General features: G+C 45.2%; 1 protein-coding gene, 1 long non-coding RNA gene, 7 other non-coding genes and 1 pseudogene across 10 annotated transcripts; 9 read left to right on the top strand and 1 right to left on the bottom strand.

The window, feature by feature from the left end:
- Positions 1 to 37,498: 37,498 nt before the first annotated feature.
- LOC144785956 (uncharacterized) lies at positions 37,499 to 40,749 on the bottom strand. Its single transcript, XM_078664849.1, has one exon. It carries the CDS (start codon positions 40,715 to 40,717, stop codon positions 38,204 to 38,206), a length of 2,514 nt encoding a protein of 837 aa, XP_078520975.1. The 5' UTR covers positions 40,718 to 40,749; the 3' UTR covers positions 37,499 to 38,203.
- Positions 40,750 to 41,562: 813 nt separating this feature from the next.
- LOC144785957 (uncharacterized) lies at positions 41,563 to 50,818 on the top strand. 2 transcript variants are annotated; one of them, XR_013602063.1, is made up of 10 exons: positions 41,563 to 41,664; positions 42,049 to 42,170; positions 42,831 to 42,958; positions 45,727 to 45,791; positions 46,430 to 46,485; positions 46,682 to 46,723; positions 48,752 to 48,800; positions 49,015 to 49,070; positions 49,272 to 49,316; positions 50,494 to 50,818. It is a non-coding gene; the product is annotated as an uncharacterized LOC144785957 (long non-coding RNA). The 2 variants fall into 2 exon arrangements; XR_013602064.1 differs by having other exon boundaries at positions 42,842 to 42,958.
- Positions 42,315 to 42,400, top strand: LOC144786339 (small nucleolar RNA SNORD60). The gene has a single exon (XR_013602143.1). It is a non-coding gene; the product is annotated as a small nucleolar RNA SNORD60 (small nucleolar RNA).
- On the top strand, positions 44,111 to 44,317 carry LOC144786314 (small nucleolar RNA SNORA73 family; annotated as a pseudogene).
- On the top strand, positions 46,260 to 46,339 carry LOC144786337 (small nucleolar RNA SNORD60). Its single transcript, XR_013602142.1, has one exon. It is a non-coding gene; the product is annotated as a small nucleolar RNA SNORD60 (small nucleolar RNA).
- Positions 46,525 to 46,607, top strand: LOC144786341 (small nucleolar RNA SNORD60). Its single transcript, XR_013602145.1, has one exon. It is a non-coding gene; the product is annotated as a small nucleolar RNA SNORD60 (small nucleolar RNA).
- On the top strand, positions 46,760 to 46,843 carry LOC144786336 (small nucleolar RNA SNORD60). The gene has a single exon (XR_013602141.1). It is a non-coding gene; the product is annotated as a small nucleolar RNA SNORD60 (small nucleolar RNA).
- On the top strand, positions 48,842 to 48,924 carry LOC144786335 (small nucleolar RNA SNORD60). Its single transcript, XR_013602140.1, has one exon. It is a non-coding gene; the product is annotated as a small nucleolar RNA SNORD60 (small nucleolar RNA).
- LOC144786340 (small nucleolar RNA SNORD60) lies at positions 49,112 to 49,194 on the top strand. Its single transcript, XR_013602144.1, has one exon. It is a non-coding gene; the product is annotated as a small nucleolar RNA SNORD60 (small nucleolar RNA).
- Positions 49,353 to 49,435, top strand: LOC144786342 (small nucleolar RNA SNORD60). The gene has a single exon (XR_013602146.1). It is a non-coding gene; the product is annotated as a small nucleolar RNA SNORD60 (small nucleolar RNA).
- Positions 50,819 to 60,948: the final 10,130 nt, after the last annotated feature.

Here is a 60,948-nt window from a genome sequence, read left to right on the forward strand (position 1 = left end):
TACCTTGATGAAATAAAATGACCACCGACTCAGTTATGTTTTCCTCAGATAAATATGCCCTCATGTACAGCCCCAGTCTGCTCCGTGGCTGGCCCACGTGGTTTTAGGCCTGCATTTGTGCGTCATCACTTACGTGGTTGTATGCCTGCATTTGTACGTCATCATTTTTGAATAAAGATTTTGTGAAAACCAAATATAATAGTAGCTCTTGGATTGGTAAGTTCGAATACATAGCCATTGTTTCCGATCTACGTAAAATACAGGCGAAATAAAGCAAGTCGGTTACTGAAAGGTCAAAAAGCAAAGTGCCCAGAAATAGTGAAAATGTAAATGATCCAGTCTGTTACGTGTATTTTTTTCTTTTGTGCAACATAAGGCAATCGATAAAGGTCCCGGTGTTCTGTTTTACCTTGTATGCCACATATCTCAGGGAAATTGTTTCAGATGTCCCTAAACCAGACCCGGTACCACTGTAGACCGCCCCGCCTCCTCGAAGGAGAACACGAGTTCAACCCCACCCTACACTGACTGCCCTTTTGTGTCGAAGACCCCCCCCCACACAAGATCAGCAATACCACACGTGGACGATCTATGCAATGTACAGTCCATCAATGATTATGCCCCCCGCACTACCAGTCCCTCTAGGCTTAAAACGCCGAGATGGAAGGGACTGCACCCCGGTGAGATAGGTCGAGTACGCGGTAAGTAAAAACCTTTTTGGGTTTATGCGCGCGGATGTGTCTTAAAACGCTGCCCCCAACCCCTCTTGTTCCCCTTCTCACTGCAGGTCACATCGGAACATCGACTAAGATAGGGAGAAGACCTAAGCAACGAGCCATGGTTCCGCGGGGAAAAATGATACATTATCCATGGGGACTGCCCCTGAGGACATGACGACTTTGGGTGATATGAATGCACGCGTGTATGACCAAATGTGTACAACTCGACAGGCTATACGTTGCACGCGTTGACTCGATAAGAGAGATGTTTTTGTACGACTTGAGTGATGATCGAACGACCGATGGAATGGGGAAAGAGGGGGTCTGAACATGGTGCCTCTTTGTTTACGACGAACAAGCATAGATATAACACTCCCTTACTTAGAAACGACTCACTCTCTGAACCCAACACTGATTTGCGAACGATCCAACACATTACATACATGCACCTCTCGCCATTTTGTCGGTTTTGGCGCGTTTTTTTTCCCTTACACAATACCATAACAGAAACGTGATAGTGCTTCGCATGCAGAGAGCTCATTGATAAGAGTGTATAATTAATTTTGCTAAACCATATTCATTTTTCATCAACTATACCGTTTGTATTTTATGTACTAGTGGCTATACCGATTACTTTGTTTTTTGCAATGTCTGCACTCGTATTAGATAAGAAACTTGCCTTGAAAACAGTGCATTTCTGAATAAACATTTCAAATATACACGTTCTCTCTTTTAATCCATAATCTCAACTAAAATGATTGTATATTGAAACAGTATTCATGTGTTCCACGTAACTTCAGCTGTACTAACTTAATATTTTCTTTTGTCGACCTGATTTACTCATACTAGAACCCACAGGCCTATAACAGCCCGTGAACCCTTTCTTTTACGGTACATGACAAAACAAACAGTTACAGACTTACCTTTACCAATGTTTTGTACGATGTACAACAGTGACAGTCACAAAATAGATATTCGTTTGACGGAAGTCTCAATTATGCTGCTATCACTGCAACCAAAATTCAATGGCACAGATATCCAGTCAATACAGACTCATATATGTCTCTTCAGCCAATCATATTTCCTCCCGCAAAATTTTGTATTCAAATTTACATTTCAGTTGGTTGTCCCTCACAATATTTTCAATGTCACATAAAAGTCACCCATCACCCACTGCCATCTCTGGCTGTTTCCATGGTAACACCTCATTCTGCACCTGGCTGAAGGCACAGGTCAAAAGTTCATATCTCAACGTTCTACAGCAAACTAACAACACTGTTTTCCCTCCAGAAACACCTGCCTATCCACAGCTCTGTTACATGTCATTTTTTTCACACCCAATACTACTTTTTCTTTTACATAACATTAACATGCAACGTAGTCTTCACTCTTCACGTATTAGAATCAACCAATCATTTTTTGTTTTTCAACCACACCAAGCCTCATCCATTTTTTTATCCTGACTTTCAGCTTCTAACTGCCATTCCTCTTCCAGAACCCATCGGAGTACGAGTGCATCTGCCTTGAAAATGAAGGTTTGGCTTTTAGGACACAGCTATATTCACTGGAGTGGAAAATATGCAGCAAGCAGACGAATTTCCAACCTTGATTTACCAAATGTGCAGATAACGTGGATTGGGCAAAGAGGATTAAGATGTCACCAATTGATACCATTGGTGAAAACTTTTATGCATCTCCCAGAACCAGACCTTATAATTGTGCACTGTGGTGGGAACGATCTAGGCACATTGACTGGGGTAGGTCTGGAAATGCTTCTAAAAGACACCTTTAGACAATTGATGACACTTTTTCCTCGAATTGCCTTGGTATATTCCAATATATGCCAAAGACAGAAATGGAATTGGTCCAATCAACATTGTGCACAAATTGAGAAAGCAAGGAGACATGTTAATAAATCTGTATCTGCTTTCCTCAGAGATTATAGCATGGGTTCTATTTACCACAACAACTTGCGTTACCACATGCAAGACATCTATAGGACAGATTGTGTTCATTTCACGGATGAGGGAAACAAAATCTTCCTCTGCAACATCAGACTCTGCATCGGTACTTACTTATAAATGCAGAAACAACTCAATTAACACAAGGGCTCTTTTCAGAGCCACCTTATATCAAAGCACTCAAACTTCTGATTTATCTACATTTTCACACTCCTGTAAATAGGTGTGCGCGCCCGAGTGCGCGCACCCCGCAACTTTTTTCAAAAAAAAAAAATATATATATTTTCGCCTTTAAGGACCTTACTGCACACCCTGAGAAAACCTACGCAGCAAAACAGTCTCTACCTTCTCCCCTTTCCATGTTCCAACGCTTTGAAATGACAATATATTTACTCGCAGTGACAAAATGGCGGTCAACACTTCCTGATTTCCTTCGAATCGAACGTTAACAGACGTCACGCAGCAAAAAAATTCCGCTCGCGCGCAGCCGCTTGAGTGCGCGCACCCGTGCGCGCGTATAGATATATAATTGACTTTAACTTTAATTTTCTCAGCAACTACTGAACGGATTTACACCATTCCAAAAAAAGCGTAATCTGCGAGCCGGACTCTACAGTTTTGCCAAATTTCTTATAAATCCATTCAGCCGTTCGACCTGTAGCCGTGTCTAAACGTCCTATGGAAAATAACATGGAGAAAACACGTTTTGGGACCCCCCTTTTATCTCAGCCCCCACTTCACCAATCCCCCCCAAACTTTCAGGGAAGGAGCGCAGCGGACCGAGCCATCTTCTTTGAGAAATTCGCAAAGATTCATCCACCAGGGCCAAAGTTAATCCAAATAGAATGTTGAGGATTTCCTATGGAAACTAGGTCCTAACTATAACTACCTACTGGCGACCGCCAGTAGGTAATATAAATATATATATTTATTTATTATTTAAAACTGCTCATTCGAATCACCATTCCGGACTACAAAAGCAGGCACGGACCACGTTTCTGTGCAGAAGTTCATTTGTTTATTCCATTAGTCGGCCATAATATATGTATATAAATATATATATATCCCAGACAAGCTTTACAAAACCTTAATGTAAAAAAAACAAGCACTGACAAATCCAAAAGGCTGGTAGGCATGCCATATCTATTAGCTTTGCCAATGAAATGTTAATTGTTTGCGCGAAATCAGCAAATGGAAGGCTTACATGTGTAGTTAAGAGACTGATAGAAACGTCCTGTGATCAACATGAAAGTAATTTTCCTTATAGTCAATTTTATTTCCTTGTCCAGCTCAAGTTGGTCAGAAATCAGATTTCAGCGCACACATAGAGCAGTAAGGCTGTATAAAACAAACAGCGTCTTAAAGTATCCACAGACCGTAATGAATAAGAATGCTTAGTGAAAGTGTGATGAGGGGTCTAACCGCTGCCCTACAATTTCGGAGATATTTGAAAATTCACCAAAGCACTGATTATTAAGCATGGCATCTAAGAGGAAGCTGAATTTTTCCAACAAAAATGGCCAAACAAGACACTCTCCGTGATTAAAGTGTAGCATCCATTGCCTTGGCTAGGTGAAGAAATGATCCAAATTCCTGAAGGAACCTGTGCACTGAATACAGTTTTAGAACTCACATCCAGATTGTGCAGTTTTCTTAGCTGAAGAGGTATGGGCTATAGGGCATAGCACATGAATAATATATTGGTTTAAATTAAATACTGCCAAACCATCTGGCACTGAAAAAACCTATTCAAAGGGGAATGAGCCTTTACAAGAGACCATGAAACTCTTCAACCTGCCTATTCAAAGCAAATGTAAGAAAATAGTATATCTCCTAATATAGCCAGTGGCGGCTGGTGACATTTGAAAGTGGTGAGGCGTAAATTCATAAGCATACTGCACCGTAGCGAGCGAGCGCAGCGAGCGAGCCCGACCCCCTAAGGAGGGTTCGGGGGGGAATTCCCCCCGGGAAAATTGTGAAAAAATAGTGGAAAAATGGTGCATTTTCAAGCATATTTGAGAAAGCAGGAAGGTTAATAAAGCAATTGTGAAAGTGCAGGTATTACATTATTAAAGAGCTGTCATATAACATAGGCGTGAGTCAGCCAAGCTTTAGCTCGTTCGGATTGGCTGATGAGTGGATCCCTCTTTATGGGTATTCTTGCAAGCATGTGTCAGCCAGCTTTAGCTCATTGGGATTGGCTGATGAGCGGATCCCTCCTTATTGGTATTCATGCAAGCGTGAGTAAACAATGCTTTGCTCATACTATAGGGATTGGCTGAAGGTGTTTAGACATTGCCAGTATTGCATGACGTCTCACTCATACCTATCTCTAAGGTTACTAAATGGACCTCTACAGTGCGTAGGAGGGTGTAAAGAATAAAGAGCATAACAACATAACGTTAAGTACATCTCAATCAGGGCACCCAAACTTCCTATGATCCCTCTTTCAAAGCGCAGCCTGATGCAATTATATCTGCGGATTTATACCCGGCATGTTGATTACATTAAACGTAGGCCCGCCAGTAAATATTCATGATCGGCGTGGCTTGAGAAAGACTATTGCCGGAAAAGACAGCGTGTACCGCGTTTATTAACACGGAAAAGACTACTTAGGGCAGAGGTCTTCAAACTTTTTGATGCCGAGACCCCCTTGTAAAACCTTTTTAGGCGTAAGGACCCCCTTCCGACAAAAGTTTCTAGAAACTGGTACTCCTCATCATCAACTTTTGACAACCATAAATGCGCCTGTAGACCTCATCACATCCATCCATCATTCATCCACCCACACTTTCACACATCCATCCATCCACCCTTTCATCCTTCCATCCATCCATCCATCCATCCATCCATCCTTCATCCATACATCCGCCCTTTACCCATCCACCCTTCCATCCATCCACCCATCTTTCATCTATCCACCTTTTCAGACATCCATCCATCATTCATCCATGCAACCTTTTATCCATTCATACATCCAACCACCCTTTCATCCTCCCATCCTCCCATCCATCCTTCATCCATCCACCCTTTCATCCTCCCATCCACACATCCATCCTTCATCCATCCACCCTTTCATCCTCCCATCCATACATCCATCCTTCATCCATCCACCCTTTCATCCATACATCCACCCACCCTTTCATCCATCCATCCACCCATCATTCACCCCCCACCTTTTCACACATCCATCCATGCATCATTCATCCATGCAACCTTTTATCCGTCTATACATCCATCCATCCATCCTTCCTTCATCCGTCCACCCTTTCATCCTTCCATCCATACATCTATCCTTCACCAATCTATCCTTCATCCATCCACCCTTTCATCCTTCCATCCATACATCCATCATTCATCCATCCACCCATCTTTTTACACATCCATCCATCATTCATCCATGCAACCTTTCATCCATCCATCCTTCATCCATCTACCCATTCATCCATCCATCCATCCACCCATTCATCCATCCATCCTTTCATCCATCCACCCTTTCATCCATCCACCCACCGATTTCATCCATCCACTCATCATTCATTCACCCACCTTTTCACACATCCACTTCAGCCTTACATCCATCCATCCACCCATCATTCATCCACCCACCTTTTCACACATCCACTTCAGCCTTACATCCATCCATCCACCCATCATTCATTCACCCACCTTTTCTGTGCGTCTCTCATGGGGGGGGGGGGATCAGTATCTCTCTGCTCTTCTTCCTTCTTCTTTCCATCTCTGTGCCTCCCTGCTGGGGGCGGGGGACATGTCACGGGACCCACAGCTCCAGGCGCGCAACATCCATTGAACTCAAAGGGCTACACTACAGCCTGCTCCCCCAGCCTATCCCCCCGCCCCCAGCTCGTGTATGTGAGCCCGGCAGAAACAGCTTCAGGGACACACACACAGCCACACCTGAGTACTTGACAGGTCTTTAAAAGACCTTTTACTTGTTAATGAGGTGTTGATGTTTTTCACACCTCGGTGTGAATTAGGCCTCCGCCGTGAGCACCCTCGATCAGCCCAATGCCAGGAACGCCACTCTGCAGAATCTGCGACCCCCTTCCCAGGACTCCACGACCCCCCTGGGGGTCGTGCCCCATAGATTGAAGACATCTGACTTAGGGCGAAGCATCGGGGGACCGGTTCCCCAGGAGCCATTGTACAAACACCTTGCACTGGTCCGAAAAAAGAAATAATTGAGCCACCATTTTTAGAGCAAAAAATATTTGTACCAGTGTAAATGTGACACAAACTGATTTGACACTGTTTGTGCTGTGTTTGTAGTTAAAGAAATGGGGGAAATTAACGTACTCTCCTTTTCAAATGTGAATGCGGCGACTATGTTTAAGTCAAAATCATTTGTTCCATTTTTTTTACTTTTTAAGCAGCCTACACAGTGTAAAATCAGTTGTTCTGTAAGTAGTGTTTATTCATTGACTTAAAGGTCTTTGAATGTTTAAATATCGTTACACATTATAGTGCACTGTTCACGACTTTCACCAGGTTACATACAGAATACTCACGCTTCACACAGGCCGCGTCTTTCACTCAATATGTCATACACCGTGGTTTTCCCTTTAACCCCGCTTACTCGAACCGCGCTGACCACTGACAGTTATCTCTATGTCTTTAAACTACTATACTATATTTCAGAACACCTCAGCGCTTCTACTGGCCAACTTGTTAACACACCGGCAACTTTAAGCATACTGCCAAAGTCACATGCACCATTGCAAAGAAGACACAGAATCCATTACAAGCCCGGAGCAATATCACGTAGCATGAACTGCATGAACAGGCATGTCACCCACCACGTTGCATGAATTGCCAGCTTTAGCGAGGCATGTCACATGCAACGCTGCATGAACTGCTTTCTTTAACCAAGTGTTACACAGCACATTACATGCACTGACAGCTTATAAAATGGGATCCCAGCTACGGTGCATAAACTGCCTGCTTTACAAGGCAAGTCACCTGCTACGCTGCATGGACTGCTATATCACCATGTGTCACATTTCATAATACACGTACTGGCTGCTTATAAAGTGTGACACCAGCTACGGCGCATGAACTGCCTGCTTTAAACGGCATGTCACCCATCACGTTACATGAGCTGCCAGCTTTTACCATGCCAGTCACCCGCCTGGTTGCATGGACTGCCAGCTTTTGTCGGGCCCTTTATCCAATGCTGCATACACTGCCTGCTTTTACCAGGGCTTTCACACTCCATGTTGCACGAATTGCCACCATGAACCATTCATTGCGTACTTGCCCCGCCACCATGTGTCTTCTTCCCTTAAACCCACGACGTTACGTGCACTGGCAGTTATTACCATACATGTTCATCTAATATGCTACATGAAATACCAGCTTCCGCCTTTTACCCACATTGTTACATATGCAATACCCCGGCAGTTTTACCTTGCCTCTAAACTCAATATGTTGCGATTTCACACCAAATCTAAGCCCACTGCACTGCCTGAGCCGACACTAGAATCCTTTCACGAACCGTACCTAGTACACATTCTGCTACTTCCTATAATTCTTCTGTTTTAGAACCTCTCACAAATATCCGGTCGAACCTTCATATCCTCATAGATGCAGCTACAGGCGCGTTTGTTTGCGTAAGTGACTGTCACCCTCTGATTGTAGTTGCAGTTTGCCTTGAACTGCACACATTTCATTGGGACCACAGTGAGATGCCTGCTGCAGTGAGAGACCCGGATCATGCTATGTGCTCTGAAGAGAGTCATGCATTGTCAGAGTACAGTAAAGGCGGACTACATCAGACATGGCTATGCTGAAGGAGACGGGGAACGGTGAACTGCAGTGATTTTACTTGTGGCTTCTTCTGCTGCAGCTCTTAAGACGTTTACTGCGGAGTTACTGAGGGAGTAGATACTCTTCTGAAGGAAGTTGCTCAAATTACAAAAGATTTTTATGGCACGTTTCATAGATATGGTTGGATTTTAAATCATTTAACATTTGGGACAAGATATAATTGTAATGCTGCAAGCCACTACTTTACCCTCTTGAAACCTGCAAAGTCTACGTTTTTCACTTAGAAAGTGCAATATAAAAATGTGTGTTTACTCGGCTTGAATTACATTTCAGACAGACACTTTGCATTGCATTTGCAAAGACCCTGTTTGGGCTACCTCAAGATGGCATATATATCTGGGGTGCGGAGACGCACGTACATCAACACATGCATATCATACCGGAGCACAACAATATCCGACGGTGGGGACTGGAGTGTATTCCAAACAGAAGCTACCATCAATCTCCAGACGGCACCACTCAGCTGAAATCAACACGCGGAGAAGCAGGTCAGTTTAACAAATTAGCCAAAAGGTTTGATTGTCATTTAAATACAGCTCACAGGCACAATTCGCACAGAGGACTTCAAGCTCACCTTAGTGACATCACCCACATTGCTCCACGACTCTTTGCAACATTGGTCTGATCTAAGGAGAACCCCTCGGAGCTGCTGAGTTGTGAAGCCGGAGCACATCAGTACTGCGTTCGCCGTCTCACGTGGTGATAGCAGGGACGGCCTTTCATGCTTCCCGACAGTGATTCATTCACTTTCATGATCTGAGCTTCAGGAAGTACAAGGCCTCACGATTCATGCCAGCAGCCAGATGTATGAGCAATGCTCCTTGAATCAGATGATGGGAGCCACGCGTGGCAGTAACTCAGCCAATCCTGGCGCAGCATAACATCGCCACTGCGCCAGGACTGCGTGTGTGCGCATGCGTGGGCAAGTCAAAAAAATGACTTGTCCTAAATGCGCACACATGCTGCCCTCCCTGCCACGCTGCCATCTGCCAGCCTGCAGTGCCACTCACTGCCACAGGCCCGCCCCCTACCCTTCCGCAATCGCGATGAGGTCACTACAGTTAGTGACTCACTCAGGACCGAAAAATAAATCCTCATGACTGGCTGCGCTGTGCTCGTAATTTTTATTTTTGGTATGCGCTGCGCTGTGTCAGTGACGGTCGTCCATGGCTAGTGGGGCAACGCCCCAACGCCCCCAATGGACGAACCGCCACTGGAATATCTCCCAAATAAGTCAATAACACAATCAGCTATGGATTCAAAAGGCCTGTACATGAGGGATCACATTACGGTGCCACAGAGGTGCAGTATGTTTAATGAGTGCAGGCTAACATACCAATTCTTTCAAATGCTCAATTAGTGTCTCATTCCTATTGAGTTAAGTCATCATGACACAGATATAGTATTTGCAAGACTGATTAGAAAACCGATTTTTTTAGGTGAGTCAGACAAGACGTCAAGCATGGGTGCATACAAGAGATTCAACTCTTACAAAACAAATACAATTCCTTTTGTATTGTCCGCTAGTAGTTTTGTTCTTGGTTGCGCACAAGATGGCACACTTTCCTGTAGATATGCGTAGCTCAGTCAAGAGGACCAAAAGCTAGCTCTGAAAAACCAACCTCATCAGTGATAAAGTAGGAATCTCTGCTCGGGAAGATAATTAGGAGCATGTAGCTGAAAGAGATTTAGAAAGTTTGGTGATGGACATTCAAGGTAGCCTGCTGCAGCTGTAGTTGGAGTCAATATTCCAAGGGACTCTTCTGGGTAGTACTTGTTTGTAGGTTGCAAGTATATGTTGCCCGATAGGGGTTTAATGTGCGGCTGATGTCTGTGGTAGCGTGTTAGGGTACTGCAGATAGCAAGTCTTTGCAGGTAGCTGGAGTTCGGGGAATGCCTGGTCAATATTTTTATGCAAGCTAGGAGTGTTAAGTAAGGAAAGTGTTTATAGGAAGACTAGCATAATGTCAAGTCAGTGTGTGTAGACAGCATCCTGGGGTGTAGATCCTATAAACTATTTCTAGGCTGCTTCATGGGGCCGACAGTGTATGGCAATTGTTTAATGTGAAACTAGTGGTGTGTGAATGGGTAGACTGGTGAGGTTTTAGCATTGTTAAAACTCTGTAAACGAGCCCAGTTTGGTGTAGCATGGAATGAGTATGCTTGCATATTTGAATGTTTAACTTTACTTTTAAGTTCAAACTTCAATAACGGATTCGTGAACACGACCGCCATAGAAGACTGTAGATAGCTCTGTCGAGCACACAATCATCCAAAATGGATCAATTCACATGGTTGAATTTAAATAGTGCACACTGCATACACCGATCTCAGGTGCTGAAATGGCATACTGTGTTAGAGTTTGAATTGTGTGAGAAGGTGAAAAAAATACAGGATCCCTCCGTGAGTACAGGAACATCAATATTTTAAGAGGGAGGTTAATGGCTTATGCAGTGCACACAAAGGATTTTTAGACGCTTGGCAAACATTTTATAGAGAGTGTATATAGTGTTCACTATTATTTCAAAATCACTGGCTTGATATCGGAGCTCATGCTTTTGCTGCAAAATGATCATATCCATATGCATTTCAATGATGTCCTTTGAAATGTAGAAAACCATAGCATCTTGCCCTTTCTAAAGGCTCAGTATCAGGCATCAGCAGAGTCTGCTTCGGAAATTAGGTCACTGCATTTAAAAATAGGCAAAGTAAGCTGAATGCCCAGAAAAAGATTCAGCCTCTTCAAATGTTGAAATCGGGACACTACAAGAGATCCTCACAACTGTGCTCGGAAGCTAAAAGACAAAGCATTGCAGTAAAGAAAATGCCTAAAAGTGAAAATAAAACCAGAGCCTTGTGGAAGTTTTATGCTTTCTATGAACACGATAAACACAATACAACTGTTCGTAATGCGCGTTGCGGGGGAGATTGCGGGCTTTTAAGTATTGATGTTAATCACAGCCCGTGAAGGGGCTCTGATTAACATCAATACTTAATCAAAAGCCCGCAATCTGCCTCGCACACTGCCCATAGCCGCCAGCCCCAAGCCTTACCTGCACTCAGACCAGCACTCCGCCACGACTCTTTCTCCGGCACACGCACACAGAAAGTGCCTGGTTTTCGCGCCGCTCGCTTTTTTTAACGCGCGGCGCGAATCTCTCATGCGACGACTTGACGTGTGAACGCTCCATTGACGACAGTGCGCGCTTACATCATGAGAAGTGCGCGCGCGCGGCATAAAGGGAACGATGGTACTGACCCAGAGGTCCGCCTCCTCAGCAAGCTTCCTAGGGTTAGTCAGCTTGCTATCAATCAGGTGCTGGTGATAGAGGGCAAGCTGACTAACCCTAGGAAGCTTGCTGAGGAGGGGGACCGCTGGGTCAGTACAAGGGTCCACACGGTTCACATGGGAGACTCAGCCAAATATGGGCGGGGTCCCCAGCAGAAGAGTGGGGGGGACAAGGGTAAACAGAAGGAGTTCCGCAAAGAGCCCCAAAGTAGTCCCCAAGTGATCCCTATGAAAGGTTCCCAGACTCCCCCTGAGAGAAAACAAGGGGCCCGACAGGTAGTCCTGTTCCACAGGGGCCCCTGAAATGTTACAAGTGTGGTGACCTAGTTCATAAGGCGAATGATACCAGGTGCCGCCTGTTTGGTAAACAAGCACCCACTGGTGCTCTGACCCCCCAGATGGCTAGTGTAGCCTTGGGGGAGGAGATTGATGTCAAAGGTGGGTGGGGTCCCGCACAGATGACCCTTGTCTCTTTAGGAGACTGTGAGGCAGTCTCAGAAGCTCAGATGCCCAGGAACATTAAGAAATATGGGCAGCGAGTGACCGTCAATGGCCAAAAGGTGGAGGCTCTTAGAGATACAGGAGCCAGTGTGACAGCTGTCAGGTGTCACCTGGTGTCTCAAGAGCAGATTGTCCCTCATGCATTTTGCCAAGTTGTTAACGCCGACAATACAGAGAGTCATTGTCCAATGGCTCAGGTTCCCTTTGAGTGGTGGGTGGGGGGGGGAGGGTTCAGGTAGCTGTGAGGCCCACCATGCCTGTTGACTGTTTGTTGGGAAACGATTTGGAGAGCTCCCCTTGGAAAAAGGTGGAGAAAACAACTCACTTGAAGATGGTTGGACTGCCTGACTGGGCGTGCGTGCCACCCAGTCAATGTGTCAATGTCAGCCAGTAGGGGTTCTCAAGCAGACCTGGAGCCTGAGAGGGAGGCCCAGGAACCTGCCTTAGAGAGAAGTGGCGAGGGGCGTGGGAAACCGGCCCCCGAAGTTCCCACGGCCCAGGAGGAGGTAGACCCTGAGGGGGATGCCCTGGAGCCTACCGGGGAGCAAGTAGCTGAACTGGGGGACCTGCCTGAGCTGACCCATTGGCAGCCAGGAGGACCCTCCAGGGAGGAATTTTGCAAGGAACAGAGAGAGTGCCCTTCTCTTGTGGGCTTGCGGCAGCAGGCTGCAAGCCAGACAGCAGGTGATCAGTCAGGGTCACACTTGATTTACTGGGAGAATGGTCTCCTGTATAGTGAGCCTAAGGTTGCTGAACCTGGGTCAGCCCATGTGCTGGTGGTACCCCAGAAGTTCAGAGCCTTCCTACTGGGGCTGGCTCATGATGTGCCGTTAGCAAGACATTTGGGGCAGGACAAGACCTTTGAAAGGCTTTTCATCCACTCTCATTGGCCCCAAATGCGCAAGAGTTCGGATAGTCATTGCAGGACCTGTCAGACTTGCCAGGCAAGTGGGAAGAGTGGGAGGAAGCACAAGGCTCCTCTCCAGCCATTCCCTGTGGTCAGTACCCCCTTTGAGCGGGTGGGGATTGACATTGTGGGGCCACTGGACCCCAAGACAGCCATGGGCAACAGGTTCATCCTGGTCTTGGTGGACCATGCCACCCAGTACCCGGAAGCCATACCTCTAAGGACAGTGACGGACTCCGTGCTGGGACGAGCACTGATGGGAATTTTCTCCCAAGTGGGATTCCCTCGCGAGGTAGTGTCTGACCGGAGGACCAACTTGATTTCCAAGTGTATGAAGTCCATGTGGCAGGAGTGTGGTGTAACCTACAAGTTCACTACTCCTTACCACCCCCAAAGAAATGGGTTGGTTGAAAGGTTCAACCGGACCCTGAAGAGCATGATAATGGGTCTTGAGGAACCCATGAGGCGTAAGTGGGACGTCCTCTTACCGTGCATACCGTGAGGTGTCACAGAAATCTCTAGGGTTCAGCCCCTTTGAGCTTCTCTATGGCCACCCAGTCAGAGGACAGCTGAGTTTGGTTACAGAAGGCTGGGAGCAATCTCCTAGGAAACCTCCCCAGGATGTATATAGTTACATGCTGGCCTTCAAGAACCAGACTAGGCGTTTCAGGCAACTCACCGAGGCGAATCTGGAAGCCAGCCAGGAGGAGATGAAGCGCTGGTATGACCAGAATGCCCGCCTGGTAGAGCTTCAACCTGGTCAGAAAGTATGGGTCATGGTCCCAGAGGAGCCTTGTGCGCTCCAAGATAAGTGAACTGGACCTTTTGAGGTTGTGGAGGGCAAGAGTCCAGTTACCTATTTGGTGGAATTGCGGTGTCCTAGGAACCCCTTGAGGGTCCTACATGTCAACCGCCTGAAGCTCCACTTAGAGAGGTCTGAAGTGGGCATGCTCTTGGCAACAGATGCTGGGATGGAGGAGGAGACTTAGCCTCTTCCTGACCTCCTGACAGCCTCAGAGCAAGATGGGTCTGCTCTCTTCCACCCTGACCCCTGAGCAACAGAATGACTGCCGCAAGTTGCTGGGACAGTTTTCTAATCTGTTCTCCCTGGTTCCTAGTGTCACAGATTGGTGCGTCCAGGATGTGGACAAAGGAGACAGCTTACCTGTGAAGACCAAGTCTTACAGGGTAACTGACAGGGTAAGGGCTTTCATTAAAGAGGAGGTCTCAAAGATGCTTGCACTTGGGGTGATTGAGTCATCTAGCAGTCCTTGGGCCAGCCCAGTGGTCTTGGTCCCGAAGGCTGCAGCGCCAGGTGCCACACCCGAACTCCGGTTCTGTGTGGACTACAGAGAGCTCAATTCAGTCACGAAGACTGACGCGCACCCCATCCCCAGGGCTGATGAGCTCATAGATCGGCTAGGGGCTGCACGGTACCTCAGACGTTTGACTTAACATCTGGATACTGGCAGATCGCCTTGACTGATGGGGCAAAGGAGAGGTCAGCATTCTCCACACCAGATGGGCATTTCCAGTTCCGTGTTATGCCCTTTGGAATGAAGAATGCCTCTGCCACCTTTCAGAGGTTGGTCAACCAGGTGTTGGTTGGGCTGGAGGAATTCAGTGCCGCCTACCTGGATGACATCGCAGTGTTCAGTGCCAGTTGGGAGGAACACCTGCCCCACCCCTGGGAAGTGCTGATGGCGCTGCGGAAAGCAGGCTTTACGATCAAGGCGCGTAAGTGCCAGATCGGGCAGGGTTCAGAGGTGTACTTGGGACAGCCAGTTGGGAGCGGCCAGGTGGCTCCCCTACAACCCAAGATTGAAACCATCCTGGCTTGGGAGCCACCCAAAACCCAGACAGAGGTGAGAGCCTTCTTAGGTCTCACCGGGTATTACAGGAGGTTTGTCAAGGGGTATGGCAGCATGGTTGCCCCCTTGACAGAGCTGACTTCCAAGAAGCAGCCCAAGAAGGTGATCTGGACTGACACCTGTCAGAAAGCTTTTGAGGCCCTGAAATCTATCATGTGCACGGCACCCGTGCTCTTGGCACCCAACTTCTCAAGAGAGTTTATTATCCAAACAGACGCTTCAGAGCATGGTGTGGGGGCTGTTCTGTCACAGATGAATGAGGGCCTAGATCAACCTGTAGCCTTGATCAGTAGAAGGTTACTTCCACGGGAACAGAGGTGGAGTGCTATTGAGGGGGAGGCATTTGCTGTGGTCTGGGCACTGAAGAAGCGGAGACCATACCTGTTTGGGACTCACTTCCGGGTTCAGACAGACCACAGGCCCCTCAGATGGTTGATGCAGATGAGGGGTGAGAATCCAAAGCTGTTGGTCTATTTCCCTACAGGGTATGGACTTTACGGTGGAACATCGCCCTGGTACAGAACACGCCAACGCTGATGGTCTGTCCAGATTCTTCAGCCTTAGTAAAGAGAACTCCCAGGTGTTAGGGTAGTTCTCCCCACTTCTCAGCTGGAGGGGACGCGTGTTAGACCTGGCACCATTGGCATGGGTCTCCCTTCCATTTTTTGCTGTTGCCTCGTGTGTTTTTGCTGGTATTAGATGCTTTGGGCACTGTTCCACTGCTATCCAGTGCCACAGTGCAAGTGCTCCCTATTGTAAATTGATGTATTAATCAGTGGTTCCATGTTTGGCTATTTGGTTTACTTGTCAGACCCTAATCTAGTGCAATGAGTGTGCCCAGGGCGCGTATATCCAAATGCTACTGGTGGGCCTGCAGCACTGGTTGTGCTACCCACAGAAGCAGCCTTGTAAAATGTGTCTACGGTCTGCCATTGCAGAGCCTGCGTGCAGGCTGGTACTGTCATGCTGACTGGGCAAGTGCAACCACTTCCCAGTCCCTACACCTTGCCTTTTCTTCACATCAGTCACCTCTATGGTAGGCCCATGGGCAGGGTGAACTGTAAGTATAAGGTAGGACAAGCCCGGATTTGTGTGGCATGTCCTAATAGTGAATTACAGCCATTTTCGTTTTTGCACTATTGCAAGGCTACCTGTTCTCCATAGGCCAAAATGGGCTGTTAGTTATTACATTTTATAATCCTAACTGTCTCAGAGAACATGGTAGAAATTCAAGTTTAGTAGGCCTGAACTCAGAATAATAAAATACATCTTTTAGTACAGTTTATTTTAATATTCTGTGTTTGCAAATCCACTTTTAGAAAGTAGGCATTTGCTTGTCTAACCATTCAAACCTGCCTCTGCTAGGTTGTGTATTTCTAGGTCTGGTTTTGAGAGTGACAGGGCTGGGGAATTCTAGGAGACAGGATCAGTCACCCAGTGGTGAATAGAGAGATCTGCATCTAGATGGGAGGGAGGAGTTGCCCATTAACCTTGAATAGGGCTGTGCCTGCCTTCCACAATGCTGGCTCCACTCCCTGGGGAGCGGCTGATGTCTCTGGCTGCACACTGAAAGAAGAGGAGTCCTGTAAACAAAGTGCTCCAGGACTGTACTTGCCTTCCACAATGCTGGCTCCACCTCCTGTGGGGCGTCTGATGTGCCTGCCCTGCACTGTGAAAGGAAAGGAGAAGTCTGGTAAACAGAGTGCTTCCCCCTCTCCCCTCAGAGAACAAAGGATTTTGGGGTATAAATATTGGGACCCTGATCCCATGAAATTAGATCACTCCTGGAACTGACAAAACGAAACCTCTGCAGAGGAGAAGGAACCTGAAGAAACTGAGGAGAGACTATTCCCAAGCTGAAGTGCTGCTTGGGGATTGGCCTGCAGTGGTTGCTTGACTGCCAAAGAGAGGAGAAAGGACTTTACCTTTATTTTCAACTTGTGCAAAGATCTCCAAGGGCTTGGAAGAGAGCTTGCCCACTGACCGAAGTCCCGGGACCAGTGGACTTCACCAGCCTTTGTGAATTGCTGCTGGAAACAAGTGGCTACAGAGGCAGAGAGCTGTGACCGACTCTCACGACCGGCCCGGTGTCCTGTAGGCACCGCACCAAGCATCGTCCGCCTCGAACAACGCAAGCTCTGCGCTCATCAACTCCGTCCTGACACCATCAACGAGCCTTAGCCTGCACTGCGACTGGAAGGAAACTGCGACGTGCAACGCCTCGCTACACCGAATCGACTTTGGACTACAAGAAGAAACCTTTACTGAGGAGAGGAACCTGAAGAAACTGAGGAGACCCTATTCCCCAGCTGAAGTGCTGCTTGGGGGATTGGCCTGCAGTGGTTGCCTAACTGCCAAAGGAAGGAGAAAGGAACTTTGTGTACTTTGCTTTCAACTTGTGAAGGATCTCCAAGGGCTTGGAAAAGAGCTTGACTCCTGCTGAAGTCTCAGAGACAACAGACTCCACTCTCCAGAGTTCTTTGGAAGCGCATGCTGCTGTTTTGGGCCTTCTGAGGAACTGTGTGTCGCAAGGAGCTGGAAGCGCGACTCAACGAGAAGAAGTGTGTCGCTGTGCCTGATGTTGCAACTCCAAAGGAGGGTGTCGCCGCTGGAACTGTCGCACTGCACCGCATAAGAGAGAAGCATGCCACAACGAAGAGGAAGCGTGTCGCTGTCGCAACTCTGAAGGAGGGTGTCGCCCTGCACCGCATCAGGAGAATAATCTCGCAACAAGGTCGGAGCGTGTCGCAGTCGCAACTCATAAGGAGGGTGTCGCCGCTGGAACTGTCGCATTGCACCGCATCGACCAAGAGCACCTCACATCCCTGAATAGCGCGCCGCCGTCAGAGCTGCTGCCGTCACATCATGGATGTTGCCGCTGTAGTTGTAGCATCGAGCAGAAGCTTCACACATCGTGGGAGAAGAGCGTCGCCGCTGGAGCTGTTGCTATCACATCGTAGGGGTGTCGCCGCAGCAGTCCACGCATCGAACCGAGAACTTCTCGCATCCCCGAGAAGGGTGCTGCATCTGGAAGATCTTCACGTCTTTATTTCTTTGTATCTGAACTTTGCCGCATTTCCCATCGCTGTGACATTGCTTGTCGTGGAAGCGCAACGCAACTTAAGGTACATTGACGTACAGTGTCACATCTAAGAACTGAACTAAGCTTAAATCTACCATCTTAAAGTAATCAGAGTGTTTTTTTGTCGTTTATGGTCTTGTGGTAACTCTATATAAAGTATACTTATTTTTTATATAAAACATGTGTGGTGTCCATTTGTAGTGTTGTCACTGGGTTACTGTATGTGGTCACAACTGCTTAACTTACGCCTCTGAAGTAAGCCTTGACTGCTCGTGCCACGCAACCTAGAGGGTGAGCAGGGGTTATTTTAGGAGTGTAATCCCCTCGTCCTGACTAGAGGAGAGGGCCCCTACTTGTCATAAGTACCTACCTGTGCAAACTAGAGACCCCCAAATCTAACACTTACTGATTGTAAAGCCTGCCTCCCCCTTACACATCAATTTGTTTCATTTCGGGGTTCTCTTCTCCACAGCTTTTATTACTATGATTGTATGCAAAAACATACACTTACTGTTTTTTCTCCCGATAAATTACTGTGCCTGGTATTAATTCGGTGAAATGCATTTGAAAACCTGACTAAAGAAAATTAAAGAGCCTAGTGAAGTAAAAATATATATGATCAAATGAGGTTGTCTGTACGGTAAATTTACAAAATAAAGGATAACACGTGATTTTACTTTTAAGTTGTAAAACAGTCTCCCTAGCAATAAAGCAAGTACTTCATAAGGGGTGGAATGGAACACCAGGTAACTAGCATGAAATGAGAGTAAATCTCTGCCTGGAGCACTATGTACTGTTTAAAGTATTGTTAACAAAGAGTAAATACATAAGTGTGCTATCAATCCAGACCTAAATAAATAATAGTTCGGAATCTCACAGACGTTTTCCAGACGTGTGGAAACATGACAAAATGTGTATAACAAAAACTCTCAGCACTAGAACTAAAGAGATTACCGTCGTCAGAGAGGTCTTCGGCAATCTCTCAAATCAAGTGCGAGTTAATAGACGTTACACATTAACAAGAGCAGGAGCCCAGACCGCACAGCTATAGACTAACCGAAACCGGATGTGGCATAGCTGCCAAGGTTTCAGATTGCTATGTGTGACATTTTCCTAATTTCAGAGAATTTATGAGTGACATTTCAATGACTATGAGTGACACTGTCTCGCGGGCAAAATCAACTAATGAAGATTAGGGAAACCGATAAATATCAGAAATTAGACCCACTTAAGCAACAAGAAACGCTAACAAGGTATTCAAACCGGTGACAGACTCCATGACTGCAGTTCTCAGTGACAGTGACATTTTCCCCCTGAAATAAAACCAAACACATAAGCCCATGGAAAAAGCTAAATATGAGAAATTACCCCCTTTAAAACAGTAATAAGCTTAAGTCTTTCAAGATGCTGCATAGTCTCTGAATTGCAAAGTTCCTAAGCTACTGCCCTTTCTAAGATGAATGTTAACTTACAGGAAGGGGATGAGAGGACCCGTTTTATAATTCATGCTAGCAAAAGGCTCGTCTAAAAATCTCCATGGAGATAGAAATTGCAAATGCAATCGTTTAGACAAAAACACAGTCGTTTAGATAAGAACCAGAGTATGTGTAATACAAGATTAAATACACTAGTGTCACTGCTAAACAATTCACGAGCAAGCCTCTGCAACAGGTTATGAAATAATTGCGTAACATATTGTGAATGCAGAGCCCGCACACTGCCCAGAACAGAAGGGCCCCTGCACACATTTGTTTTCAGAAGGTGCTGTCACAGAGCTAACATATAGATACTAAGCACGTGAGCTGAGTTTTCTGGCACTGAAAGTAGTAGGACTAGCAGCGCACTAACGCTTTTAATAAAATTGAAAGTACTGTTAGAAGAAAACTGATACCTCACTGAGGCAACTTACCGTGTGATTCGACTCGAGGAGCGGCATTGTTGTACAACGGCCTTCAGTTTCGTCTAAGGAAGCCTGGATAATAATGCGTCCATATCTGCTCCCAATATGCCCTCTGCACGCGACCTTTGACACACTCCGTCTAAATCCTAAAACCCTACAAGCACAGAAATGAATGTCTATCTAGCTCCTTCGCTGACGTCCGGCGGCCGCGGCATGAGCCGCACAGGGACGCATGCAGCACACTGCATGATGCACTCTGCAGCAGAGCATGACCTTTCTCCCAGACCCTGCCTGACTCACTAACTCGTCCCCGGCCCGCCCGGCCGCACTCGTTTGCGCCTACAATCACCCGATGCCTCTGATGTGCGGCGGGCGGCCGGAGGGTCCTGTCGGTGTGTGACAACACATTATTCATTCACTCTGGGTCTCGGCGCCCACACCGGTCTGGCAAACTGAAGGGAGGGGGGTCAATGCGGTGCTGTGCTGCGCACCGCGACAGACAGTCGGCAGTGGACCAGAGGACTAGTGGTGGACTCACATTGAATCCCCCGCCGCTTCTGCCTCGTCACTTCCCCTACCTCCAGGACCGGACGTACGTTACAAAGGCAGTACTATCGCCGCGCCGCAGGAAATGCAGCCTGGCGCCAGGCACTAGGCTGCGCAGATTTGTTTCTTTGTTGCGCTCTCGGCCACTTGAGCAGCAGAGCCGGCACACAGGCGCCGCCGGTGGCGCGTGCTGGCTGTCAAGCATCACGCATCAGCCGTGACACTCACGCATTTCAGTGCAGTGTGCCGCATCACCGCACTGAAATGAATTGTCACGCATTTATGCCACTCTGAAATGTTGGCTATGCAGGTGCCAGCGCGCGCCACCGGCGGCGCCTGTGTGCCGGCTCTGCTGCTCAAGTGGCCGAGAGCGCAACAAAGAAACAAATCTGCGCAGCCTAGTGCCTGGCGCCAGGCTGCATTTCCTGCGGCGCGGCGATAGTACTGCCTTTGTAACGTACGTCCGGTCCTGGAGGTAGGGGAAGTGACGAGGCAGAAGCGGCGGGGGATTCAATGTGAGTCCACCACTAGTCCTCTGGTCCACTGCCGACTGTCTGTCGCGGTGCGCAGCACAGCACCGCCTTGACCCCCCCTCCCTTCAGTTTGCCAGACCGGTGTGGGCGCCGAGACCCAGAGTCAATGAATAATGTGTTGTCACACACCGACAGGACCCTCCGGCCGCCCGCCGCACATCAGAGGCATCGGGTGATTGTAGGCGCAAACGAGTGCGGCCGGGCGGGCTGGGGACGAGTTAGTGAGTCAGGCAGGGTCTGGGAGAAAGGTCATGCTCTGCTGCAGAGTGCATCATGCAGTGTGCTGCATGCGTCCCTGTGCGGCTCATGCCGCGGCCGCCGGACGTCAGCGAAGGAGCTAGATAGACATTCATTTCTGTGCTTGTAGGGTTTTAGGATTTAGACGGAGTGTGTCAAAGGTCGCGTGCAGAGTCGAATCACACGGTAAGTTGCCTCAGTGAGGTATCAGTTTTCTTCTAACAGTACTTTCAATTTTATTAAAAGCGCTGCTAGTCCTACTACTTTCAGTGCCAGAAAACTCAGCTCACGTGCTTAGTATCTATATGTTAGCTCTGTGACAGCACCTTCTGAAAACAAATGTGTGCAGGGGCCCTTCTGTTCTGGGCAGTGTGCGGGCTCTGCATTCACAATATGTTACGCAATTATTTCATAACCTGTTGCAGAGGCTTGCTCGTGAATTGTTTAGCAGTGACACTAGTGTATTTAATCTTGTATTACACATACTCTGGTTCTTATCTAAACGACTGTGTTTTTGTCTAAACGATTGTATTTGCAATTTCTATCTCCATGGAGTTTTTTAGACGAGCCTTTTGCTAGCATGAATTATAAAACGGGTCCTCTCATCCCCTTCCTGTAAGTTAACATTCATCTTAGAAAGGGCAGTAGCTTAGGAACTTTGCAATTCAGAGACTATGCAGCAGCTTGAAAGACTTAAGCTTATTACTGTTTTAAAGGGGGTAATTTCTCATATTTAGCTTTTTCCATGGGCTTATGTGTTTGGTTTTATTTCAGGGGGAAAATGTCACTGTCACTGAGAACTGCAGTCATGGAGTCTGTCTCCGGTTTGAATACCTTGTTAGCGTTTCTTGTTGCTTAAGTGGGTCTAATTTCTGATATTTATCGGTTTCTCTAATCTTCATTAGTTGATTTTGCCCGCGAGACAGTGTCACTCATAGTCATTGAAATGTCACTCATAAATTCTCTGAAATTAGGAAAATGTCACACATAGCAATCTGAAACCTTGGCAGCTATGGAAATGCGTGAGTGTCACGGCTGATGCGTGATGCTTGACAGGCATGATGTGGTACGGAGACATCTCTTGCTGTGGGGGTTGTTAAACACGAGGTTCCAAAGTGCAAGCCATGAAACAGCAAGAGAAAGATGTTCTTATAGTTTATTGCACTAAATGCAAGGCACGAAATTAATAGTAAAAAAAACCCCCAAAAAAGGTAATCTAATGTTAAGCACGGGGATAGCATTCTGAAAACAACTGCACATTGTCAAGTGCAAAACCACAATCTCGACCGAAGTACCCACAGGCCCATGTAGCCTAAAATACGGCAATTTCTCTCCACATATGTTGTTCTGTGCAGCATTTCTACAAGGGGTTGCTGCCACATTCAGTTTGTTTTCCATTCCCAACCAGCACAAAGCAACCTTTAAGTGCGGAGTGCTGTCCCCCCTCGTACTGGGCAGATGCAAATACAAAGTGCGACAGAAATGTCCACTGGCTGCCTAACTTATCTACGAAATCATTGAGCTAATTTGCCTAAGTGCACATGCGCTCCGGGTATGCATCAAAACTCAATGGAACCTTTAGTGTACAGGGTAGAACAGAGTCCTGTGGCATGACTTAAATCACAAGTATTATTGAGCTCCTACTGTGAGTGCACACTCTACAGCCCTTTACACCACCTGGAAGAGAAACTCTTTGAATTAAGACGCCTGAATATGTAGTGTGCACGACTGAATTCTCAAAGAGTGCAAGACCATGGTAAGATTCACAGAGACAAGTTATATGCATTGGCGAGTTATATGCATTAACGCATAACAAAAGTGATTCATAAGCCAAGATTAGGGCAGGTGCACCGGTAAACATGCGAGTGGTGCGCGCGCAGCAGCGCCAAAAGTAAAGGAATTATGCTCCAGATGACGCCATGGGCGCTGAAAGCTTGGTATCTCTGGCAGATCAAGCATAAAGCAACATCTACAGGACCTGCATTGGCTCCACGTGGTGCAATGCGACCAGTTCAAGGCTCTCAGTCTTGCCCTCTACAAATCTGGGCTGCCATATCTTAGGAGACGCTTTGATTTCTACGTTCCCCGCAGACAATTGCGCTCAGCCACACTACGTCTTGCAGTCATTCGCCGTTTTCGTTTTACGCAAACAGGGGATAGCTCTCTATCTTTTAAGGCAGCCAAAGCCCGGAACTCACTTACTTATGAATTGCGGAATAATCAAGATCTCAGGCTGTTTAAGAAGTAGTTAAATACCTTGCTTTTCAATTAACCCACAGCTCCTCCCAGCTCCTTGCTTTTTGCAGTTGGCTTTCGCGCCGGGACACTCGAGTATCTGTGCGCGCTATAAGTGTTTAATAACATAACCTGAAGTACGGGAAAAGCTTCAGCATAATTGTGCACCAGTGCACAAATGGTGGCAACATCTGCACTAGTGTAGCTCCTTGATGTGAGGTGATATATGTGTCTCCAGGGGTTGGAAGCATGAGGTGGTGAGAGCACCATGTTGAATTGCAGTCGGTAACAATCCTGAGGTTCTTGAAATGGGTGATGGGGGTGGGAGTAGGTTCTTCTTGTTGGTCACCAGCGTAGTCAAACAAAAAAACAGCTCTCCCCAAAGAGCACATCTTTAGTCTTCTCAGGGTTTAATTTCAGGCAGTTGGACTTTATTCATTGCTCTTTGTGAAATATTTATTCTAGGCAGATTCAGTTATGGGGAGAGAAGCACAGAGCTTCTGGGGCTTTCAGTTTTTGAGACAGTTTCTGAATAGTGACATTTTGTGCTAGTGTATGTCTAGTATATGGGATCTACATACGTACATGTTCAGTTTGAGTGAGTATTGCATATGTGTGTGTGTGTGTGTGTGTGTGTGTGTGTGAGCCTGTGGTGTTTTTACGCATGTGTGCAGCATGGCCATTCTGGTATATGCGTTTCTGTGTGCAGTGTTAGTTTGGGCCTGGTGTTAGTGTGCTTATGGATATGGATTTAAACATGGTGTTTATGCATGTTGTGTATTTTGTGTTCATTAAACACTGCATAGGTGTGCAAAATGATATTGATAAAATGACAACTTATTTGATGCAAGCAGACACTATGCAAAGTCAAAGTCAAAAAGATTTTATTTGTGTAGGTACTCGACCGAGGACCACAAATATAACATATGAAGCAAGAAAAATTTAACAAAAGATATATACATCACAGATTAGTATAAAACCAGCATAATTTTAAAAAATTTGTAAAGATTATAACATACAAATTCGTTCGGAGGCCTTATGCCCGCTGTTAATATTTCTTTTTCCTTTGTTAGCCTGCAGGTTCTGTATATCGGAACAATATATTGAGCACGAGCTGCTACTACTTTATAGTTGGGGCAAACAAATAATAAGTGCTCCACAGTCTGCTCGCCCCCTTGACATAGCAAGCAAAGATGGGAGAGTTCCCCGGCTGACCATTTTGATTTATAGGATTGTACAGGTAAGATCCCTGTTCGTAACATCAAAATCACCCTCCTTGCACTATGAGTAAGAGAAAATGAAATATAAGGCTGGGTATGTTTATACTCTATAAGTGTAGTAAATGATTTGAATGTTTATAGCTGTGTGCATAGTCCAAATCAAAACTCAACCTAGGAGTAAAACATTTAAGAAAAAGTTTTAGCTGCGATACGGACCAAGTCTGTAGGATATCTGTAGTAATTTCAGCCATTCGGAACGCCGCAGACATATTCACTAAGAAAGTTTGCTTAACTGCATCTGTGCCAAAAGTTTCTTTTTGTAACAGGAATCTAAGTGTACCCTCCTTTGCATGGAGGAGATTGTAGGCCCATCTAATTATATTTGCCACAGCGGTGGCATAAGCACTTGTTATTCCAAATTCCAGCCTTAGAACCTGTACTGGTGTTGCAATTGGGACCTTCATAATTTTTTTCAAAATTTTTCCCTCTTGACGGTCCATGAAGCCCCATTGTTTAATGGGAATATATTCCGTGGCGTATGACAGGACTGCAGGAATTTTCACTTTGTATATTTTTATTAATGAGGAAAAATGCCTGCTCCCCGTGGCACTATATAGTCTTGAGAGTGCTCCTGCATGTAGATCAGATTTTTTCGTTAGTTTATCAATATGCTTTGTATTTGTTAGATTCTTAGAAAGAATCCTACCAAGGTAAATATATTCTTTTTCTTCATCGATCTTTTCGTCTCCTAGCCTCCAATTGTATTTGGCGCCTTTCTTCCTCCCAGAGAAGGCTACAACTTTTGTTTTTCTTACATTCGGAGTTAAAAAATTTTCATTTGAATATCGAAACAAGATGTCAAGAGAATTTTGCAGACCGAATGGTGTGAGGTCGAACAAAACTATGTCGTCCGCATAGAGCAACGAATGAATACTTTGTTGGTTAACTTTTGGGGGCAGGCTTGGGCCCTTTTGTAACTGTTTTGGCAAGTCACTTAGGTACAAAGAGAACAACATGGGAGCGAGTAGACAACCCTGTTTAAGACCATTTTCAGTGTTTATTACTTTCGTTAAACCTTTTTCGCCCCCCATTTGGACTCGGCACCAAGTAGTTGTATGGAAGCTTATTATTACCTGTAGCAAGTGTTCGTTGATTCCAAGACTGCTCAGTTTTTTCCACAGTGTAGGACGATCAACACGGTCGAATGCGGTCGAATAATCTATAAATGCCATATAGACCGTCTGTTTTCTTCGTGTGACATATTTGTCAAGAAAAAACTGAATGATTGCAATATTGTCCGTGACAGAATGTTTAGGTCTGAAACCCGCCTGGAACATGGGTATCAGACCCAACGAAAAAGCCCAGTTTTTTAATTGCAATAGTACCTCAGCAGCGAAGATTTTACCGGTAGCATCCATCAACGCTATTTGACGGTAATTTCCTGCTACCGTTTTGCAACCTTTTTTATAAATAGGGATAATGATACTCCCTTGCCATGATTTGGGTACTTGACCGGTGGTCAGAATATAGTTGAAAAGTGGGGTTAATAAAAGACTCCATTCCTTAGAATTCGTCTGCAAAGCCTTGATAGGAATTTGGTCGGGGCCAAAAGCTCCTGTGCTTCTTGCCTTCCGAATGTGGGTTTCTACCATTATTGTTGTTGTTTTAGGAATTGATGTTTTTACTTTTTCCTTCACTTTATCTGGACAGTTTGCTTGTAGTTTGTCCACATTTATTTTGTAGAGATCTGCCAGATAAATTTCCCACTCTTTCGGAGGAACAGGTAACTGCTTGTAATTTCTTTTTTGTTCCTGATATTTTGGCTATTGTTGACCAATAGGTTCTCTGGTTTGGTTCTTTAGCAGCGATTTGTAAGTCAACCCAGATACGATCTTGAAGGGTTTTTTTCTCACTTATTTTTTCTCTTCTCAGTTGATTTTTCAGTTTATTTATTTCTTTCTTTTTTATAGGAGAAGAGTATAAATATTGAGCTCGTATCAGTTTGTTTAATTTTTTCTTTGTCGATGTATTCCCGATTTTGTTATTATTTTTCCTCTTTTTGTTAGTAATGTTTCTTTGAGGATTCATTTTTGTTAATGCCTCCTTAAGTTCAGTGAGCATGGTCTCAAAATTTTCTATGAGATCTTCAGAGTATTGTTTCTTTAAGAAATGTTGATGCTCGACCAAATATGTCATTTTATTCAAAGAGGATGGATTCCAAAAGATACGTCTCTGATCGCTGTTTACCAAAGTTTCCTTTCTATCAAGGGTCATCAGACCTTCTTCTGCGGACTGAACCGACCAACTGGTTCTAAGTTGCATCACGGCGTGATCGCTGTCAGATGTAAAGTTGGAGTAAAGGTGGGACATGGTTTCAAACTGATCTTTGCCACAGATAATGTAATCTATTATTGATGGTCTCCCGTTTCCCTGTCTTGTATACGATGCCGGGATGTCGCCTTCCACATTCCCATTAAGGATTATTCCATTTATGGATAGTAATACTGTTAACAATGTTTTCCCTCTTTTGTTAGATCGAATGTCTCTGGGGAATTGAGGGATAAAAGATTCCAGGCTTTCCTCTTCAAAAAATTTTCCCCACTTTTTAATTTCAGAATTGGAAATGTTCCCGTTGAAATCGCCCATAATTATGTAAGATGGAAACATATGGGCTTCTATTGTTTGTACAATGATTTCCAGGGTATCTTCATATAAGGTGTCGTGCTTTTTTCCTGGAGGGGCGTAAACATTAAAAAGCAACATTGCTCTCAGTGAGGTCGAATTATAGGCTTTCAGAGACAGTTTGATGCATTGCACATTCTCACTATTGGTTTCCACTATCTCTTGTGCCCATATATAATCCTCTCTCATTAGAATAGCCAGTCCCCCTTTGGCATGGCCCCGATTTGAGGCTTTTGCACATATGTTATAAACATAGTAGCCTTTTTGTGAAAAGGGTTCTGTTGCCCAGGTTTCTTGTATGGTCAATATATCGGGCTGATTAATGAGGACTTCCTTCATTTTCTTCGTTGTTCTACCAGCAATGTTCCACGTTGTAAACTTTAGACCTAGGTTAAACAGGATACTTTAGTTGATTAGAGCTTTTGTTGTAGTTCAACATCCCTGATAGCCAGGTCCATGAGTTCTCAGTTTTATTTACAGTGACATTTTTCTCCTTTGGTTCCATGTGCCACACTTCCCTTTCCCCTTTTTTCACTCGAATTTTCAGGATCTCTTCTCCCTGTTCTATATCTTTAAGATAGGTAACCCCTGAATCTTTAAAAGTCCCAGAGGATCTATGTCCATCGTTCAAATGCAAGTTAGAAAAAAGTTGCATGTTGTTATTGATAGTTGTGTAATTTTTGTTTCCTTTGAACTCAGCTTTCACGATGACATCATATCCGTATCTGTATATTATTTCTTTTTCCTTAAGTACAATACCTGGTATTACAGGAGACCAAAACGAAACCATTGCGATTTTGTTCTGACCTCTTTTTGGGAAAGATACTAGATCTATGTCACAGCTTGTCAATAATTGTAGAGACTTTATGTTTTGCAAGAGGTGGAGAATCCTGCCTCTGTTGAGTGGAATATTGTCAGTGGGAAAAAGTTCTTCAAATTGAAGTACATTTGACTGTGTATCAACACTGCAATCATTATCCTTCTCTAAGATACTTTTATTATCAGCATTATAGTGTCTTGTCTTTATAGCTGTGTTTATTGGGAGATATACATCCGCCTTTGGGTTCAGTGCTGTCTTTATATCTATACTTGTTCCTTTAGGGGATTCTCCTTTTTTACTCATATGTGGCGTACTCTTCTCATCGTTTTTCTCCTGTAGATCTTTTTGTGGTATATTAATTTTTTGAAATTTCAATTTGCGGATTTTCTTTTTGTGAATCCTTCTCAAAGGTTTTTTCTTATTTTTGGTTTTTCCTTTTTGTTCGACATCCTTAATTTTATTTGGAGTTATTTCTCCTATAGGAGTTTCAGATTTAATTTCTGTATATGATTCCTCAATTTCCTTTGCAGAGTCTTTGTAGAGTATATCCTTTCTCTTATTTTTGTTGAAAATCGGAAATTGTTTTTGCTTTTTTGGGGATTTTTCTCTAAACAGTCGTTTTAAGGAGTATAGAGTGGATTCATTAAGAGATTCCGTTTTCTTACTTTTATCCGTTGCTTTGAGATCTTCATCTGACGTCTGAGTAGAAGAGTGACAGTTGCTTTGTTTGTGGTCATTTTCCTTTCGCGTATTGGTATCCTCTAGTTTTTCTTCTGTGGTTTTTGAGGACTCCTTTTTCCTTTTCTCTTCTACTAGAAACTTTAAAATACCAATTTGGACATCCAAGGTTTGATCAGAATTTTCAAGGATGTTTCCTAAAAAGGAGAGAACTGATTCGAGTATTTCTTGTAGTGAGAAGAGAGCCTTCGATAGAGGGATAGAAGATTTCTCAAGATTATTATTTTCTATTAAAAAGGGATCCAAAAAGGAATCTTGTTCTTGTATAGATAGTTTTTTGTGTCTGTGTTTGTTGACTTTAACTCAGGAGTATTTTCTGCTGCTTTTTGATTGAATATACTCAAGTCCTTTAATTTTTGTGGGCTCCCATTGCCCTCTGTCGGGAGTGATTTTGAATTCGAACTTTTTTGTTCTGATTTGTGATTAAGTATATTCAGGTCTTCTGTTTTGTATAGACTCTCATAGTCTTTTATAGGCGTTGATGATTTCACAGCACTAGAGTTACAGTATTCGGATTGTTGGTCTTTCATTGAATAAGTAGACTTATTGGTAAACACCATATCACTGACATTGTGAGACAGATGGGGGGATTCAGATAAACATGATCGATCCCCTAGACTCCCAGATGTTTTATTTTCAGTGACAGACATTATTTTTTCCGATTTCTTTTTTGCTGACAGAGACGAGAAGTATTCACTGATTGCTGGGGTTAAATTGCTACGGCCAGGTTTAATTGCTTTATCTGTAGATTTTCTTACAGCTTCCTCAGTTCCCATTCGCTTCATAAATATTGTACGCGAGCGTAATTTTTTTAGACCCATTAGTGAAAAGTCTCGTGCCACTTGTATCGAAAGGGAAGAAAAAAGGGGAATAGTACCTTTTTTTTTTTGCTGATAAGTCTCTGCGATGGTCACGATATGTTTTAGGCGTAGATGTTAGTGGGCTGGCCCGTCCCGTCCTCGATCGTCCACAGACGGCCCGCCCTTTGCCCGGGCTTAGCCCGGCGTCCCGCTTAGCGTAGAGGGTTTGTCTTAAATAGGAGGAGCAGGGGGCGGGAAGAGACTCCAGGTGCGCTCCGGTCTTCACGCGCTGAACCCTGGGTCTCGCAGTCCCAGCCCCTGCCAAGCAGCCTCAAATGCGGTCAGGAATAGGAATAGCGCAGCCTGTCTCCTTGGCTTCCCGGAGCAGCAGGCGATCAACAGACGAGGAAGGTCTCTGCAAATAGAAGCAGCTGCGAGCGGCACCCGCGGAGCGGGGGCCGCGAGCTGTAATAGCACAGGCAGCCAATCAGGTTGGAACAGGCAGCCAAGTAAGGCGGAGCAGGGGCGGGAAGAGACTCCAGGTGCGCTCCGGTCTTCACGCGCTGAACCCTGGGTCTCGCAGTCCCAGCCCCTGCCAAGCAGCCTCAAATGCGGTCAGGAATAGGAATAGCGCAGCCTGTCTCCTTGGCTTCCCGGAGCAGCAGGCGATCAACAGACGAGGAAGGTCTCTGCAAATAGAAGCAGCTGCGAGCGGTAGCACAGGCAGCCAATCAGGTTGGAACAGGCAGCCAAGTAAGGCGGAGCAGGGGCGGGAAGAGACTCCAGGTGCGCTCCGGTCTTCACGCGCTGAACCCTGGGTCTCGCAGTCCCAGCCCCTGCCAAGCAGCCTCAAATGCGGTCAGGAATAGGAATAGCGCAGCCTGTCTCCTTGGCTTCCCGGAGCAGCAGGCGATCAACAGACGAGGAAGGTCTCTGCAAATAGAAGCAGCTGCGAGCGGCATTTTCTGAATGTTTAGTGATGCAGCTTTGGGTCCTGAAAGTTGAAGGACCACACGCTCTGCAGCTTCGGTGCGTGAATCATCAGCTGTACAATCTCTCACTGTAACAGCAAACCTTATGAAACCTAGTGCTATGCAGTGAAATGTAAAACGTAACCAAACACTATTTAGGAAATGTGACAAAATAGAGCAGAGGAAATGCCTTCAAAATAATACGTTTGGCTTTAACATAGCTGTATAAAGTATATTCTGTGCTGTACACAGACTATACATGTATCTGAAAATCATACTTTGTGGCAACATTTTAGCTATATCAATTTTAAAGTACATTTGTGGAATGCATTTTTTAGTTCGGAGATAAGTTTGGATAATTAGCCTTCATGCCACATTGCATTACTCTTGGTAGCTCTTTTTTTTACTGAATTGTAATCAGTACCATTGCTAGTATAAGTGAAGAGTAAAATCACTATAAACTGGACCACTGAAAGGATGTGGCAGGGGATGACCAAAATATGTACCATGGTTGACTAACTTATGCAACAAGAAAAGACAAATAATGCAGCATAATGAGGCACATTTTGTGAAAGTATTACTTCATTGCTTTGTCATTTATTTACACTTATCCCTATCTAGACTTAGATTGCACCTCAGTAGTATGAGTTTACCACCCAAATATATCAATAAGCAACAGTCAGCCTTTGCGAAGGGCCTTCAATTGTGCCAAAACATAGGTTGCAGTATTTTTTTGCAGCTTCAGATACGTTTGAGCAAGAAACATTTTTTCAGATAATGGAATAAGTGGCAAATGCTGCAAATCCATAATTATGCGGAAAATACCATATCCACAAACTTGGATAATTCCAGTGGCCCAGACTATAACCTGGGAATGTGCAATGCACAGTGACAAGATATCAGAATATAACATGTGCACATTTGTAGCCCTGCCACGCCTGTGAGAATAAATCCAGCCCAGCACAATTTCTTACTTGAGATAAAACTGTTATTTACTTTACGCCAGCATCTGGCAGAGAACAGACATATTCTAGTAGGCATTGTAATTCCACATTATGGCTGCTCATCTAGTGAGGCATGAACTGCCACTATCTGTATAGTATAATGCATGCCCCATTCTACAGTATATTACTGTGCACATTCTACACAGACTAAACTACATAATACTCTTAGAACTCCCACAACATAATCGAGGTGCAAATGGCAGTTTATGGCCATGGGCCCTGGTGCCACTGCACCTGCTGCATCACTGGCAAGTAAACCCCTGACCCCTCTCCCCCAACACACAGCATCCCACTGCAGCTTGCCTTAGACATGAGCTAGGGGCATTTCCTTTTTACCAGCAGTATTTTAATGTTCAGCCAGTGTAAAAATAGGGAACATCATCTATGCCCAATATTTTTCTCCATATCAGTACGTAACTAAAACAGCTATTACTGAAATAATGCACTTTAAACTGTATTCTAGAGGATCCTTGACTGATAATTAAAGTAAACAAAGTGAAAGAAAATCACGTTTGGCCCTCGGCATGAAGAAAGCACTTCACATGTGCTTTCTTCCTGGCCTCTTCTGGCCTGACTGGGAGGGCTAAAGGTCATGTTTGGGTGGGCCTGGTCCACCCGGCACACCAGCTAGAACCAGACCTGTTTTCATCTGTAGCATACTGGTCTACTAAACCAAAGATTTTACTGTGTGATGAGGGGAGGGCCAGGGCCTTGTGCTGAGAAGTACCTAAGAAACACTTTTGCCCCCATCCCCACCTCAAGACCCCCTCCTCCAAAAAGAAGAAAAAAAGCTTGCTGCGGCTGGTGCCAATGTCCAGGGTGTCTCCTTTCTCCTTAATGGGCGTCAGCACATCAAAGCCTCAGACTACGAGTTGAAAATTAACTGTCTACAGTCGTTTTTAGCTTGTTTACCCTGCCACACTGATATTAGCTCCTTACTTTGTGGAGGGGGCCGATATTGTGTATCACACAGTGGCACTGTGTGAGTTGGCAGGGATACTGGAGATCAAATCAGATCAAATCAACAAAACCATCTACTGGACATGTCACAATCAGGATTCCATGCCAATCACCGAGACCACGCTGATTGTTGCCACTGACATCAGAACGCTCCTCGATTGTGGAGAAACTGTGACGCTGATCCTCCTCGACCTCTCCGCGACATTCAACACCATCTCCCACAACACCCTCATCAACAGACTCTACAACATAGGCATACAGCATGACACCCTCAAGTGGATCACCTTCTTCCTTACAGCAAGCACACAGAGCATCCAACTGCCTCCTTTCACCTCCATACCCAAATACATCATATGCGGCGTATCACAAGGATCATCCCTCAGCCAAACCCTGTTAAACATCTACATGACCCCCTCATATACGTAGTCACATCCCATGGACTCCACATAATCTCCTATGAAGACGACACTCAACTGAACCTCTTGCTCACCAAGGACCCCTCCCACGCCAAAACCAACTTCTGCAAAACCATGACCAACATAGCCAAATGGATGAGACAACGCTGCCTCCAACACAACTCTGACAAAACTGATCTTCGGGAAAAAACCTCCACTTGGGACCACAGCTGGTGGCCTACAGAACTTGGACCGACACCCACACCAACTGACCTTGCATGCAACCTCTGCATCATCCTCGACAGCCAACTGACCATGAAAAGACAAGTCAATGCAGTCACCTCCTCCTGCTTCCACACATTGCATGTTCCACCGACTCTTCAGATGGATCCCAACTAACACCAGAAATATCGTGACGCAGGCACTAGTCACCAGCCGCCTCGACAACGCCTTCTACACCGGGATTTCCAGCTGGATACTCAGAAGACTCCAGACCATACAGAACACTGCAGCCAGACTTATCCTGGACCTCTCCAAATGTACCCACATCGCCACGCACCAGAGACCTCCACTGGCTCCCCATCCAGAAGAGATGCCAGTTGAAGATCCTCAAGTGCGACTACAAAGCCCTCAATGACTTAGGACCCGCCTACATCAATAACCAACTGAACTACCAACCCTCCAGATACCAGGGATCCTCTTCGCTCGCCTTTGCACACAACCGCTGCAGCGGTGTCCGGTCCTTCTCCTACATCACTGCCAAGGCCTGGAAAGACCTTCCCCTCCAGCTACGTCCATTCCTCTAGCTGGCAGACTTCAAAAAGAGACTCAAGATCTGGCTCTTCGATGGAGACACATCACCCAGATACCCCTAAGGGGGCAGTGTTATGCTTTACAGATGCTGTTGATTTGATTAACCAAGGTGTCTGTCTAATAGGAGGGGCTGGAGGTCATGTTTTTAAGGTTGTTAGGCAGAGGGCGGGAGGCAGACAGTTCCAGATTCTAATAGCATTATCTCAATTGAAGGTGGGGGCGGGGGGGGTCCCAAGAGAAGGGATTTGGCATTCCTGGAAACCCTGTTTGCTCCAAGGATATTCAGTTTCTCGTTTAAATAGGAGGGTGAAGAGGAGTGCAGCATCCTGTGCGTAATGCAGGCAGTTTTGAATTGGGCCTTTGCTTCAATGGGAAGCCATATTGACTTGACATAATTGTCACCGGATGTTCCATCATCAGTAAAGGTTTTTAGTGTAATTGGAACTTCCCCCTGCTGGGGGGTGCCTTGCTAATAACAAATCTTGACTGACAGGCCAGTATTGAAATCCAAGTTTTAAAAGAGGTGTACACCCATGAAATATCTTCCTACCCTTTCCAAAACCCACAGATTGAGTGGTAAATGCTGGTCAAATCTTGAGCACTGTTAAAATGGACATTGACTGCCAGATCCTTAGTATCCAGACCACTACCACTTGAAGAACTTGGGGCGAGGACCTTGTTTCACGTTGGTTGGTGAGTTTGTTTTACTCTTCTGCAAGCAGCTATTTTAGGTCTCAAACTTAGAGTTACCCAGACTTGGACATACATCATGAGATACAGAGCAAACCCTATAAAGTGTATTTCCCAATGTACTGTAATACTGCTCAGAATAAAACAAAAAAATAGTAAGCCAGCTGACCCTGTACTGCTACAATGAGACCACCACAACGTGGGCATGGACAAAACATCCTTCCAAAACACAAAATCTTCATGTGGAGGAATTTCACGTGCTGAAACTCAATGTTGCTGAGCATGAGAGTGAAATTCTGCAAATTGCAGCTGTTTCGCTAACAAATAGCTTTTACTCAATGTTGCTGAGCATGAGAGTGAAATTCTGCAAATTGCAGCTGTTTCGCTAACAAATTGTGCGACAAATAATGAAAAATCATTTACTTCTATGTTATAATAAAATTAAGCTCAAACAACTAAAATACAAATGGTTGCTACAAGAGTCTTGTATGGAGCTAGAATTTTTGTTTCCTACACTGCAAGTTTGGTTTAACTGTTCCATTTACCTACCTGAAGACTCAACTAAACATGCAATATATTTTTCAACTTACTGCATAATGCAGCACCATCCATCTCTTCCTAAAGAGAAAAACCCATTGGCAAAGCCAACAGGCCTATCCATAATGTGCCAAGACAAGTAAATACAGGCATGCAGGTTATGCGTCTCATGCACAATTGTTGTTGCACATTAAAGCTTACCTTACTGATTTCGCTAATGTTGAAAACATTTAGCAACAATTATTTATTTCTGTATAAAATGCATATAAAAGATAAATAACAATGTTACAGACAGTATAATGATTGAGTGCACTATTCAGTTGAAAATAGTCACTTGTGCATTCCCGTGAAAGGACTTCTTGAAAGCCTGAATGCTACACCAAATAGCCAATATGATGATCTGAGAGAGTAATATCGCCAAAGGTGGAGCCAAAGCCCACTCTAGGCATATTTTAAAGAACTGGTAACAATGTGTCTTACAGACAGCTGTGCTGTCAAGCCATACGTAAAAATATGTGAAATATGTGCCTGGCAAAAATAAATGGAGTCAACCAGTTTTGGCACTGAAGTGGACTACATTTTAGGCAGGTGTATGCAGCAACATGCCATCATTCAGCTAATGGCTGAAGAGGGCTTCCCCGTGCTGTACGATGCATTTGTTGGAAACAAATTGTGAATGCCTCTTGAATGAACCAGTGGATGTAGCGGACTCACTGAAAAACCAGGTCTGTATTTTGTTACAACTTTTTTTTGTTTTAAACAGGAGGCTGGTTTTACAGCCGTCTCTAAGCTAGAGCTAAACTGACTGCAAAAATGTATCTACTCCTGGAGAACGCAGTTCTAAAAGGCAAAAGATTGGTTATCCATTTGGATCCCACCAGGAGCGGTGTCCCTGGGACACCCGTGGTAAGTAAATCATACAGATATTACCCAATACAAATGAGTACCGCAGGAAATCAAGATTAGACCTTGCCTCAATCAGAGGCAATGACAGCCAGCATGCGAGAGGCCTGAAGTACAGTACAGCCTCAATACTGCTTATTCTTGGGAAGTATAATGCCCCGTTCAGACTATTTGCAGGTCAGCATTGAAACCAAATGAACAGAGTCAAGCGGAGGCCTTTTTGTTTCCTTTTCCTATTAGCTAATTATGTTTTTTCTCAAAAACAGTTAACTGATCCCTAATGATGCAACCTGTTTACTCGGTCCAATGTTAATGTAGATCACCCTTACACCCACCTGGTTTAAGAAGCGATATACAATAATCAAATAAAGGAATACATATGTAAAGGCTAGGACCATGGGATTAACTGTTTCACTGTGAGTTAAAAGTTTGGTCGTTGTGACAAAAGCAAGAGGTAAGTGTAATTGTGGCCTACTCAACAAGCCTTCCAATTACATATGTGCAAAGATGGCAGAAAGGAGTCAAAATCTACAGCGCAGGTTAATATGCTAACCCCCAACTAGAACGAAAGAATACTGGTGCACCACCTAGGTTAATCACCATTGTTAGCAGGTACCCGTAAATGGTTAATATAGCCTCATGCATGTGTCTACGCATCCACACATGCAAAGGTGCAATTAAAATTACGGCGTGAAAGTAACTGTAATCGTTTACAATTTGTACACAAATATTGTGTAGTCAAAATGTGTTTCGGAAAATAACAAATGAAATAAAACAAAATGCTTTTTCCCCCCTCTTCAAAACACCGAGAACCAGCGCCTTTAGCACACTGTGGCTGAGAGAGACTGATGATACAGAGTTTTGGTGTACTGCTGACCCGTTGGTCGAGCCTTGATGCTCTTGTGAGGAACTGTTCTTTCACTTCCTCAGTATACAGCAGACGGCTCGGACTTTTTACACTGTTTATGATTAATGCAGTTGTTGATTAAGACTATTAGTCTTGTGGCTTAAATGCTATGCAGGCCTGGAAGGTATATTGTCATGGGAAAGAAATTTCTAGAGCACATCATAAAGTTGTGTTGCTGGAAGTACCATGCTTTTCCCATGGTGGAATGACAGCAAGCACGACCGAACTGCCCAGCCCAGTAAATGGGCCATGTAGAACATTTCCACAAACCAGCACTGCAAATGATCCAGCCAAAGAAAGTTAATGTGCTAAAAGAAAAAGTTGCAATAAGAAGAGTTACACATGAGAAAAATGTTCCATGTACCCAACACAAACTAGAAATCGACAGCCCCCTGGAGAGTAAAATGTGATTGGACCTCAAGAACATGGCTGGTCTATCAGACAGCTGTTTATTGTTTAAACGCCTTGTTCTTAGCTCAATGAGGAGATCGAAGAACTATGGACCTAGTTAAAATCTCCAAGAATAAACAAAATCCTGCAACTTTGAGAAACTATCTTGTAATAAAAGTCATGAGATGCTTACAGTGTGGTATGCATGAACGGATATGGTACGTTTAGTATCTAGTTTAATTAAAGGCACACCTTCTGGTGTTGGAATTGAAAATATGATTACTTTAAGATCAGAAGGGCCTAGGCATGCTTCAATACGAGGACCATGTCTATTCATACCGAGTATTTTTTAATGGTGCATTGTTCAGTTCTTGAGTGCTCCGGGGTTGCTGGGTTTACGGAACAGTTTTAAGCATTACTTTTAACCCAATGCTGAAGCTACCTTTTGAGCACTCGGATCTTGCTAGTATTCTGGGGCAGTACTAAGTGTACCTAGGAAATTTGGTGCACACCAGGTCCAAGCAGACCCAATATATATTTGTTGTGTGGTGTTCAGTTCTGCAGCAGTTGGTTGTAGTCTGCTCTCAAGGTCAGTGCCAGAGTGATTAAGTGAAAAATGTCCTTGCAGATCCTGCATGTTGCAAATTTAATATTTCAGCTCTAGCGTCTTGCGGATAAGCATGAGGCGGACAGGGAGTTCCTGGATATGGGAAGGTTATGCCCATAAACACTGTGGATTGCTTCCTTATTTCATGTTGAAACCTAGGGCCCGAGCACCTTGCCAGAGCCCCATGAGTGGGTTGATCGACGGACTTTGAGAGGCCAACGGGGAGCGTGCATTCATTCCGGGTTGAGTGGTCACTTGTTTAGCACTAGATTCTTGTTCATGCTTCATGGTTTGGCCAAGTATACTTGTGGGTTTCACTGTGTACAATGGCAATGTTAGCCCTTCATTTGTTCTTGGGGCTGAGCTAGACTCTTGAGGTTTAAGGTGCCCTTGTTGATCCAGGGAAGACACAACTGCTGCTGTATTCTGGGATGCACTTGACCACGTGTACTGTGCATCATTTCCATGTGTTTGGTTTGACTGTTGATTACTAGGGTTTCGTGGCTTCTCTTGGTGAGGATTGACCATAGCGGGATTCAGGGAGGAGCACACGTACCCCGCACTGTGTCCCAATCCTCGAGTACTAGGGTCCTGCTGGTGCTCCTGGAGAGGCTTGATCATGGATGGGTTCATGAAGGCACCAGAATACCCTGTATTGTGTCCCAGTTCAGTGTTTGTTTCTTGAGCAATAGTGCATCGCTGCTGCTCTGGGGTTTGATTGGGTGTACTTGATAGTTTCAGGGGTGTCACTATATAGTCTGCATTTTTCCCCAGCGCTGTGTTCAATTGTAGGGCACTAACCTCTTGATGGTGCTCTCGGACAGGCCCAATCATGCCTTTGTTCACCGAGGTTTGATGCCAGGGGTGCTGTGCGCTGTTTTTTGATACTACGTCTAATTCTTGATTACTTGGGTAGTAGCTCCTATGCTCCATTACAGGCCTGATTGTGCCTGGGTTTAGAGAGTACTGTGCCAGTTGGAACTGTGTATTATCTTTTGGTGCTGGGTGGAACTCTGGAACAACTGTATCTTGTTTCTGTGTCTGGAAAGACGTGCTTGTTCCAGAATTCAAGGCCTGTTCCAGCGGGTACTGAGCATTGCCTCCTGGTGGACTTTTTAATATTTCAGAACTAGGGTGTTGAGGGTGACCCTGGAGAGGCCTGATAGTATCTGTGTACATTGTCCTCTGAAACCTTGGCTCCAGTGCATGATCTCCTGAACCAACACGCTTTTCTTGGGGACTGTGGTCTTGTGGGAGCTCCACGAGAGGTCGGATTGTGCCCGAGTGTGGGAGATCCACGAGAGGTCGGACTGTGCCCGAGTGTGGGAGATCCATGAGAGGTCGGACTGTGCCCGAGTGTAGGGTGGGTCGTGCCATATTAAACTGTGCATCGTCTCTAGGTGTTGTATATAGTTCTCGATCAACATCCTGTTGCTGGAGCGCAGTAAAAGTCCTGTCCATTTCCGAATTCAAAGACCCGTGTGCCAATGGATACTGGACACGGTCCATTGGGTCTCTATAAAATTCGTGTGCGCTGTGACATCTCTGATTTCCCATTAGAGGCGACGTGGTGCCTGTATTCAAGGCCCCCTGTACAAAATACCCTGGCGCTCGGTGCATTTCTTCAACATTGTGGTCTAGCCGACGCTCCATGAGGGGCCTGATGGATCCGGTGTCTGTAAAGACCTCCGACAACGGATACTGGGAATTTCTTTCTAGTGTGGAGTTGAAGGTTTGAGAAGCAGGGCCTCTGGGGTGCTCCTGGAAGGGCCTAGTCCTGCTAGGGTACGTGGAGAAACGTGCCCTGCTGTCATTTAGGTCTCGCCGGTGCTCCGAGAAATTTCTGGAGGACTCTGCGTGGTATGCCGCTCTCCTTAGAGTTTGATCTCGCTTCAGCCTCTCCAGCACCCTCAATGCCGCCGCCTGCTTCGCTACTTTTTTGCAGGGACCCGATCCCGTCTCCATCACCTTCCCCACTCTGCAGGACATGGTGAATTGCATTCGATTAGCCATCACTGTCTCCTCCACCACCTCGTATACGGCCGTCGGGATTTGCTTCCGGGAGTTTAGTTGGGTTAACACCGTGATGGGGTTTTCCCCCTCGGGGGTGAACGCATTTGATTTGGGGGCATCCGCAAGGGCGGAGTCCACTTTTAACTCAAGAACTTCCAAAGCGGCCCGGGCGGCGCTCTGCTTCGAGGCCTTCTTGGAAATCCCGGCTCCGGTGAAGATCTCCACGCCCACCCGCGCCCTGCAGATGAACCGCAGCGCCGCAGTGTCCCCCACGGTGTCCCACTCGAACACCGGCTTGTCGCCGCTCTTGTCGCAGTGCTCCTGCAGCAGCTGCAACGCGCTCTTCTCGGTGGGGAAAACTTGCTCAGCTTTCTTCTTAGCTGGAGGGCCCTCGGTACCCTCATCTTTGTTTTCACCGGCAGAGTCCTCAGTAATCTCGGCTGTCTTTTCAGGTTGAGGAGCTTCCGCTTCTTTTTCGGCTGAGGACTCCTTATCTAGACTCTCACCGGTTCCCGGCAGAGACATTGCTCCGTTCCCGGGAGTAATTGAGGCGGCCTGCCTTGCGCGGGAACCAACGCCGCAGGACACCAGATTATGTGTACATATCTCCCGCAGGTTCTGATGTTCATCAATGAGCATGTTCTGGTGGTATAAACAGTAGCCAATGGTAGCAAACGAAGAAAGACTCCAAAAGCACAAGGCCTTGCCGAAGCGGAGAATTTGGCCGCCATCTTAAACGTGTTCCTGTCCCTGTAGTTACCCTCAAATGCACGGATCTTTCTGCAGACGTGTAGTCAGAGAAAGCGCGGTTGTTTGAAATTGCTCGTATTCCTAGTATTTTGCCCCTTAGCGCAGCATTTTGTCATTCATAATTACTACTTTTGAACCATTCCTAAGAATACTTGGGGAATGGATAACTTTCCCCAAAGTAGTCCAGGGCTGGAGTTGGAATACTAAACAAGCGCCTGGAAAAGTTGCTCTATCCACAAATATTCTAGGACTGCAGTTAGAATGTTAATTTTGACCTTCAAGTGTCCTCATCGCCTACTGCTGCCCTGAGGGCGCAGTTCAAATCACGAAACACAAACTAACATGTTTGTTTTATTCTATTAGAGAACTCCCATATCTTTTGGGGTTCCCCAACTGATTTTTTACCCAACTGATAGTATATAATGCTTATTTCTAGACGTTTTCACGCAATGTAATGACAGTATAGTCTCTCCTTTATTTCTAAATTAATTGGAGGCGCCTCGCAGGATACCACAAGGTTTATGATTGGTTAAAACGGAGCTAGCGGGAAGACCAATACGGGGTAGTATGAGTTCATAAAAGTGATTGGATATAGCAAAATTGTCATTACGGTTGCTTAGTGCCGCCCACCCCGCCCATTAATCCGTGCACACATCGAGATTGGTTTAAACACTGAATTCTGAAACGTGGTAGGTTATTGTCGCTGTCAGTCCGCGAATGTGCGCAATGGGCGTGGTAAACCCGCTTTATATAGCCACACGTGGCGTCTCCATGTTCTTACTAGTTCTATTCCTGGGAAGGAGGAAGTTTGCAGATTGTTGTAGTTGCAACAACTGGTACGTTAAATTGTGTGTATTTATTAAGAAAAAATAGTTAGTCAAAATGTCACCACGACAACTAATTCCAAGGGTGATTGTTTAAAACATGGTATGTTGCAGTTCTGATTTGCTGTGGTCTTTGTAAACTATTACACGCAGTAGTTTCCTGAACGTGTTTATTTTTTTTTTGTTCAAATTATTTTCCTGACTTTCTAAGAAAGTGCGACCGCGATTATTAGGTGTTCATTTTAGCATCTTACGAGTTATGACTTACTTGAGGGTTTGAATTAGTTTTAGTTAGATACATCAATGGATGTTTTATTAAAATATGCGTGTTTAGGTTTAAGACGATAAATGAAACACGCTAAAATAGTGCTCATGTTTACGTTTTTTTTCTTCAAGACCTCTCGGGAACACCACCCTTTTGCCATATTGAAAGATGTCCGACTGTTACCTGCACCAACCGACTCACCGTTGTTTTTACGCATCTGCACACACCATCCTCCTGTCACGGGGGGCTATAGGTAAGTGGTGAATTGATCTTGATATATATATTTGAGATGTGCTGAAATAGTGATGCTACTCGGTGCAAATAAGAACATGTGTATGCTAAAGAGCCAAACGGGCAATTTTTTTGTTGAATGTCAGGTAAAATGTTTTCGTCTCGTGGCCTGTGATGACCCCAAACTTCTGACACCTCGTATGAGTATTGATAAATCAATACCTGATTTCTTTTTTCTTTGGGCTGAGGCTACGTCTATTAGGATTGGTGGTGAAATAGGAGACTATGGTTAAAGATAATTAAAACCGATATTTATTCCCTGATTTGGTTAAACATGAGCGCTGTTCTGATTGATCAGGATGAGTGGTGGCACGGTTCCTTTCTGTTTTCAATTTGAGGCAAACTGTAGACTTCTTGGCCAGTCGTTCAAACTGTTTTCACGAAACAGAGCTAACTAAGGTCCTCTAAAGTTTTCAAAAGCATAACGGGTTATAGTAGGCAACACAATTACGTTCTGACATACTTAAGGTTAGTTATGAGCTCTATTAAGGGGTGTTAACCACGATTTTAGCAGTGATGTTCTTTGTAACCTGCTCAATAGTGTGATCAGCTAGTTATTTTTCTGCATGCAAATTAAATAATTTAATATTTGGTGTTTACTTCTGCATTTGTTTGATTTGAGGTTCATTTCAGAAGTTTCTGCAACCTAGTAATTCGGTGAGGTTCTGCAAATGCGATGAAGTCAAAAGAATGTGCAGTTCGTCCTAGATGGGGACTCCATTCACAGCACAATTGCAGATGTTCAGTCTGGTGAGTTACTCTTCCTCCGTCATACTATATTTCTCTGTGCGGTGTGTTAAGCACGTTCTTTTGGGTCTTATTTATCGTAACGCATATCCTAGCATTTTTCTTTTAAACTAGGAATGACTTCCGCGGACTATACCTGTGCTTTTATGAAAAACGGACTTTACGTTAATTCTCATCACTGGACCGATATTATTTTGGCAGTGGGTTTTGCGAAAAATGCGTTTTTTCTTAGTATGTTACTTAATTTTCACCGGGAAACGGCTTTTACAACGAAGCCGTTTCCACGAAATCTTTAACCACGCATGCAGTACAACGCATGCGTGGTTACAACTAATGCCTTTACCACGCATGCCTTTACTACGATGTTTGTAGTAAAGGCATATGTGGTAAAAGAAAAAAAAAAGGGGGGGATTGGGGGGGTCTCCCCCCCCCCAAATAAAACAACTCACCATAAGTCACGTCGGCATCGGAGTCGATTAAGAGAAATCGGTAAAAATATGCCGTTTTCTCTTCACGACGTATGACGTCACCACGCAAATAGTCGGTGAAAGGTTTATGCGTGCTAAACGAATTCCATTGTAACGCATGCGTGGTAAAGGCATGCGTTGCAATGGAATTCGTTGTATCATCATATATTCATTTTCACCATGTTACTTTTCTTCAGTAAAGGACCCTAGTGCGTACTAAATGTTTATCTCACTGAGCCATATAGTCTAGTGATGGTCAAACTAAGTCTTAGTTTGAACATCACTAGGTGTAGACTTAGTCTAGTGATGGTCAGATTGCCTTAGTACTGTGCCTGAATCACGATGACTCTTGTCTGGTACACATTTGCTAGGTCAATTTGTACACCGCTCAAGATCAGGCACATCTTTTATAGTCCATCTCTTCATTTGAGCCAAACTGGAGAAGAGTTAAAATGTGTGATAACCTAAAACTACTTTAGCACAACTGGAAAAAGGAAGGCACTTTAGTAACTTAAAAAAAGATAATGTGGGTGGATTATGTGAACCTTAAACTTGTACCAATGCGGAACGTTTCCTATGCACAACTACACATGCCCTGAAGATGGAACAAGTACAGGTTGGTTGTGGCTTGCTGGATGTGAATAAAAGTTAGTTTATTTGGATTGTAATCTGTTACTTTAATGGTGACCCAACAGGGATACCTGTGGGAGGTTGCTCGGTCCTAGTGGCTTATGGGAGCATAGGCCTTTGGCCCATGACGTACAGTCTTCCATGCTGTTGGAGAACAAGTTTTGCTTGCAGTCTTCAGGTTGCTGAGCTCCATCCTGTATATTCCTAAGACTTCTCAGAGTCCTTTGGACAATGACTGAGGAGACAAACCATGCAGGGTACACAATGTAGCGTGTGGATGTGTTGTAACATAGCCCTTTGCTACTGGGGCAGGTCAAATATTTCGATTGTGAAACCTTTTAGCTGTATTAATAGTGGTCTTTTTTCTTTAGCTTAACAATCTACATTTATGGGTAAATTCGAGGGATAATCCTGTTCCGGTCTGATGTACTATGTGCTTATGAGTGTGCTCAGATGGGATGGATGTCGTTTAGTAATTTTGTATCTGTAGACTACACAGCACCAAGCTTTCAGTTGACAAGTGCTGTTGTATGTGGTGCTTGCTGTCAGAGGGTTTGCTTCATAGCCTAGGGTTCTGATTGGCAGTGAGGACTAGGGTTTTGCTTGGGCTTGGGCTTTGGCTGTTATGGCTAGGATTTGTTAGAATAGGGCCAGGTACACAGTTGACTCGCGAATTTAGGGTTCTGTTAGTTAGGGCTGGGGTTCAGGGCATCTGTGGCGAAGAGTGGCCAAGGGCAGTTGCCTGTTTGGGCAGCATCTCCAGCCCTAGGTCAGACTCAATTTTCACTTAAGGAGCTACCACATTAAGCATTCATCTGCCTACATCCAAACACAATATCCGCAAAGGCATTCTACTCCTGTACCACAAACAAACCTCATAGAGATGTCTGTGTATTGAACCACTTCAGAACACCACAAACTGCATCTACACCAACTATGGCACCTGCATTCTCACACAAACACAACTGTCCTAAGCCACTAACAAATCACCAACACAACTCCACAACCTTAATGCATCCAGACATACACTCCCTGTTCAAACAAACCACCAGCTCTATCCTCTACCTAACAGATCCCCTTTTATCATGACTAAACCTATTATCTGCCTTCATCACCCCATCCACATGTACCCAGCGCCTCCTTTTTACCAGTGACACAACCTTTACCTGTATTACGCCCCTCTGTCTGGGGAGTTGGGAGTGTGGTAGGCAAAATACTATTGGGCCTGTTGTGATTCTAAATATCCCTGGTGTGTAAGGGTAGTTTTGAGTTAATTGCCCCAACATGCCTGCCCTCTGAAGGAGATTCCCAAGCGTGTAGTTTGTATAAATTGAACACACCTGGGAGTGACGAATCCAGGCTGACTGACAATAAACGAATACATGCCTTTGGCTTAAATTGGATGAATGCCAGTTTTTCGTACAGGGATTTGACAGCTTCGATGTTCACTTAAGTAATCTCTCACACAGACAGTACTGTTGACTGCTTTTGCATGTCCTTCCTCTATTTGCATGGAAACGCATGTATACCTTCAGTTAGACTTTTTTTTTAAAAACTGTCTAGAGCAAGGTAGTCTCTTATACAGTTTGACTTTAGTTTCTCATCTGTCTTGAAAGTAGTGATCCATTCATGAGATGAACTGATCTTTTGTGCATATTCATCTCTGATTCATAGGCTGAAATTTGGAGAAATGTCAATAATCCATCTGGTGACCATTGAAGGTTCTTTACGCAGAGATGGTATGTCTAATTACTTTAGTTTAAACTTGGTATAAATAGCTAAACTTGTTTTCTGTGTGGATGGGTGTTAGTTTTTACTCTTCACCAGTGCAAATCCTTTTTAACACATGTAATTTACCCCTGTGGGCCCCAGCCGTTCCTGCTTACTTTCCTGAATTAAATATAGTCTCCCTATAGTTGTGCCCCTGTGGTCTGGTTTTAATGCCTCTGTATTCTAAAGTCCGTGAACACGCAAGTCTGCCTGCTTAAAAGTCACTCTTCAGTGCTCAATGTAGGTGTGATCGGGTCCCCACATGCTTGACCTTTCCCTGTTTCCAGGCTTTGCTCCATCTGTCTCTGCTTCTTGTCAGTGTCTTGCAGTCCATATGAAATGCTTCGGGTCCAAATGTGTCAGAATTGTTTGCGTATGGCACATATTGCAGGCTTGTTCAGAAATCAAATGTGTGGGTGGAGAGCAGTGTTTCGTGCAGCCGGTGATAACAAACTTTCTGACGCCTCGTATGAGTATTGTTCAAACAATACCTGATTTTTATTCTGGGCTGAGGCTGCATTTCTGGCTGGGTGGATTTGGGTGCTGGGGGTACTAATGGGTGAGCAGTGATTAGTGGAATACACTTAACGTTTCACTTTTTCCACAGTGAGTTTAGTCTGATGCTGACCAGCGTGGCTATTGGCGGACCTCTAATCTCAAAAGGTGAGTACAGTTTTGAGGCAGGGTGAGAAATTGCTTTGCAGCCTGTGATGAACCCAACATTTCTGACACCTCGTATGAGTATTGGCTAACAATACCTGATTTCTTGCTCTGGGCTGAGGCCATCTACATGTGGACATTAGTGAGTGATCACTGCACTTAAACTCCCTCTAATGTAACCATTTTCCTTTTACTTTAGTGTGCTCCTGCTGCTCCTCTGGTTGAAGCCCATCACACGAAGGTGAGTGAAGATGTGTAATGGGGTGAATTGCTTGCTGGCCTGTGATGATCCCAAACTTTCTGACACCTCGTATGAGTATTGTTCAAGCAGTACCATGATTTTTTTTCTGGGCTGAGGCCAGTGGTGTGGAATTTAATGAAATATCTAGTCCCTGAGACGGGTAGCTTTATAAATCTTTTCCTGTACAAAATTCACTTGTCCTTTTAGTGCCATGTGGTGCACTGTTAAATAATGGCAGCACTCCTTATACAACAGCTCGGATAATAGCCTCTGGTTATGTCCGGCTCATAGTCTAGAAGCTTTTGAATGCTAGTGATTTCCTTATTTTGCCTCTTTTCTGCAACTTTACCCATTCATCCTTTCATTCACCCACTGATATCCAGCATTTCACCTTTACATTGACTTCCATTCTTTCATCAGCCATTCACTGTTCTGTTTGTCCATCCATATCCAGATCTATCCCCAAACATAGCCATTTGTCCATCCTTTTGCTCACCCATTCTACCGCTCCTCAATCAATTTACCCTTTCAACACATCCACCATCCCTGTCACTCATCCATCCTTTCAATCATCCATCTAGCAAGCCACTTACACTCACTTATCTATCCACCCTTTCACCCACACATCATCCTTTCACTCACTCACCCTTACACGTTAATTATGGGCCTTTGTCTGCAGACTGAAGAGGGTCAAGAGCTTCACCCCGCTATAGCTGCTAAAGCAAGTGGGTCATCACTCCCCTGGCCAAACCTATCCTTCCAGCTCCAACTCAATCGTTCAAACTCATCCATCCCTCCTCCCTTCCACTCATCCATCCTTTCGCTCACCCATCCATCCAACCTTCCACTCATCCCTCCATCCACCCTGTCACTGAACTATTGACCCATCAATCTATCCATCCTGCCACCCACTAAATCATCCATCCATTCAACCATCCATCCTTTCACCCCATCTACTTTCACCCCATCCATTAATTCATCCGTGCACGAATCCTTTTACTCATTCGTCTATGTATATATCATCCACCCTTTCATGTCAATTATGAACCCTTGTCTGGACCTGCAGAAAGAACTGGCCCATTAAGAACTCCACAGCAGCTGCTACAGTGGAATGTTGAGGTGCCCCTGGTGCATGCACAAAGTGAGACTAGAGGCTCAGTGAAAGGAGGAATGAAGGCGTGCCTGAGGATTGCATGAATTCCCCATTCGGGAAACTAATTGGCTTTAATGTAAGCCCTGGATGAGGTCAGATGTGAGGCCAAGGGGAGCGGGTCAGGACAGTGAGAGGGGGCAGCAGAAGGAGTTGGGGTGCGGTTAGCAAGTACAGGAAAAGCAAAGTGCAAAGGAGGGTTGTGCAGGGGCTGCATGAGAAGGGAAAGCATGGACTTTACTGTAGGCCCCCCTCGGGTGAGGAGGCATCTGGGGCCGTTTTGAAGCTCAAGGGTGAAGCGCAGAATAAAAGGCAGGGGGGGGGGTCACAAGGTTAAAGTCAGAGCAGTAGCCAAGAGGCCCTTAAGGCAGCCTCTTGCATTCCAGTGATGGGTGTACTAGAGTTGCAGAAGCTCCATGTTCGTCTCGTGCTCAAAGAATGAAAGGACCTGGGGTGGGCCTGGAAGCCACAAGATCCTCTGGGAGAAAGCAAACCCTCTTACCTGACAGTGCTGTGGATGTTTTATACAGAGCTGCAACTTTGAGCTCAGTCGTGGTGTTCTGCTCTTGAGAAGTTAAAGTGCAGGCCCCAGCTTTTGCATTGACCCTTTCAGAGCCCCTCAGTTACTGGCTGTGACCAAAAGGTTTGGACTGCTTTGTATCTGATTCCCCTAAGACTGTCTACTTGTCCTATGGGCAAATTGGAAATTAAAACCGCTTGCCCCTGTAAGAAATCTAGATGTGTCGGGAGATAGAAATTCCACACACTGAGGGCTGAGACCACATTATTGGCTTGGACGAGTAGAGTACTGAGGGGGTACTGATGTGTGAGCCGGGAATGCTGGAATACATTTAACATTTTGTTTGTTTTTCCCACAGTGACTGATGCCGACCAGCGTGGCTGGTGGAAGACCGCTAATTTTACATGGTGAGTACAGTTTTGAGGCAGGGTGGGTTAAAGTGCTGTGTAGCCTGTGATGAACCCAACATTTCTGACACCTCGTATGAGTATTGTTCAAACAATACCTGATTTTTATTCTGGGCTGAGGCTTCATTACTGGCTGGGCGGATTTGGGTGTTGGGGGTACTAATGGGTGAGCAGTGATTAGTGGAATACACTTAACGTTTCACTTTTTCCACAGTGAGTTTAGTCTGATGCTGACCGGCGTGGCTATTGGCGAACTGCTAACCTCAAAAGGTGAGTAAAGTTTTGAGGCAGGATAAGTAAAATTGCTTTGCAGCCTGTGATGAACCCAATATTTCTGACACCTCGTATGAGTATTGGCTAACAATACCTGATTTCTTGCTCTGGGCTGAGGCCATCTACATGTGGAGATTAGGGAGTGATCACTTTGCACTAACTCCATGAAATGTAACCAATTTCATTTTACTTCTCTAGTGTGCTCCTGCTGCTCCTCTGGTTGTTGAAACCCATCAGATAAAGGTGAGTGAAGCTGTGTATTGGGGTGAATTGTTTTGCAGCCTGTGATGAACCCAACATTTCTGACACCTCGTATGAGTATTGGCTAACAATACCTGATTTTTTGCTCTGGGCTGAGGCAGCAATATAGTAATGATTGGAGATTACTGTGTGAGCCATCACATACATATTTTTTATTGTTGAATTGTCTCGGATGGGCCTGTTATGCTTAGCTGAATCAACACTCACCCGGAGTTGCAAAAGCAGCTCAATGTGTTAACAAGGCTAATGTACTTTGTGAAGTATTAAAGGATGGTCGGTTGAGCCTTCATATTTGAGCCATTTCTCTTCAAAGCTCTGGAGAGATCAAAGTTATTGAGGGGCGGGTGACAAACTAGTATTTGCGTGTGGACGTACTGTTTTAAGTGAAAATGGCCTAATAAAGCGAGGTTAGCTGGGTTCTATACTGTTAATGCTTCATTGCAGTTCAGTACATCAGCCATTGAAATGGTAGAGGTCTGGGAGCTAGAATTTTTAGGGTTCTGAAGTTGTACTGGGCTTAAAGGGTATAATGCGGGAGGGGGTTGGTCCAGAGCTAATCTATAGGGAGGTGAAGTTGGTGATGCAGTGTTTGAGTAGTCCAGTGTATTTTGTGGAATTCGAAGTTGTGATGAGACCTTGAGGATTAGAATATTTAGGTGTACTTGAGTAATTTTCGTTCACTACCAGTGTGTTGGGGGTTGAGTATATAACTGGGACTACTACATATTTCCTGTACTATGGCTGCATTGATATCCTGAGCCAGTAGTGATGGCCTAAATCTGAAGTTGCATGTTTCTCTTGAGGCTCTCGGTACTAACAATCCTAATGTATCTGATAAGTAGTTACTCCAAGTCTCAGTCTAGAGTTTGCACAATAGTGTATTCTCAAACAGGAAGTTGACCCTATTAAAGATCTTGTGCATATATTTGGTGTCCAGGGCAGTTATGTGAGAATGTTGTGGAAGGTGGTAGTAACAGACTGATTCAGCAGTTTATATATTGATGGTGACTTGGTTTAGTGAGAACTGATGTCAGTAAGGGGTGCAACTAGTGGGATAAATGAGTGGCATTCTGATTTAATTGCAGCTTCCTATTCTGGGTGGGTTCTTTCTGAGAAGTCTCTTGTGGCCACACACTAACTTGTTTTTTCTCCATTTTAGGAAGAAAATGAAAAGTGCCAATGCAGCATGTATTAACGGATAGGTCTACTGCTGGAAGACTACATACTGTGCATAAAGTTGTCAACTGTGTTGCAATAGGTGGTTCATATTAGGATGGCCTTATTGTACAAAATTGTCATTTATAAAGATTCTTGCTCATTCTCTATGAAAGTGCACAGTGCTTGGATTGAAGTTTGTGATAGTTCTCGTTCGCTCACCAATGGAAATGGCGCTGCATAATGAATTTGCAAATTGTCTGAAGATGCTGTTGTGATGTCTACTCTAGTGTCATTCAACATAATAAAAGATCCCCATATTTTGTTTACAGCTGTCTCTTATTCGAAATGGTAATCCATAGTTAATGACTTTCTTTGCATGGAATTTCAGGAGCACAATGTCCGTTAACATTTCCCTGCCACGGACAAACAGTGGAATGCATATCCACCTGAGTAGTAAAAGGTTTGGTGTTTACATAGAGCCAATGATTATTACTTTCGTGGACCTCTGTTGAAATTGCATTGTTAGAACAGCTGAAATTCTTCCAAGAACTGGAACGTGGGGTACCATTATGTGCATCCAATGTAAAAGGGTAGGTATAAGCCACAGCTCTGGCAACTACAGAGAACTGGGCAGAAATAACTAGAGTACAGTTCCCTAAGAGTAACTCTGCATTGGTATCCTTTATTGAGGTTAAAGGCTTGCTACGAATGGCTTGTGGGATACTCCTACTGTTGGGAAGTACCTCCAGTACTAAAATGTGATGACTAACATGTTTAACAATTTAGCGTCTGTCGTAATTTGACTTTTGGACTGACTGTTGGGGTGAGGCATACCTGTCTGCATAGGTTAGCCGAGTTAAGCAGTTTAGTGTCGATAATTAACTGCAAGCTGTTTTGTCGCTGTAGTGTCCCGCGGTCCCATGAGTGAGCTTTCAGCACTGAGATACTGGATTCCCACTGCATTTATAAAGGTTCAACCTTTGATTCCCACAACTTCTCTTTAAATGCTTCTTGGGGGGGGGGGGGTCTATTCGGTCACCGGCATCTTCCCATCCCTTCATGACTGCTGTTACTTGTATGTTGAGTGCTATCGCCACTATCCCCTGCTTCCATCTGTTAATTCTGATAATCACGCTTCAGTTTTTCTCTTGCTTGTGTTGTATAGTGGCGCAAGCACCTGTGCATCTTTTTGCATCCTTATGCTACAAAAATTACTATTGGTAAATGTTGGGTGATTTGGCGATCATGTAATTCTTCATTTTACTATAGTAATGCAAGTCTTGGATATCAGCTGAAGATTCAAGCATGCCTGTTTAACTGATTTATTCTACTCATCTGATCAGTGAATACATACGCTCCTAGGATTAATTGGCAATAATAATTAGGTACATTTCTCAGGATGCCTCAACTGTAGTCCTTGGACACTTCAAGGCACTAATTTATGTGATGGTGTTTAGTTTTAGACACCCTAATGATTGTACATCTTTGGGCCAAATACCTCGTGTGGGTAATACTTGTACTCTGGGCCAGTCCATTGGTTGCCTTTTTTTTGTCAATCTAATATGCGTGTTTCTTCAGTTACTTCTGTCCCTTTATTGTTTTGTCCTACCCGTGCAGCATAGCTGCCTTGCCCTGTGTTGACTTCTCCATCGCCTCTCCTGCCCCTCGTTTTCCCCCAAATTTGAAGTCTGGCAGCTGCAATTTGCTGTTGGACTACTTCATTACCAAAAGTCTTCTGCACACATACACTTTTTTTTATTGCTCCAATATTGGCATCTGCCAACTTGGAACCATACATTCAAAAACAGTAAAAGGCAGCTACTTCATGCTGTATGCATGGGTAGAGATTCATGTACATTTTATCACTGAGTGGGTCGCCACTGTGCCACTTTTGCCAATGCTGCATGGCACCCACAAAAGGCGCATTGTTTTGCCATTAGCAAGTGCCGGCAAAGCCAATAGATCTGCGAGACCTAGTGTCATACGTTCCATGGGTATTGGCTGGCTGTGTGCCTGGTTTACCCTGAGCCAACCAAGTCCACCCACCTGCCTGGAAAGCCTGCTATTGGCTGACTAACTTCACAGGCTTCCCTGTGGTGGCCCCCTTGAACAGCCAGCTTAAATTCCCCACCCAAAACACCAGTTACTGTCAATTTTGAATGAGCTACTGTAGTTAAGAGACATTCATAGCTGAACACATGGCAACCTCTACCTGATTTCACCACTGAAATGTGGTCCTGGTAGCCACCGTGGTTAGTGGATTTTAGGCTTAGTTGATAGTCAATAGCCTTGTGTTTAAATGTATAATACCTTTCAAAAGTCTGTCATGGAATTGACAATTTACTGTGTTAATTCTTCTGCAGGCTGCATTTTCATTTTCTTGCCACAAGGTTTGTGGCTGGCCTGCCTTCTAATTTGACCTCCAACTCATCTGCAGGACCTTTGGCTAGCTGCTGTTTCCATACCAGTGTAATTGCCCCCACCTAGGCTGTCTAGCTGAAGGACAGGTGGTCTTCCTATTGGCTTTCTCAGGAGGAGCCTGAGAGCAGAAACTCTTGAACCTTTAAGGTAAACTTGCACCGTAAGTGGTAGATTGTGAATATAGGTGATTAATTCCAAAGCTGGAAAAATCTCTGGTAACCCCAACAAATCTGAAAGTTGTGTAGTCACTGTTTTCAGGAAAAAAATGCCACCCAACTTTTAGACTTTACCTACTTTTTCCACAAGCTGTTATCAAATACTATGATGCTACCATGTGATGGCCATTGCCCTTAATGGTCTACCTTACGTTTGCAGATAACCCCCCAACTTGTCCGTGTTATTCATTTAACTTCCCATTAAGGATCAGACCCAGGTCGACGTCTTTACAGATTGGTGTTCCACCTTTAGACTATTTCACTTCGATTAGGTCATTTCCTAACATACTTGCTGCCTGAAGAATCCTCAAAGGATTGGGGACGAAAATGTCTTGTGTTTACTGTGGAATAAAGGTAAAGGATTTTGCCTTTAAGAATCATTTGGAGATTTACTTTGTTTTGATTCAAGCAAGATCTATTGTTTTAGGATCTATTCCTATTAGGCCCTATTAAAATGCAGGTTACCACAGTCATCCTCTGCTCCACAAACACCATCAGAGACCCTCTGCTTACCTCTCCCATACATCCACTGCCAGGGCTTGTGCAATTCCTATCTTTACCTATGCCAATGCCTCAACCTCCAGTGGAAGACCACCCTTCCACAGATGAAGGCAGCGAAGAAGGGGAACTTGATGAGACCGCATCCCTCTCCAATGGATGGGAGGAGTACCAAATTCAGACACCGTCCCCATACTACTCTCATGCTTGTAGATTCCCCACCGTAGGACATGTGGATTTCATACAGTTGTGGAAAGAGGCCAAACGGTTGTAGGTTCTCATGGTCACTAATTCTTTTTTGCTGGGATTTTAAGAAACAAAGCAAGAATCCAATCTGTGTTATACCTATTGTCGACTTCATATGGGAAGAAGGCCTCCAGGTCATGAAGACTCCAGCTTCTATACAAGCAGTACTCCCTATACTGGCGAAAAAGTGCAAAGCACCTGATAATTCTCTGGCCTGCCTCATCGGGCAACCAAAGCCAGACTGTCTCGCAGGCAGACCAATGCCGTTCAAGGAATCCTTTAACACTCCTCCAGATAAAGTTTTCATACCATAGGGAAGAGATTCTCCATCATGGTGTCTACTACAGTCTGGGCTGGTAACTCCCTGGCAATCCAAGGAAGGTACGACTGCCAAATGGGGTCAGATGTATCACTTGCCTGAGCATACAAGATTGGAGGCAACACAAATTCTGCAGGAGGCAGAGGGGATTTTAGCTGAGATAATTGACTGCAATAGGTGTATCATGCACAGGTTTTCGGCAGCTAGCTGGGGCTGCAGTTCTTAGGTGCCAGGGATGGCTAAAAGCAACTTCCTTCAGTCAGGTGCAGACAAACATTGACCTGCCTTATGATTAGGAATCACTAATTGGTGAACATGTTGATGACTTGCTTCAAACCATTAACACAACAAAGGGGCTGCTATCACATACTGAAGCAGTTTCCTGAACTGTTTTCCTCTGACCCTAGGTCTGAACATGGTGAACTAATGATGTGGACACAGGGCTTAAATGTTCAGAATAACATGTTAATATTGTCTTACCAGGTCAAGGCTGAGGTTTCCAAAATGTTGGCCATGGGTATGACGGAGCCCTCCAGTCGTCCATGGGCCAGCCCAGTGACCCTAAAGTGTGTGTTGAATTAGTGTACCCAATTGGAAATGGCTAACTTACCTGTAAGTCTCTAGTAAATGGTACCCTGGCATCCAGGATTTGTAAGCTAGAAGGGCACCCCAAGGTTTGTAGCACTGGTTGTGCCACCCTGGAGGTCTCCCCCAAGTAAAACAAGCCCACCGCTGCTTGCCTGATTTTGCCATTAATGATAAAGTCGCCACTTCCCCTGTACATGTTTGTAATTCACCCCTCTGGGAGGCCCACTGAGCCCTAAAGGAAGGGTGTGACATATGACAGGCAGGACATGTACTAGGGAAACGTGCTAACGACTCTCGAAGTAGAACAATGAAGGATTGCAGGCCAGGGAGGTGTCGCCGCCCCCCCCTGCAGGAAGCCACTTGGGTGTTAGCCCCAAAAGGCAGATTTCAAAGGCCAAGCTGCCATTGAAGGGCAAATGTTTATCAGGAGGGAGGGCTGCCCCCTTGTTGGGATAGACAGGCTGGCACTGGAAGCAGAGAGGGGGATACAATTTGCTAAACCGGTTTCCCCACAGATGTGTAGCTTTGAGGTAGCCACAATCTGGGGAGGGGTGTTATTGAGGTCTAGACACCGACAGAGGGATCTTGGCAATCGGCAGAATGGTGAGTCCTAGGATAGATAGGTGCCACGCTCCAAGGAAAGTGGTCACCAATTGGGAGGGAACATGGTAGTCTGTTGTCTACCAACCACAACCTGCCCAGAGGGCACTGAGCATAAAGAGGGCTCCCAGATCTCCACTGACTTGGAAGGACTGCCCTGCTGCAGTGAGGGACCAGCAAAGAAAGGCTGCACTGGTGATGACTGCACCTGACGGCCAGCAAAGAGGACTGTCTGCCATGTCGTGTTTAAAAAAAAAAAACACAATGGCCCCAGAGCGTTGTCAAGCCAAGAGAACTCCAAGGGCAGCGACTGGCCTCCTGTTCGCAGCATAGAGACACAACAGTTAAAGAAGCCTGCTGGGGCAGAGTGGTAGCACAAAGTCTTCAAGTTACTACCATGCTAGGCGTGCAGCACTAAGGACCATGACCTGACACACCGAGTTGCACCGGAGTTTGCTGAGCCAGGGAATGCTGCCAGAGTTGGAGTTGCTGGCAGTCGCGGGTGGGCACAAGGGGTTGTGTGGGAGGGAGTCTGGTAAATTAAAAAATAATAATTTAGCGTACCTTCCTTTGCACGGGTCCTGTGTCTTCTCGGCTCCTGCTTCCAATAGGAAGCAGGCAACCAAGGTCCCTCCAGACCCTCCCCATAGCCAATCACAACGCTGCAAGCAGCATCGTGATTGGCGGGGCCGCCGCCCAGCCAGGGGCTAATGGGGTGGCCATTTTCTCCATGCAGCCTGCATGGAGTAAAGGCAAGGACGAATGACTGGTTTTGGTGGCCCCAGAGGGCCGACTCAACAATCTTTGCAGCAAACCACTCCTCCCTGCCCTGCTCAAAGAGCAGAGCAGCCCCACCCGCCTGCAATGCAGAAAGGAAACATAAAATGGCAATAACTTTTTGTTGGACTGTGACAACGGGCAACTGGACTTTGGTCAGATCACAGAGGACTTTGCAGGACCCCCTCACCATATTCGTGGACCGAGAAGTTCCTGTAGGAAGATCCCCCCCCCCTAAACTGTGTCCTTGGAGAATCTTAGCATTCATCAGGACCATTCCATAGGAATCCACCTACACCGATAAAGTGCCTGGAACTGCTGAAAGACTGCTTCTTCTGTGAAGGCAACTGTTATTGCGGACCTTACTGCTCCCCATGACTAGTTACCTGTCGGAGTTGGCCCCCTGGACCTCCCCAAAGTACTTCTAAACAACTGCATTTACACAATTACTTATGTTTATCTATCGCTCTCACGCCTATCTATTGCCCTCACTAGCGCTCTTCCTCAATCTATCTAGCGTCCTCCCTCTATCGCCTTCACTCTTATCTATCGCCCTCACGCCTATCTATCGCCCTCACTCTATCTAGTGTCCTCCCTCTATTGCTCTTCCTCTATCTAGCGCCCTCCTTCTTATCCATCGCCGTTACTCTTATCCAACGCCCTCACTCTTATCTATCGCCCTGACGCATATCTATTGCCCTCACTCTATCGCTCTTCCTCAATCTATCTAGCGTCCTCCCTCTATCGCCCTCACGCCTATCTATCGCCCTCACAGGGGTGTGGAATTTAATGAAATATGTACTTGTCCAAGGGACAAGTAGCTTCATAAATCTACTTGTCCTGTAACAAAATCCACTTGTCCCTTTGCTGCCACATAGTGCGCCGTAAAATAATAGCGATTCAGAAAAGGGGGTGGTGATGAACAGAGTGCCTGAATTAAGCAGACCACTCTTACCCAGTCCAAAGATCACTCAGACATGAGTCACTTGCTCACTGCTCCATCAGGATTCAAGCAAGCTGGGCCGACGACGCCTGAAATGGCAGAAACCGGTCCCCGGAAGCTTGTCTCCTTTCTGGTGAAGAATTGGCTTGGTAGTTTGGTCTGCCCTGTTCCCATGATGCACTGGGACAGACTAATTTGCATATAGCCAGGTTCTGAGCTGGGATGGGGCAGTGAGCTAAATAACGGTGATGGATCAAGCCCTGATCTTTGGACTGGGTAAGAGTGGTCTGCTTAATTCAGACACTCTGTTCATCACCACCCCCTTTTCTGAATCGTAAAATAATAGCAGCCATCTCAATATAGAAGAGCTCTGATAGTAGCCTATCTGGTTAATGTCAGGCTAATACTATAAAAGGATTTGACTTTTGGGGGTTTTCACTAGCTTTTCTCTAATCTTTTCCCATACTGAGAAAGGTTGGAAATTTACTACCCCTGACAACAGCAGAAGTAAAGTTTCTTCCAAGGCTGGGAAAATGTGGTTCGAGAAAAAGTTGACTTGTAAACACTCAGATTCCCACTGGGGTACATTCATCTTTGCTCATGCTAAAATGCAATTCGCAAATATTTTCTAGAATTACGGTTTCCTGGCCTACTTAAGGAAATTCATGTGAATTCATGAAAAACGTAAATGTGCATTAATATAAGGACATATATCCTGGGTGCACTTTAGTGACTTTCTTTAACATTTGAGCCCCTAATTCAATCTGAGTTAACCAAGACTTTTTGTTTTTATTTAAATGCTTTCTCATCCTATCTATCGGCTGGCTTCATTGTGTGTGACACCATTCTGCTCTTTTACAAAGTAGTTTTGTTCAGCACCAGGAATTTCTATGGCAATGAGGCCTTTATGAGACCAAATACTGGCTGTCTAGTAAGAACGTGCTGGCGAACAGCACCACACCTACCTGATAATCCCCAGGTAGAGAAAGGAGCATAGTGCAGGCCAAGTGAGTAAGCAGAAAATTGAAATACCCCCCCACTTTGATCCAAAGCTCTTATGCCACCAAGCAAGCGAAAATAGTCACTGGAGTCCTATCTAGAATTGCTCTGTCTCTTCCATCTAAGCATCCATCCATTCATCTTTCACCCACTGATATCCAGCATTTCATCTTTACATGGTCATCCATTCATTCTTTCATCCATTCGCCTTTCACCAATATGTTCGTCCATCTGTTGATTTGTCAGTCCATCCGCTCATCAATATCCAAACCCACCCATCCATCTCCAAACCTAACCATTTCAGCCATCTGTCCATCCTTTCGCTCATCCATACAGTCACCCTTTCCCTCCATCCATCTATCCATCCATCCACTTATCCATCCATCCTTTCACTCATCCATCCACCCTTTCACTCATCCATCCACCCTTCTACCAATCCATCCTTCCACTCATCCATCCTTTCGCTCCCTAATCCATACACCCTGTAACCCATCCATCCATTCAGCTTTTCCTTCATTATAACATCCTTTGTCCATCCACTATCCCCGTCACTCAACCATCCCTGTCACTCATTCATCCATGCATTTAGCCAGCAACACTTACACTCACTCATCCTTTCACCCACACATTCATCCATCCTTTCACTCACACCCACCCTTTCACATTAATTATGAGCCTTTGTCTGTCGAGCTGCAGACAGAAGAGGCCCATCAAGAGCTCCACCTCTACAGTAGCTGCTAAAGTGGGGTGTTCACGAAGCCCCTGTTCATACCTATCCTTCCATCTCCAAACCTATCTATCAAACTCATCCATCCCGCCTTCCTTTCACTCATCGATCCTTTTGCTCATCCATCGATCCTTTCACCCCACACATCCTCCTTTTCGCTCATATTCATCCACCCTTTCACTCATCCCTCCATCCATCCTTTTGCTCATACATCCATCCTCCTTTTCACTCGTATATCCTTCCACCCTTTCACTTCCTCCATTCATGCTTTAGCTCATCCATCCACTCTTTTACCCCATCCATCTTCCATTTCGTTCATATATCCATCCACCCTTTCACTAATCCCTCCATCCACCTTTACACTCAACTATCCACCAATCCATCCACCCTTCTAGCCACCTACCCACCCACCGATTCATCCACCCACCCAGCCATCCATCCATTCATCTACTCTATCTCTCACCCATTAATCCCCCTTTCATTCAGCCATCCATCCTTTCACTCATCCATCCACTTTCACCCCATCCATCCACTCAGCCATCCATCCTTTCACCTTTGCCCATCCATTCTTTCACGCATCCTTCCTTACAACCATCATTTCACTCATTCATTCATGCATCTATCCATCCACCCTTTCACTCCGCCCATTCATCCATGCACCTATCCATCCAACCGTTCACTCATTCATACATGCATCTACCCATCCACCCTTTCACTTATTCATCCATGCATCTATCCATCCACCCTTTAACTCATTCATCCATGCATCTATTCATCCACCTTATCACTGATCCACCACCCCTTTCAAATTCATTATGGGTCTTTGTGTGCAGACCTGCAGACTGAAGAGGCCCATCAAGAACTCCACAGCTGCTGTAGTTGCTATGGCAGTGTGTTCAAAATGCCCCTGGTGCAAAGTGAGATGAGAGGCCTAGTGCAAGGACAGAAATGGGGGTGGCCTTAGGACTGCATGAAAGCCTCATGGAGAAACTTATGAGCTTTAATGTAAGCCCTGAATGACTGAAACAAGAGGCCAAGGGGAGCAGGTCCGGGCTGTCAGAGAGGCCGGTGTTAGCAGGTTTAGGCACTGGGTGAAACATAAAGTGTACAGGAAAGGCAAAGTTCAAAGAAGGGGGGGCACGAGGTGCATGAGAAGGGAAAGCACTGCTCTTGGGGCCATATGAGGCCCAAGAGTGGAGCAGAGATTAAAACGCAGGGGTCATAGAGTTCAAGTCAGAGCAAGGGGCCAAGAGGCAGATAAGGCAGCCTCTTACATGACAGTGCTGTGAGTGTTCTGGAGCTGCAGAAGCACGATGTTTGTCTCATGCTCAAAGAAAATAAAAGGAACAGGGGCGGGCCTGGGGGCCACACAAGCTTATGGAGCTGGCTGCAACTTTGAGCTCTGCTTTATCTCTGTTGTTCTGCTCTGGGGAAATTAAAGTGCAGGCCCCAGCACCATTAAACTGTCTACTTGTCCTTTGGACAAAATGCTAATTAAAACCTCTTGCCCTCCTAAGAAATCTAGATGTCTCGGGCGTTGGGAGATAGGAATTCCCCACCCCTGCCCTCACTATCGCTCTTCCTCAATCTATCTAGCGTCCTCCCTCTATTGCCCTCACGCCATCGCTCTTCCTCTATCTAGTGTCCTCCCTCTATCACCCTCACGCCTATCTATTGCCCTCACGCCATCGCTCTTCCTCTATCTAGTGTCCTCCCTCTATCACCCTCACGCCTATCTATTGCCCTCACGCCATCGCTCTTCATCAATCTATCTAGCGTCCTCCCTCTATCGCCCTCACTCTCTATCTCTCGCGCCCTGTCTCTCTCGCACCCTGTCTCTCTCGCCCTCTCTATCGCATCACCACCACATCACTATGCGCTACCACAGCATCAATCTGTGCAACTATTCAACAACTGGTTCAAATATGTTCTCTCAATGTTTCAAGCTTTATTACAAATGTCACAAAAAGATGTTTATATTTCACTTCTATTCTTGGATTTTCGTCACAATAAAATACACTGAACATAATCTTTACAAAAGTGTAAGCTATTGCCATTATAAATTGCAATAGCTTTTATTTAAGTATTAATTATTTTAAAGAAATGTAAAGCCATTGTTATTT

This window comes from Lissotriton helveticus, chromosome 10 (genome assembly GCF_964261635.1).
Source record: "Lissotriton helveticus chromosome 10, aLisHel1.1, whole genome shotgun sequence".
Lineage (NCBI taxonomy): Eukaryota > Metazoa > Chordata > Amphibia > Caudata > Salamandridae > Lissotriton > Lissotriton helveticus.

What these genes read in the sequence shown, in the direction of transcription:
- LOC144785956 (XM_078664849.1), bottom strand. Translation starts at nt 40,717, where the DNA reads ATGCTCATTGATGAACATCAGAACCTGCGGGAGATATGTACACATAAT.